Source organism: Mustelus asterias, chromosome 27 (assembly GCF_964213995.1).
Source record: "Mustelus asterias chromosome 27, sMusAst1.hap1.1, whole genome shotgun sequence".
Classification (NCBI taxonomy): Eukaryota; Metazoa; Chordata; class Chondrichthyes; order Carcharhiniformes; family Triakidae; genus Mustelus; species Mustelus asterias.
Genome location: NC_135827.1, coordinates 847,888 through 919,976, shown reverse-complemented (window position 1 = coordinate 919,976; position 72,089 = coordinate 847,888). Strand labels below are relative to the sequence as shown.

The 72,089-nt window shown below is 46.5% G+C and overlaps 1 protein-coding gene across 3 annotated transcripts; it reads right to left on the bottom strand.

Moving 5' to 3' along the window:
• Positions 1–14,584: 14,584 nt before the first annotated feature.
• Positions 14,585–63,608, bottom strand: LOC144480058 (transmembrane protein 107-like). Of its 3 annotated transcripts, none has more exons than XM_078199229.1 (6): positions 63,548–63,608; positions 59,009–59,127; positions 46,095–46,162; positions 39,064–39,164; positions 32,695–32,791; positions 14,585–15,117 (listed from the first exon to the last, which is right to left on the bottom strand). In XM_078199229.1, exons 2-6 carry the CDS (start codon positions 59,093–59,095, stop codon positions 15,048–15,050), a joined length of 423 nt encoding a protein of 140 aa, XP_078055355.1. In that variant the 5' UTR covers positions 59,096–59,127; positions 63,548–63,608; the 3' UTR covers positions 14,585–15,047. The 3 variants fall into 3 exon arrangements, 2 of the variants coding, with proteins under 2 accessions (XP_078055355.1, XP_078055356.1); XM_078199230.1 differs by lacking the exon at positions 32,695–32,791 and adding an exon at positions 27,693–27,789; XR_013495606.1 differs by lacking the exon at positions 32,695–32,791 and having other exon boundaries at positions 38,218–39,164.
• Between the last annotated feature and the right edge of the window lie 8,481 nt (positions 63,609–72,089).

Sequence of the window (72,089 nt, the reverse complement as noted above, 5' to 3'; positions counted from 1 at the left end):
TAAAAATAAATGACTCTAGTCGTGCAAATCTCCTCGGAATTCGTGGAAAGAAATTTCCCAAATATCTGAATAGCAACAAGTCCACCTGGCCACAAATAAGACGTTGTTCATTCTTCTGAAACCAAATCTGGTTAATTGCTTGGCTAATACCTCTTGCATAAACAACTTTACATGATTAGTCTTTGCGATGCAAATACAATACATAAAACACTTTATACCTGAAATTTAAGAAGTTGAAAATACCTTTAGTGTATGCACGGTGGTACAGTGGTTAGCACTGCTGCCTCACAGCGCCAGGGACCCGGGTTCAATTCCGGTCTCGGGTCGCTGTCTGTGCGGAGTCTGCACGTTCTGCCCGTGTCTGCGCGGGTTTCCTCCGGGTGCTCTGGTTTCCGCTCACACTCCAAAGATATGCGGGTTAGGTGGATTGGTCATGGTAAATTGCCCCTTAGTGTCGAGGGATTAGCAGGGTAAATACATGGGGTTGTGGGAATGGGGCCTGGGTGGGATTGTTGTCGGAGCAGGCTCGATGGGCCGAATGGCCTCTTTCTGCACTGTGTACACATTCTGTGTATGTATCAACTGTGTATTCTGTGTATGCATACTTCACATGAAATGGTCACCTGCAGTTCTGCATATGGGCAATCAAATCAAATTAGAACATATCTGGTAGCTAGAAGTGGACAATTGAAGAGATGATGATTCAGCCATGCTTGTCTGTGGGCACAAGATTCAAGGACATTTGAAATTAAGGGTGACAAAATAAACGAAGCACTGTAGACAGCATTTGATAAGAGCAAGGGGGTTAGAGAAGAAAAGAACTTCCATTTATATAATGCCTTTCACAACCTCAAGAAGCTATAAAGTGTTTCATAGTTAATGGACTCACCTGATGAAGGAGCAGCGCTCTAAAAGCTCATGATTCCAAATAAACCTGTTGGACTTTAACCTGGTGTTGAGATTTCTTACTGTGCCCACCCCAGTCCAATGCCGGCATCTCCACATCATAGTTAATGGAGGGTGGTCGCTGTTATAGGAGAATGCAGCAGCTGATCTGTGCACCAAAACAGCAATGAGATAAATGCCTAATTACATGTCTTGGTGTTAATTGAGGGACCAATATAAATGCAAACGAAAAATGATGGGGGGGGGGAATTCTCCTGTCCTGCCCACCACAGGAATTGTAGCACGTGGGGGGGGCGGACCAGACAAATCTCCTTTGACCTCGGGTGGGATTCTCTGGTTTTGGGCCGAGCACAGCCAGAGAATCCCACCTGATTAGTTCAGAAGTGATATTTAAGCCCTCTGAAATCTTAACCTGCTTTCAGCAGGGTGACAGTGCAGAGAAAATTTCCTAGAATGGGTCCACCAGGGAAGAGGGGTCCTCATGGTCCAGCAGGTCCTGAGGGAAGACAAGGAGAGAAAGGGGCAAAGGTAAGAACGAGAGGTGTTGACCAAGAAGCTGTTTGGAGATCAGGCATTCTGAGTTATTCCCATTAACCCCGAGGGTTCTCCCTTATTAACCCTGGTTCCTGCCATATCTCCACACCCTTAACACCAACACTGAACAAATAACTCTCCATTTCCCATTTAAACTCTTCTCTAACTTGTTCTATTGAGACCCCATTCCTATATTCTCACACCAGTTTGGTTAAGAGTTGTACAATTCTATCTTCTGTTCTAGTAAAAATTCACTAAATTGGTCCCTGGGGTGAGAGGGGTTTCCGATGATGCAAATCTCCTGAATAAATAAACATTCAAGTACCAGTTGCCTCATACGTAGAGGGATATATCGTTCTCCAGCACCAGTTGATTCTGGCGTGTGAATGCCCACTGGTGCCAGAATGGGGATAGTTCCCTCAAGAGCCACCAGTTAGTATTGGTGAGTCCTTCAGGAAATGTATGCGTCATTCCTTCAGGCGACACCTATGCAGCTCCAGGACTTTGGCCTTCAGTTAACAGCAGTTAATTTGGGGGAAACCACCACATGAGACAACCTTGTTCAGGGTCACTGTGCTGTGGGTGAATTCTAATTTGGTGAGGAAAGGACACGGGAAACAAGTCCAAATCGCACACTTGAATCTAAATGATGGCTACATGGGGTATAGCTGTTGTTGCTGCATGGTCTGCAACACCAGCAAATATCTCATCAGCAATTTCCCTAAACTCACTGCTGAGTTTAGGGAACAATCTCTGTCAGAGTGAGGACCAACCTTAGAGAGCATTGCTGCAGCATAGGGGTCCTCAATGATCGCTCAATTGATCTTGCATCATTTTTTGCTTGGCCTCACACCTTGGCATTCCTTCAGAAACTGCAACAGTAACTATTGCGGATTCCCTTTAATGTGGAGAGTTTGGTGGGCAGGTGGTGGAGCTGCTACTGGCAGCTCCACCACTTTCCAGTAGAAATTTCAGCCATCCAAGCATTTCCAGTAGAAATTTCAGCCATCCTTGGCATCCAAGGGGACTGACTCCAGATGTAGTTTAATCTGCTCCATCTTTAGGGACAGCAGCCATTTCAAGGCATGAGTACAAAGTCCTTGCACTATACCAGCCCATTATTACAGACTAGGACCTGAAATACAGCAAGGAATAACCTTCAAAACCTGCGTCCATCTCCGACTCCCCAAAGACTGGTTGTGCCTTTGATAAACCCACCACAGCTCAGGGTGAGTGGGCTCTTTCCAGTAAGTCCTCTGTACAGGGGACCAGAATACTAAAGTATCTACTGCATTAGCAACAAGTTTCCATGTTTTCACAAATTGGCCTGGTTTGACCATCAGGGGGACCATCCACATGCTGGCAGGTGACATCAGTGTCTTCACCATCCACACTGAAAGTGAATAAATGATAGCTTTATTATCCAGAGACTCAACTGTTGGAATATTTCTCTAGTTGAATTTGTTCTGTATGTTCCGAAGGACGTCTGCGGAGAGATGGTTAAATGCCTCAACCCTTAAGAGTTGAAAGGAAGGTGATGGGGCCCTTTGTCCTCGCAGATGGTAAGATTCTGGTTGGCCAGCCTGGGTTATGAAATGCAGATGATCTTTGTACATTTGCCCTGTGCAACCTACACAAGGCTGGGAGGGTGAGCTGTCAGGAGGATGTAGAGACGCTTCAGTGTGATTTGGACAAGTTGAGTGATTGGGCAAATGCATGGTTGATGCAATATAATGTGGATAAATGTGAGGGTACCAGTAACAAAAACAAGAACGCAGATTATTATCTGAATAGCCATAGATTGAGAGGGGAATGTGCAACAAGACCTGGGTGTCCTCGTACACCAGTCGTTGAAAGTAAGCACGCAGGTGCAGCAGGGCAGTGAAGAAGGCAAATGGCATGTTGGTCTTCATTGCGAGGATTCAAGTACAGGAGCAAGGATGTCTTGCTGCAATTAAACAGCGCCTTGGTGAGACCACTCTTGGCATATTGTGTACAGTTTTGGTCTCCTTATCTGAGGAAGGATGTTCTCGCTATGGAGGAAGTGCAGAGAAGGTTTACCAGACTGATTCCTGGGATGGTGGAGAATGGAGGAGAATGGGTCAGGGCAATAGCAGGTCAGCCTAAGGTGCGACTTGGAGATTTGTGCCACCCCACCATTGTGAAGAGGAAGTGTTGAAAAATGTAGCCAAGTGGGGAGGCTTCATAAAGGTGAAAGTTGCCATCACTGCTCAGCTAGCTCTGTTAAGACCATGACGTACGTATCCACAATAAGTTCATGAATGGCATGGGCCTTGTTGAGAACTGAGATGTGGGGAGGGGTGGTGACAGCTGATCTGCTGGCAGTGTCCACGTGGCCACAAATTGGGCAGGAAGGAGATGGGCTAGATTAACCCTCAGCGGGCCAAGAAGGTCGACAAAAGAATGGGTTGAGGATTGAGATTGCTGCTTATAAAGCATGTGCTGATGGCCAAGAGGATGTTGTGAAAGGTACATCAGAGGCTTATCTAGGAGGGACTCAAGCCCGGATAGCAGCAAGAAATGACAAGGTGCACTGAAGGTTTGGGACAGGGAATTGGGAGGGTAGATATCTGAGGGGGCAGAAGTGAAAGGAAGCAAAAGGGAGAACAGAGGTGGTGGGTTCGGATCTGAAGTGGCAGGCAAAATATTCATGAAAGTTGACTTAGGGAATGATGTACGTATCCACAATATGTTTCACAGGAACCTGACAGTAATGGAAAATTAGTGAAATTGAGGGCGGCACGGTAGCACAGTGGGTTAGCACTGCTGCTTCACAACTCCAGGGTCCCGGGTTCGATTCCCGGCTCGGGTCACTGTCTGTGTGGAGTTTGCACATTCTCCTCGTGTTTGCGTGGGTTTCCTCCGGGTGCTCCGGTTTCCTCCCACAGTCCAAAGATGTGCGGGTTAGGTTGATTGGCCAGGTTAAAATTGCCCCTGAGATGTGTAGGTTAGAGGGACTAGTGGGTAAATATGTGGGGGTAGGGCCTGGGTGGGATTGTGGTTGGTGCAGACTCGATGGGCCGAATGGCCTCCTTCAGCACTGTAGGGTTTCTATGATTTCTATATCTGAGGATCTTCCCCTTCAATCCAGCTGCTTTTTATCAAATGGATCACAAATGGTGCACACAAAACACTCAGTGTCCCAACTATAACAATTAAATGTTACAAAACAACAAATTACCAACTGTCTGTCACAGGTGCAGAAATGCACTAAATTAACAGCTTGAACAAATATTAAAAGCACAACTCCAACAAGAAGCTGTGCTTAATAAGCGACTCTCCCTCTGTGGGTTCAATGAGTAAAGATTGCCTGAATGGCTCTAACACATGGTACAGCTGAATGCACACACACTCTGCCAGTGTATAACTCACTCTCCCTCTTATTTTTAGGCCATAGCTTTCTCTCTCTGTAAGTGATCTAAAGAATTTTGATCAGATTCCTGTGATTGGAATCAGATCCAGTGAATCTATGGAGTGGATCAGATCCCAGTGAATCAGTGAACAGACAGCACAGTTTTGATTCAAGCTGTAATGATACAGAAGTGAGAACAATGGAGAATTTACCGACAGGCTTCAGGCAATCCCTGCATATTCAGCTGGGCTGGAGATCCTGAAGAGACGTGGTGAATTTAGGGAAATCTGTGAGCAATCCATCCCCCACTCCTTGTGATTCCAGGAGAAACATATCAATATATAAACTAACTCCTCAATCTTATAATCAGCAATGTTCTCTGAGGAACTTGACAAACATCCTTGGAAAAGACTTGACCGACCAGCACTCAACATGTCTGTTCCAGAGGGAAATGATTCTGTGACAGCGATAGTATCAGATACAAATAGACAGCTTACAATCTGACCACTCCTTCCAATTCAATTAAACACTTTGTATCCAATCCCCCAATCTCAGTCTGCACTTCATCAGTTATTGCACAAAAAACATAACTCTCACAGCTCAAAGACGAGTTATCATCCATCCTGTTTCTACTTTTCCAGCCCCTCCAATATCTCAATATTCTTCACCAAATTTGATCGCAATCCCCCAAGTGTAGATGTACCAAACCTAAGAATAGATTTTGTCGTTTTCCCTCCGGCCCACCCGTATAACCTAAAGCTCTGTTTCATTTCTCTATAGCATCCTCACGCTGCCTGAGCATTTTTAAACACACATTTCTTCAGGAAGGAGGAATTTCTTCAGCCAGCGGGTGGTGAATCTCTGGAATTCATTGCTACAGAAGGCTTGGGGAGGTCAGGTCATGGAGTGTATTTAAGACAGAGATAGATAGGTTCTTGATTGGTAAGGGGATCAAAGGTTAATGGGAAAAGGCAGGAGAATGGGGTTGAGAAACTTATCAGGCATGATCAAATGGTGGAGCAGACTTGATTCTGCTCCTATATATTATGGTCTAATGCACCGAGCAAACCTCTTTTCTCATCTGCTTTATTTAGCAAATACCTTGCTACAATATCGGCATTCCAGGAGAAACCCAGTTCCATGTACATGACACTCCACTTGTCCACATTAACCAAATCAAAATAACAGAGGGTTTAGATGGGGTGGAGGTAAAGGTGCATACACTTGTGAGGGAATTCAAAATTAGGGACCATAATATAAGACAATCAGCCCTTGCGAAAGGAGTTTCAAGTGGTGTTCCACAGGGCTCGGTGTTGGGACTCATGCTGTTTGTTATATTAATGATTTGGACGTGAACGCGGGGGGCACGATTGGGAAATTTGCAAATGACACAAAGAATGGCCGAGTCGTGGATAGTGTAGAGGACAGCTATAATCTATAAAATGATGTCAATGGGTTGGTGGCATGGGCGGTAAAGTGGCAGATGGATTTTAACACAGAGTAGTTTGAAGTAATGCATTTAGGGAGGTTAAAGTTATAGGGAATACAAAATAAATGGGAATATACTAAGAAAGATAGATGAAGTGAGAGATCTTGGTGTACAAGTACACAGGTCCCTAAAGGCAGCAGTTCAAGTAGATAAGGTTGTAAAGAAGGCATATGGAATGTTCTCCTTCATCGGCAGAGGTATAGAATATAAAAGGATACAATTAAATAAGACGTTGGTGAGGCCACACCTGAAGTATTGTGTGCAGAGGGAGTACAGCAAAGGTTTACCAAGCTGATTCCTGTCATGGTAGGTCTGTCATATGAGGAGAGACCAAGAGGATTGTATTCATTGGCGTTTAGAAGAGTGAGGGAGGATTTCATAGAAACTTATAAAATTCTAACAGGATGAGACAGGGTAGATCCAGAAAGAATGTTCCTGATGGTGGGGGAGTCCAGATCTGGGGGTCATAGTTTGAGGATAAAGGGTGAATCTTTTAGAACTGAGGTGAGGAGAAATTTATTCACTTGGAGGGTGGTGAATGTGTGGAATTCACTATCCCAGAAAGTAGTTGAGGCCAGAACATCTGATTTCAAGAATAAATTAGATATAGCTCTTGAGGCTAAAGCTATTAAGGGATGGGGGGTAAGGAGGGATCAGGATATTAATTTGATGATCAACCATGATAATGAATGGTGGAGCAGGCTTGAAAGACCAAATGGCCTACTCCTGCTTCTAGTTTCTAATGTTGGAATTGTATAAAACACTGGTGAAGCCACGACTGGAGTATTGTGTGCAATTCTGGTCACCATATTACAGGGAGGACATAATTGCTTTGGAGAGAGTGCAGAGGAGGGTTATGAAAATGTTGCCAGCGTAAGAAAAGTATAGCTATGAGCAGAGATTGGTTAGGTTGAGGCTATTTTCCTTGGAACAAAGGCGGCTGAGGGGTGATTTGATAGAGGTGTACACAATTATGAGGGGAAGGAATAGAGCAGACAGGATAAAATTGTTTCCCTAAAGGGAGAATTCTAGAACCAAGGCACATAGATTCAAGATAAGTGGCAGTAGATGTAGAGGGGACATGAGGAAGAACTTTTTAAAACAGAGGGTGGTGGGTGTCTGGAATTCACTGCCCAAGCTGGTGGTTGAGACAGAGACACTAAACTCTTTAAAAAGTACCTGCACCCACAGTGCTATGGGCCAGGTGCAGAAAGGTGGGATTAGAAAGGCACCTGGGTATCCTCAGGCTGGCATGGACAAGATGGGCTGAATGGCCTCCTTCTATGCTGTAACCTTTCTATGGTTCTAAATCCAATAAAGGATTCTGGAGAAACTTCACGACCCAGAGAGTGATGAGAGTATGGAACTTTTTACCAGATGCATTTGCTACTTATACATTTAACTTGATGGAAGATAAACACATAGAAATCATAGATATCATAGAAACCCTACAGTGCAGAAAGAGGCCATTCGGCCCATCGAGTCTGCACCGACCACAATCCCACCCAGGCCCTACCTCCATATCCCTACATATTTTACCCACTAATCCCTCTAACCTATGCATCTCAGGACACTAAGGGGCAATTTTAGCATGGCCAATCAACCTAACCCGCACATCTTTGGACTGTGGGAGGAAACCCACGCAGACACGAGGAGAATGTGCAAACTCCACACAGACAGTGACCCAAGCCGGGAATCGAACCCAGGTCCCTGGAGCTGTGAAGCAGCAGTGCTAACCACTGTGCTACCGTGCCGCCTTATGAAGACCACATGAAGAAGATAGCAATGGAAGATTATGCTGAATGAGATCAGTAATGTGATAGGAGGCTCATGTGGACCATAAATATCAGCAGCAACCTATTGGCTTGTCTCTGTTCTGTAAATGCTTTGTAAAGTAACATCAGCCTCACATTTACCAATTAATCTAAATCTATCCTCAACCCATTGACACATCAACAGCAAATATTAGATCACTATGTTTATTTCTTGTCTTGAATAAATACAAAAATATTGAGCAGTAAGGAATCCTGAGGATCTCCAGTCATATCTGTGACCCTTTCTGACCCATTATCAATAACAAATCTATCTGAAATCAATCCATTGCTAGGGAAAGTGCTAGGCATTGAAATGGTTAGTTTAGGAACAGGAGTCAGCCATTCAGTTCAGTGACCCTGCTCTGCAATTCAAAACAATCCTGGCTGATCATCCACTTCAATTTCTATTTCTTCCCCTCAATTGTGTACACCTCTATCAAGTCATCTCTCAGCTGCCTTTATTCCAAGGAAAATAGCCTCAACCTAACCAATCTCTGCTCATTGCTACACTTTTCTTACACTGGCAACATTTTTATAATGTGGAGATGCCGGTGTTGGACTGGGGTAAACACAGTAAGAAGTTTAACAACACCAGGTTAAAGTCCAACAGGTTTATTTGGTAGCAAAAGCCACACAAGCTTTCGGAGCTCCAAGCCCCTTCTTCAGGTGAGTGGGAATTCTGTTCAGAAACAGAGCATATAAAGACACAAACTCAATTTACATGAATAATGGTTGGAATGCAAATACTTACAACTAATCAAGTCTTTAAGAAACAAAACGTGAGTGGAGAGAGCATCAAGACAGGCTAAAAAGATGTGTATTGTCTCCAGACAAGACAGCCAGTGAAACTCTGCAGGTCCAGGCAACTGTGGGGGTTACAAATAGTGTGACATGCACCCAATATCCCGGTTGAGGCCGTCCTCGTGTGTGCGGAACTTGGCGATCAGTTTCTGCTCAGCGACTCTGCGCCATCGTGTGTCGCGAAGGCCGCCTTGGAGAACGCTTACCCGAATATCAGTGGCCGAATGCCCGTGACCGCTGAAGTGCTCCCCAACAGGAAGAGAACAGTCTTGCCTGGTGATTGTCGAGCGGTGTTCATTCATCCGTTGTCGCAGCTTCTGCATAGTTTCCCCAATGTACCATGCCTCGGGACATCCTTTCCTGCAGCGTATCAGGTAGACAACATTGGCCGAGTTGCAAGAGTATGTACCGTGTACCTGGTGGATGGTGTTCTCATGTGAGATGATGGCATCTGTGTCGATGATCCGGCAGGTCTTGCAGAGGTTGCTGTGGCAGGGTTGTGTGGTGTTGTGGTCACTGTCCTCCTGAAGGCTGGGTAGTTTGCTGCGGACAATGGTCTGTTTGAGGTTGTGCGGTTGTTTGAAGGCAAGAAGTGGGGGTGTGGGGATGGCCTTGGCGAGATGTTCGTCTTCATCAATGACATGTTGAAGGCTCCGGAGGAGATACCATAGCTTCTCTGCTCCGGGGAAGTACTGGACGACGAAGGGTACTCTGTGCACTGTGTCCCGTGTTTGTCTTCTGAGGAGGTCGGTGCAGTTTTTCGCTGTGGCGCATTGGAACTGTTGATCAATGAGTCGAGCGCTATATCCTGACACAGCAGACACAGAGGAATTCATCAGGCGAATGAGGCTGAGGGAGTTCTTCCACAAACCCCAAGAGGCCAACAGCGAACACAATGAGACAGCCAATGAACCGGAACAGCCGACAGAGAGATCCGCAGTGCATCCGAAGAGGAAAGAGTCGAATTGGACTCCTCCGGAAGGCCGCTGCCCTCGACTTGACATGTATGCCCAAGCCGTCAAGAGGTGTGTCAACACCAAATTCATCAGCCGCACTCACAAAACAGCCCCGAACATCACCCAAGCACAACGCAACGCCATCCACGCTCTCAAGACCAACCGCAACATTGTCATCAAACCAGCAGACAAAGGAGGGGCCATCGTCATATTGAACAGAACGGATTACTGCAAAGAAGTGTACCGACAATTAAACAACGAGGAACATTACAGACAGTTACCTGTAGATCCGACCAAAGAACACACCCGTCAACTCAACACTCTGATCAAGACCTTTGATCCGGACCTTCAGAGCACCCTCCGTGCTCTCATCCCACGTACTCCCCGCGTTGGAGATCTCTACTGCCTCCCGAAGATACACAAGGCAAACACACCCGGCCGTCCCATCGTATCGGGCAATGGGACCCTGTGCGAGAACCTCCCCGGCTAAGTCGAGGGCATCCTGAAACCCATTGTACAAAGAACCCCCAGCTTTTGTCGTGACACGACGGACTTCCTACAGAAACTCGGCACACATGGAGCAGTTGAACCAGGAGCGCTCCTCGTCACAATGGATGTCTCGGCACTCTACACCAGCATCCCTCATGACGATGGCATTGCTGCAACGGCCTCAGTGCTCAGCGCCAACAACTGCCAGTTTCCAGATGCAATTTTACATCTCATCCGCTTCATCCTGGACCACAATATCTTCACCTTCAACAACCAGTTCTTCATCCAGACACACGGAACAGCCATGGGGACCAAATTCGCACCTCAATATGCCAACATCTTCATGCACAGGTTCGAACAAGACTTCTTCACCGCACAGGACCTTCAACCGACGCTATACACTAGATACATCGATGACATTTTCTTCCTTTGGACTCATGGTGAACAATCACTGAAACAACTCTATGATGACATCAACAAGTTCCATCCCACCATCAGACTCACCATAGACTACTCTCCGGAATCGGTTGCATTCTTGGACACACGCATCTCCATTAAGGACGGTCACCTCAGCACCTCACTGTACCGCAAGCACACGGATAACCTCACGATGCTCCACTTCTCCAGCTTCCACCCTAAACACGTTAAAGAAGCCATCCCCTACGGACAAGCCCTCCGTATACACAGGATCTGCTCGGATGAGGAGGATCGCAACAGACACCTCCAGACGCTGAAAGATGCCCTCATAAGAACAGGATATAGCGCTCGACTCATTGATCAACAGTTCCAACGCGCCACAGCGAAAAACCGCACCGACCTCCTCAGAAGACAAACACGGGACACAGTGGACAGAGTACCCTTCGTCGTCCAGTACTTCCCCAGAGCGGAGAAGCTACGGCATCTCCTCCGGAGCCTTCAACATGTCATTGATGAAGACGAACATCTCGCCAAGGCCATCCCCACACCCCCACTTCTTGCCTTCAAACAACTACGCAACCTCAAACAGACCATTGTCCGCAGCAAACTACCCAGCCTTCAGGAGGACAGTGACCACGACACCACACATCCCTGCCACAGCAACCTCTGCAAGACGTGCCGGATCATCGACACAGATGCCATCATCTCACGTGAGAACACCATCCACAAGGTACACGGTACATACTCTTGCAACTCGGCCAACATTGTCTACCTGATACGCTGCAGGAAAGGATGTTTCAAGGCATGGTACATTGGGGAAACTATGCAGATGCTGCGACAACGGATGAATGAACACCGCTCGACAATCACCAGGCAAGACTGTTCTCTTCCTATTGGGGAGCACTTCAGCGGTCACGGGCATTCGGCCTCTGATATTCGGGTAAGCGTTCTCCAAGGCGGCCTTCGCGACACGCGATGCCGCAGAGTCGCTGAGCAGAAACTGATAGCCAAGTTCCGCACACACGAGGACGGCCTCAACCGGGATATTGGGTTCATGTCACACTATTTGTAACCCCCACAGTTGCCTGGACCTGCAGAGTTTCACTGGCTGTCTTGTCTGGAGACAATACACATCTTTTTAGCCTGTCTTGATGCTCTCTCCACTCACGTTGTTTTGTTTCTTAAAGACTTGATCAGTTGCAAGTATTCGCATTCCAACCATTATTCATGTAAATTGAGTTTGTGTCTTTATATGCCCTGTTTGTGAACAGAATTCCCACTCACCTGAAGAAGGGGCTTGGAGCTCCGAAAGCTTGTGTGGCTTTTGCTACCAAATAAACCTGTTGGACTTTAACTTGGTGTTGTTAAACTTCTTACAACATTTTTATAACCCTCCTCTGCACTCTCTCCAAAGCAATTATGTCCTTTCTGTAATATGGTGACCAGACACTTCAATGTCTTTTCCCCTACACTATCTCCATATCCCTTTATGTCATTGGTACTTAGAAATCTATCAATCTCTGCTTTAAACATACTCAATGGCAGCTTCCACAGCCCTCCGGAGTAGAGTATTCCAAAGATTCATAACCCTCTGTGTGAAGACACTTCTCCTCATCTCGGTCCTAAGTGTCTTCCCTTTATTTTGAAATCGTGTCTCTTGGTTCTAGACTCCCCAACCAGGGGAAACATCTTACTCACATCTACCCTGTCAATTCCTTTAAATATTGTGTCGGTTTCACTGAGATCACCTCTCAATCTGCGAAACTTACAGGCCCAGTTTCTCCAATCTCTCTTCCTGGAACAAGTCTAGTGAGCCTTTGATGCACTCGCTCAGATTTCCAGCATCCAGTACTGTCCAGGCCAGAATTAGATTGCAAATGTCTCAGAGGGCTGGACGAGATTAGAGATAGGGAGGAGCGAAGCTATGGAGGGATTTGAATACTAGGATGAGAATTTTAAAATCAAGGTGTTGTTTGAATGGAGCCAGTGTAGGTCAGCAAGCACAGGGGTACCAGGGGAACAGACAGAGGCAGCAGAGAGCTTACAGAGCAGAGTAGAATATGGGAAACCAGACAGGACTGAATTGGAATAGTTGAGTTTAGAGGAAACTAAGGCATGAGTGACGTTTTCAGCAGCAGATGAGCTGAGTATGGTGAAGTCTGCTGATGCTATGGAAGTAGAAATAGGCAGTCATAATGTTGATGTGAACATCAGGTCAAAAGCTCACCTTCAGGTCAAATGTAAAACCAAGGAGGGGGATGGAGTCAGTCGGAAGGGAACGGAATTTGGAATGGGGACCGAAAATAATACTGCCTATTTAATTGGAGGAAATTTCTTCTCATCCCGGTACTGGACACTGGATGAATCAGGGAAGGTGGTGATGAAGTAGAACTTGTGTCACTAATGTCTTTGAATGATGTCAGCAGCATGGAGATGAGAAATAGGAGGGAGATTCAAGGATAGATCCTTGGGAAACACCAGAGGTAATGGTTCAGGAGCAGGAAGAGAAGCCATTGTGATCCTCCGGATACAATTAGATAGATTTGAATGGAACCACGAGAGCATGTTCACCAAGCTGCACGAGAGTGGAGGAGGATGTTGTGATCAACTTTGTCAAAGATGAAAACAAGTTTACCTTTGTAACAGTCACTTAGGATATAATTTGTGACTTTGATAAGAGCTATTTAGGTACTGTGATAGGGGTAGATGTACCACTTCCATTGCCTCCTCTAAGAATTCAAGCATGAATCTTTCTTTGGAAATGTGTTCACCAATTATAATTATTTTCTTTTTATTTAGACAAAGATCAAAGATGTATGAATAACTGCATTCCATTATATAGAACACTGTCAGAAAGTATTACTGTGATTACAAGCTGTCTAGGTAATTCAAGTTATGCCTCCAGCAGGAGACCAGTGTTCCATAGGGCCACACCATGAAGATAAGGTTCCATAGGGCCACACCATGAAGATAAGGTTCCATAGGGCCACACCATGAAGATAAGGTTCCATAGGGCCACACCATGAAGATAAGGTTCCATAGGGCCACACCATGAAGATAAGGTTCCATCACCAACTTCAACCTGCATTCCCTCTGTCAGCAGCTGAGCTTGGAGTAAAGAGGCATGGCACTTTTCCTTATATTTTATACATGTGGTACAAGTAGAAAAAAGTTATAGATTCCATTAAAAACAGATTATTGATGTGAATAACTAAATGTCTCTTACTGCTCCCTCTGATCCAGGGCCGAATGCTTGACTGAACCTTTTAGCTTCTTTTTTGGTAGTGTGTGTAATCAATTGTTTTCTAATACATTATCAAACTGCCTATACTCACATTAAACCAATTCAATGTCAGCAGCTCACTCAGTTGCATGGATAATCCACTACGTTTAATTCTGCCTTAACTAAACATCTACAAACACACACTTTCCTGCAGGTATTAAAAAAGTGGTAATCACGGCTGGTATTCCTCTCTGTAACTCAAGGGTGTTGGGGTGAGTTCTAATGGTCTGACTGCTACCTTGGCTGAGATCAGTTAGTTCAGCGCCCCTGGTAACTCAGTGCCACATTGGGTCATTCCCAACATCCAACAGGGAAGTAGGTCAGACCTGCTAATAACTTTCCACTTACTGGCGAGTTTAGCACACTCCTACAGAATTTCTGCTCACATGTGCTGCAGCATCTGTGAAAGCAGTGAAAATCAGTCTAGCAAAGGGCCTTGCTCCTCTTTGGGTATTCCATGCTGTGGTCTGTGAGCCAGACACAAATGTCTATAGTGAAGGAGCAGCTCTCTGAAAGCTCGTGATACCAATAAACCTGTTGGACTTTAACCTGGTGTTGTGAGACTTCTTACTATAGTGAAGCTGGTAATGAACACTTTCTGTGATGGAAATTGATAATACATGTTCCATAACAGAGATGCTGGTATACGTATTCTATAATGTAGACTTGATATTTATACTCTGAAATGGAGATGCTGAAAAACATATTCAGTAATGAAGCATCAGATGCAGATTCTATAATGGAGCACATGATGTACATGATCAATAAGTGAAGGTGAGATGGGAGCTTTCTATAATGAAGGAAATATAAAAGGGTCTATAATGCAGACTGTGACATACACATTCTACAATAGCCTGGTGTTCAAGTTCTACAAACGTTGCTGGTATCCACTATCCAGTCCCCAGTAGGGATCCATTGCGTTGGGTCAGGCGTTCCATTACTTTAGTGGCGGATTCCAGGTTTTAAATGTGGATTTTCATCATGCTCATAATGGCTTCTTCTTCAGCACAAACACTGCGACCATAAGGACAACTTCAACACACGCTGGAAGAGTACTGAAAATCAAGCAGAACCACCATGTCACATCAGAATAAAAAGTCTTCATTATTTAAACATTTTCTGTTGTACAATCTGGAGAAAAACACAAAAGTTGGAAACGGAGTTTATGTGTCTGGGCAATGGTGCAGTCACACGAGTCATGATTCTGTCATTAACCTGTACTTTGTGCTTAATTGCGAGTTAGTACAGGGGTCCACAGAAAGATCAGTGTACATGCATCTAATGCCCTATGCATAGCAACAGTAAATGGTCATTCAGTCCCTCAAACCTGTTCCACAACTCAGTAAGATAACCTCTAATTTGTGATTTAACTCCACTTAGATACCTCATTCACATCGCTATTACTCTTTGCAAACATAAACCAATTGATCTCAGGTCTGAAACTATATTATATTGACTGTCTGTTGCAAAGGAGGTAGATGCTACCCAGGACATGGTGACCGTCGAGGAAATTCTGTTCCTAGAAGGATTCAAAATTGTTAAGGAGGAAGTGTTGAAAATATTGTCAGTATTGAAAGTTGACAAAGCGCTGGGACCGGATGAGATGCATCCAAGGATATTGAAGGAAATGAGAATGTAAATTGCAGGAGCGCTGGCCATAATCTTCCCTGGACTCAGGGAAAGTGGTAAGAGTTTTAACAACACTGTGTTCACCCCAGTCCAACGCCGGCATCTCCACCTCAGGGAAAGTGCCAGAGCATTGGGAAATTGCAAATGCTATGCCTTGTTCAAAAAAGGTTGTAAGGATAGCTCCAGCAATTACAGGCCAGTCAGTTTAATATCGGTGATCATAGAATTTGATCATCGGATGGAGGGTTATAGGTAGGCCTAGAAGGTAGGGATATGTTCGGCACAACTTGTGGGGCCGAAGGGCCTGTTTTGTGCTGTAGTTTTTCTATGTTTCTAAACCCTACAGTGCAAAAGGAGGCCATTCAGCCCATCGAGTCTACACTGATAACAAACCCACCCAGGCCTTATCCCCATAACCCCACATGTTTACCGCAGTAATCCCGCTAACCAATGCATCCCAGGGCACTAAGGGGCAATTTAGCATGGCCAATGCACCTAACTTGCACATCTTTGGACTGTGGGAGGAAACCGAACCACCTGGAGGAAACCCACGCAGACAGGGGGAGAACATGCAAACTCCACAAAGACAGTGACCCAAGCCGGGAATCAAACCCAGGTCCCTGGAGCTGTGAGGCAGCAATGCTAATCACTGTGCCACTATGCAAGCTTCCAGAAACAATTACTTGGAAGAGAATTAGTAGTCACATGGAAAAATGTGGGTTGATTAGGAAGAGCCAGCATGGACTTTGAAAGGAGAAATCATGTTTAATTGCTGGAACAAACAGATGATGAGGGTAATCCTGTTGATGTGATGAACATGGACTTTCAGAAAGCATTTGATATAGTGCCAAACAGACTCATGAGAAGAGTTATAGTTCATGGAGCAAATGGGACAGTAGCAACGTGGATACAAAATTTACTGAATAATAGAAGCAGAGGGAATGGTCAATGCATATTTTTGGGCTGGACGAAGGTTTGTAGTGAACTTCCCCAGGGGTTGGTATTGGGGTCCTTGGTTTTCCCTATACATATTAATGATCTACACTTTGGTGTGCAAGGGACTATTTCAAAGTTTATGAATGAGACAAAACTCAGAAGGATTGTAAACTGCAAAGAGGACAGTGCAGAACTTCAAAAGGACGTAGACAAGTTGGTGGAGTGGACAGATAGGTGGCAGATGAAATTCAATGTGGAGAAGTGTGAGGCGATGCATTTTGGTAGGAAGAATATTGAGACAATATAAAAGAGTAAAATTCTTGAGGTGCAGGAGCAGAGACAGCTGTGTGTATGTATGTGCATGGATCATTGAAGGTGGCAGGACATGTAGAGAGAGCAGTTAAGGATATAGTATTCTGGGCTTTATTAATAGGGGCATGGAGTACAAGAGCAAGAAGGTGATGCTGGACTTATACAAGATACTAGTTAAGACTTCAGCTGGATATTGCGTACAGTTTTTGGCACCACACGATAGGAAGAATGTGAACACAATGGAGAGTGCAGAAAAGATCTACACGACTGGTTCCAGGGATGAAAAACTTCAGTTATGAGGATAGGAGTCTGGAGAGAAGGCTAAGTGGAGATTTGATAGAGATGTTCAAACTCATGAGGGGGCTAGGCAGAGTAGATAGACAGAAACTGTTCCCACTCGTAAAAGGGTCAAGGATGATTACATTGCAATCAATGTCCTGATTTATTCTTTGCTAGTTTCTCCTGCCTTGCTCTGTTTACATTTTAGCTGCTTATATTTCTTGAAGATCGCCCCCCCCCCGCCCGACACTTCTTTGTAGTTTAAAGCCTTTGCCATCTCCCTTTTTATCCTTGCTGTCAGGCTAAGGTTCCCACATTGGTTTAGGTAGAGTCTATTACATTGGTACAGCTCCTTCATGTCTCAGAAATAGTGCCAGTGTTCCATGAAAAGGAACCCCTCTTTCCCACATCAGTCCTTTAACTATATGTTAATCCTGCTCATCCCTCTGCTCCCATGCTAATTTGCATGCAGCTTGGACAATAATTCAGAAATTATTATCCTCAAGGTCCTGCTTCTTAAATTTAGATCCTAATTCCTGTTACTCATTCAGCAGGACCACCTTCCGGTTCAATTTTCTTTGTTTCAAAGTGGACCAGTATAACTTAATTTACCTCACTTCTTTCCAGGTTCCTCATCAGCTTTGTGAGATATCTGTCACCTTGGCACCGGCTCAGCACACACCCTTCAGGAATTGCATTCTTGGCTGCAGAGAGCACGGACTCTGACTCTAATTAGTTTCTGATTTCTATTCGGCTCTTCCCACTGTGCACCCCCTCCCACCACAACCAAACCTGGATAGTCGACTGAGTCATGTCTGCATTGAGGTCCACCCAGCATTCTTTCTTCTTGTATTGACAGATAGTGGGTGCATTGCACTCGTTGAACAGGAGCAGCGTAGGGCCTCCTCCACATTATCTCAAGGCTCCCATTATCTGGCTCCATATTAATCACACCCTCCTCTTCCTGAACCTGTGATTTATCCTCAGATATGACCGTAGTTTGTATAAAACTGTCCAGAAATAAGTCTTCCCTTACGTGTCAGAATTTCTCCAACTCACACTCCAGCACAATGACTCTGAGCTACAGATTCGAGATGGAGACAGCTATTGCACACAGGTTTAGGGTAGTCTCGCAATCCATAAACTCCCACTTCTGCAGACCAGAAACAACAACCTACTCTGCCATATCTTAGACTAGTCTTATTTATTTAATTAAAGTCTTTATGTAGTGATTATTTGTAGTTACAGCAAGCAGTTCAGTGAGTTAACTATATATTTAACACCGTTCTTATCCATTGCTGGTGCTAGTTTAAGCTACTGTCTTTGGAGAAATAAAACTTCATAAAACTCATAAACCAGGAGGAGGCCATTTGGTCCATCGTGACTGCACTGGCTCTCCAATCGACACTAAAGGAATGACTAATTTAGACCATAAGACATAGGGGCAGAATTAGGCCATTCAGCCCATCGAGTCTGCTCTGCTATTCCATCGTGGCTGATAAGTGTTTCTCAACTTCTTTTCCTGCTTTTTCCCTGTAATCTTTGATCCTCTTACCAATCAAGAACCTATCTATCTCTGTTTTAAAGATACTCAAAGTCCTTGCCTCCAAAATCTCTGTGGCAATGAATTCCATAGATTCACCACCCTCTGGCTCAAGAAATTCCTCCTCATCTCAGTTTTAAAGGATCATCCTTTTACTCTGAGGCTGTGCCCTCAGAACCTACTAACGGAAACATCTTCCCATGTCCACTGAAGAAGGGAAAGGGTTAATGTTTTTTGTACTCAATGTATTTTGTACCGAAAGGATTTTGTACCTAGAATGGATCACAAACATAACCCTTCATTGTGGCTAATCACCTCAGGTTTATACTGCTTTTGACATTAATACAAGTTATTCATTCTTTAACTTCTTATTCTTATAACGATAGTCAATGTGAATGTTTTTTTTGTAAAGTCTTACCTTTCCTACAAGCTTGTGTGTGGTTTATGGAAAGGAAGCAATTACATGATGTGGAGTGCGATAACGGCCGTTTGAAGGGGAACCGCGCTGGGACAGCTGCAAGTGCACCGGTAACTTCAAAGGGGAGCCGCGGAAGAATAGGAAACCAGAACCTGCTTCGTGACCTGAGAATGCCAGATACACTGGTTTATGGTCAGAAGCTGTAAATGTATTTTTGATTTGTAACTGGTCTGGAGTTTGCTTCGTGAGCAGCAGTTGTGAATTGTACTTTTGAGTCATGACTAGTCTGGAGTTTGAGTCGTGACTAGTATTGGGAGCCATGCTGTATATATATCCCCACTTTTCTGTGTTCAGGGAGAACTTTGGCTTTCCGCTTTCAGAGGTCAAGTTCTCCCGCAAGCTTCTGAGAATAAAGCCTTACTGTATTTTGGCTCAACCTAGCCTCAGAGGTATTTTTTACCTACAACATCCACTCTACCCAGGCCTTTCATTATTCTGTAAGTTTCAATGAGATTCCCCCCATATCCTTCTAAACTCCATCGAATACAGACGCAGAGTCCTCAGAAGCTCCACATACATCAAACTTTTCATTCCTGGGATCATTCTCGTGAACCTCCTCTGGAACCTCTCCAAGGTCAGCACATCCTTCCTTAGATACGGGGCCCAAAATTGCTCACAATATTCTAAATGTGGTCACACCAGAGTTTATAAAGCCTCAGCGGTACATCCCTGCTTTTGTATTCTAGTCCTCTCGAAATGAATGCTAACATTGCATTTGCCTTCTGAACTAACAACTCAACCTGTAAATTAACAAAGAACAAAACAGCACAGGAACAGGCCCTTCGGCCCTCCAAGCCCGTGCCGCTCCCTGGTCCAAACTAGATCATTCTTTTGTATCCCTCCATTCCCACTCCGTTCATGTGGCTATCTAGATAAGTCTTAAACGTTCCCAGTGTGTCCGCCTCCACCACCTTGCCTGGCAGCGCATTCCAGGCCCCCACCACCCTCTATGTAAAATACGTCCTTCTGATATCTGTGTTAAACCTCCCCCACTTCACCTTGAACCTATGACCCCTCGTGAACGTCACCACCGACCTGGGGAAAAGCTTCCCACCGTTCACCCTATCTATGCCTTTCATAATTTTATACACCTCTGTTAAGTCTCCCCTCATCCTCCGTCTTTCCAGGGAGAACAACCCCAGTTTACCCAATCTCTCCTCATAACTAAGCCCCTCCATACCAGGCAACATCCTGGTAAACCTCCTCTGTACTCTCTCCAAAGCCTCCACATCCTTCTGGTAGTGTGGCGACCAGAACTGGACGCAGTATTCCAAATGCGGCCGAACCAACGTTCTATACATCTGCAACATCAGACCCCAACTTTTATACTCTATGCCCCATCCTATAAAGGCAAGCATGCCATATGCCTTCTTCACCACCTTCTCCACCTGTGACGTCACCTTCAAGGATCTGTGGACTTGCACACCCAGGTCCCTCTGCGTATCTACACCCTTCATGGTTCTGCCATTTATCGTATAGCTCCTCCCTACATTATTTCTACCAAAATGCATCACTTCGCATTTATCTGGATTGAACTCCACCTGCCATTTCTTTGCCCAAATTTCCAGCCTATCTATATCCTTCTGTAACCTCTGACAATGCTCCTCACTATCTGCAAGTCCTGCCAATTTTGTGTCATCCGCAAACTTACTGATCACCCGAGTTACACCTTCTTCCAGATCGTTTATATAAATCACTAACAGCAGAGGTCCCAATACAGAGCCCTGCGGAACACCACTCGTCACAGGCCTCCAGCCGGAAAAAGACCCTTCCATTATCACCCTCTGTCTTCTGTGACCAAGCCAGTTCTCCACCCATCTAGCCACCTCCCCCTTTATCCCATGAGATCCAACCTTTTACACCAGCCTACCATGAGGGACTTTGTCAAACGCTTTAATAAAGTCCATATAGACGACATCCACGGCCCTTCCCTCGTCAACCATTCTAGTCACTTCTTCAAAAAACTCCACCAGGTTAGTGAGGCATGACCTCCCTCTCACAAAACCATGCTGACTATCGTTAATGAGTTTATTCCTTTCTAAATGCGCATACATCCTATCTCTAAGAATCTTCTCCAACAACTTCCCCACCACGGACGTCAAGCTCACCGGCCTATAATTACCCAGGTTATCCTTCCTACCCTTCTTAAATAACGGGACCACATTACCTATCCTCCAATCCTCTGGGACCTCACCTGTGTCCAGTGACGAGACAAAGATTTGCGTCAGAGGCCCAGCGATTTCATCGCTCGTCTCCCTGAGCAGCCTTGGATAGATTCCATCAGGCCCTGGGGATTTGTCAGTCTTTATATTCTCTAACAAACCTAACACTTCCTCCCTTGTAATGGAGATTTTCTCCAACGGTTCAACCTTAAGAGAATCCTGAGCTAGGATTCCCAAGTCCTTTTGTGCTTCGGATTTCTAAATTCTCTCTCCATTTAGAAAATAGTCTTCGCTTCTATCCTTCCTACCAAAATGCATAACCTCACACTTTCCCACACTGTATTCCATCTGCCACTTCTTTGCCCACACTCCGAACCTGTTCAAGACCTTCTGCAGCCTTCCCGCTTCTTCAATACTACCTGTCCCTCTGCCTATCTTTGTGTCATTGCAAACTTATCCACAATGCCCTCAGTTCCTTCATCTAGATCATTGATGTATAAAATGAAAAGTTGTGGTCCCAACACTGATCCTTGTGGAACTCAACTAGTCACCAGCTGCCATCCTGAAAAGGACCTTTTTATCCCCACTCTGCCTTCTACCAGTCAGCCAATTTTCTATCCATGCTAATAACTTACCTCTAACACCATGGGTTCTTATCTTATTCAGCAGCCTCCTGTGCGGCACCTTTTCAAAGGCCTTCTGGAAATCCAAGTAGATAATGTCCATGGGCTCTCCTTTGTCTAACCCGCTCGTTACCTCCTCAAAGAATTCTCCTGTCTTCATGTAACCCTGCTTTACAGATAACGATCTAATACCCTTTTGAATCTGAATCTGCCTCCACCACACTCTCAGACAGTGCATTCCAGACCTTAAACACTTACTGCGACTTTTTTTCAACATATTTGCTTTTGCCAATTATTTTAGATCTATGATGTCTTGTTCTCGATCAGTTCACGAGCAGGAACAGTTTCTCCCACTGGCTCTGTCCAGACACCTCATCATTTGAAACACCACTATTAAATCTCCTCGCAGCTTTCTTTTCTCCAACAAAAACAGTTCTAACCTCTCCAACCTATCCCCATAACTGAAGTTTCTCATCCCTGGAACCACTCTTCGGAACTTTCCAATGCTTTCACATCCTTCCTAAAGTGCGGTACCCAGAACTGGATGCAAGATTCCAGCTGAGGTTGAACTGATGAGGGATGATCTCAAGTCCGCCCTCTCCGTCCGGTGGATCAGTGGCGGGGCTCAAGATCCAGTGGAACCCAGAAGTCATGAATCTTGCAGACGAGATTTCCGGATTCTGAAGGGGGAGGGGAAACAGTCACAAGTCATGGTACACATTGGTACCAATGACATAGGTAAGAGAAGGGACGGGGATTTAAAGCAGGAATTTCTGGAGCTGGGCTGGAAGCTGAGAGCCAAGACAAAACATGTGGTCATCTCTGGTACGTTGCCGGTGCCACGTGATAGCGAGTTGAGGAACAGGGAGAGAGTGCAGTTAAACATGTGGTTGCAGGGATGGTGTAGGAGGGAGGGTTTCAGATACGTGGATAATTGGAACACATTCTGGGGAAGGTGGGACCTGTACAAACAGGACGGGGTGCACCTGAACCAGAGGGGCACCAATATCCTAGGAGGGAAATTTGTTACGGCTCTTCAGGGGGGTTTAAACTAATTTGTCAGGGGAGTGGGAAAAGGAGTAGTAGTCCAGAAGTCAGTGAGGATGGTGAGGTATTGGGGAAGGTATCAGGGTCAAGGGTGGGTACCGGTAGACAGGAAGGTGGGTTGAAGTGTGTCTACTTCAATGCAAGGAGCATCCGGAACAAGGTAGATGAACTTGGGGCGTGGATTGGTACTTGGGACTACGATGTTGTGGCCATTATGGAGACGTGGGTAGAACAAGGACAGGAATGGTTGTTGGACGTTCCGGGGTATAGATGTTTCAGTAAGTGTAGGGAAGCTGGTAAAAGAGGTGGAGGAGTGGCATTGTTAATCAAGGATAGTTTAACGGCTGCGGAAAGGCACTTCGAGGGGGATCTGCACACTGAGATAATATGGGCTGAGGTTAGAAATAGGAAAGGAGCGGTCACATTGTTAGGAGTTTACTATAGGCCCCCAAATAGTAATAGAGAGGTGGAGGAAGAAATTGCTAAGCAGATTATGGATATGTGTGGGGGTCACAGGGGGACTTTAACTTTCCAAATATTGATTGGAACCTTTGTAGGTCAAATAGTTCGGATGGGGCAGTTTTTGTGCAGTGTGTGCAGGAGGGTTTCCTGATACAATATGTGGATAGGCCGACAAGAGGTGAGGCCACATTGGATTTGGTACTGGGAAATGAACCGGGCCAAGTGTTAGATTTGGTTGTGGGAGAGCACTTTGGAGATAGTGACCACAATTCGGTGTCTTTTGTTATTGCAATGGAGAGGGATAGGGCCGTACGGCAGGGCAAGGTTTACAATTGGGGGAGAGGTAATTATGATGCAATTAGGCAAGAATTAGGGGGCATAAGTTGGGAACAGAAACTGTCAGAGAAAGGAACTAATGAAAAGTGGAACTTTTTCAAGGAACAAATACTGGGTGTCCTTGATAGGTATGTCCCTGTCAGGCAGGGAGGAAATGGCCGAGTGAGGGAACCATGGTTCACGAAAGAGGTGGAATGTCTTGTGAAAAGGAAGAGGGAAGCTTATGTAGGGATGAGGAAACAATGTTCAGATGGCTCGATTGAGGGTTACAAGTTAGCAAGGAATGAGCTGAAAAAGGGGCTTAGGAGAGCTAGGAGGGGACACGAGAAGTCCTTGGCGGGTCGGATCAAGGAAAACCCCAAGGCTTTTCCTTGTGAGGAATAAAAGAATGACCAGGGTGAGGTTAGGGCCGGTCAAGGACAGTAGTGGGAACTTGTGTATGGAGTCAGTAGAGATAGGCGAGGTGATGAATGAATACTTTCTTCAGTGTTCACCAAGGAGAGGGGCCATGTTTTTGAGGAAGAGAAGGTGTTCCAGGCTAATAGGCTGGAGGAAATAGATGTTTGGAGGGAGGATGTCCTGGCAGTTTTGAATAAACTGAAGGTCGATAAGTCCCCTGGGCCTGATGAAATGTATCCTAGGATTCTTTGGGAGGCAAGGGATGAGATTGCAGAGCCTTTGGCTTTGATCTTTGGGTCCTCGCTGTCCACGGGGATGGTGCCAGAGGACTGGAGAATGGCGAATGTTGTTCCTCTGTTTAAGAAAGGGAATAGAAATGACCCTGGTAATTGTAGACCGGTTAGTCTTACTTCGGTGGTTGGTAAATTGATGGAAAAGGTCCTTAGAGATGGGATTTACGACCATTTAGAAAGATGCGGATTAATCCGGGATAGTCAGCACGGATTCGTGAAGGGCAAGTCGTGCCTCACAAATTTGATAAAATTTTTTGAGGAGGTAACTGTGGGATAGAGGGAAAGTTGGCCAATTGGATAGGTAACTGGCTGTCTGATCAAAGACAGAGGGTGGTGGTGGATGGAAAATTTTCGGATTGGAGGCAGGTTGCTAGCGGAGTGCCACAGGGATCAGTGCTTGGTCCTCTGCTCTTTGTGATTTTTATTAATGACTTAGAGGAGAGGGCTGAAGGGTGGATCAGTAAATTTGCTGATGACACCAAGATTGGTGGAGTAGTGGATGAGGTGGAGGGCTGTTGTAGGCTGCGAAGAGACATAGATAGGATGCAAAGCTGGGCTGAAAAATGGCAAATGGAGTTTAACCCTGAGAAATGTGAGGTGATTCATTTTGGTAGTACTAATTTAAATGTGGATTACAGGGTCAAAGGTAGGGTTCTGAAGACTGTGGAGGAACAGAGAGATCTTGGGGTCCATATCCACAGATCTCTAAAGGTTGCCACTCAAGTGGATAGAGCTGTGAAGAAGGCCTATAGTGTGTTAGCTTTTATTAACAGGGGGTTGGAGTTTAAGAGCCGTGGGGTTATGCTGCAACTGTACAGGACCTTGGTGAGACCACATTTGGAATATTGTGTGCAGTTCTGGTCACCTCACTATAAGAAGGATGTGGAAGCGCTGGAAAGAGTGCAGAGGAGATTTACCAGGATGCTGCCTGGTTTGGAGGGTAGGTCTTATGAGGAAAGGTTGAGGGAGCTAGGGCTGTTCTCTCTGGAGCGGAGGAGGCTGAGGGCAGACTTAATAGAGGTTTATAAAATGATGAAGGGGATAGATAGAGTGAACGTTCAAAGACTATTTCCTCGGGTGGATGGAGCTATTACAAGGGGGCATAACTATAGGGTTCGTGGTGGGAGATATAGGAAGGATATCAGAGGTAGGTTCTTTACGCAGAGAGTGGTTGGGGTGTGGAATGGACTGCCTGCAGTGATAGTGGAGTCAGACACTTTAGGAACATTTAAGCGGTTATTGGATAGGCACATGGAGCACACCAGGATGATAGGGAGTGGGATAGCTTGATCTTGGTTTCAGATAAAGCTCGGCACAACATCGTGGGCCGAAGGGCCTGTTCTGTGCTGTACTGTTCTATGTTCTATGAGATCGCAATCTGTAATTTTCGCCACTCCTCACCAGCGTAGTAATCAGCATTTACATACATTGCAATATAATTAAAGACCCCTCTGCCATATAGTCTCCCTAGCCGTATTCTCAAACCTCACCAATGTAACATCAGGTGGGTGAGATTGATAACAGATTCACCTTGACGTAAACCTGTCGAGGGGGATCCTCCAAAGCCTTAAAGGCGAGGATAGCCACCAGGAGAGAGGGACATGGCCAGGTAGTGTCCTTGCAATGCCCCTGTCACAGGTTGGCACTGCCAGGTTGGACCCGAGTGGGAGTCTCATTTGGTCTGTAGCCCTGCAGGTTGGGGCTTTTGAGTTGCAAATTCAGACACCTTTTCAATGAGTTGAGGGCTTTGGCCTCTCTCACCCATTCAGGCAGCGAGTTCCAGACCCCACAACCCTCTGGGTGAAAACATTTTTCCTCATAGAGGGATTAGCGGGTAAATATGTGGGGGTAGGGCCTGGGTGGGATTGTGGTCGGTGCAGACTCGATGGGCCGAGTGGCCTCCTTCCCCACTGTAGGGTTTCTATGATTCTCCCCTGTAATCTTTTGACCAATCCCCTTAAATCTCTGCCCCTAATCTCTGACCACTCTGAGATCCTTCCCATCCACTCTATCCAGGCCTCTCACAATTTTGTACATCTCTATCAAATCTCCCCTCAGCCTCCTCCGTTCCATTGAGAACAACCCCAACTGTCCAATCTTTGCTCACAACTGCAGTTTCCCAGTCCTGGCAAGTTCCTTGTCAATCTCCTCTGTACTCTCCCTAATGCAATTACATTCTTTCTGTAATGAGGTGACCAGAACTGCATGGAGTACTCAAGTAGGGCAGCATGGTGGCAAAGTGTTTAACACTGCTGCCTCACAGCACCAGGGACCCAGGTTCAACTCTGGCCTTGGGTGACTGTCTGGAGTTTGCATTTTCTCTCTGTGTCCATGTGGGTTTCCCCTGATGCTCCGGTCTCCTCCCACAGACCAAACGTGTGCAAGTTAAGTGGATTGGCCATGCTAAATTGTCCATTAGTGTCCCAGATATGTAGGTTAGATGAATTAGCCATGGTAAGTGTGTGGTTATGGAAATAGGGTGAAGGAAAAGGGCCTGGGTAAGGTACTCTGTCAGACAGCATCGGCGCAGACTCGATCGGCCAAATGGCCTCCTTCTGCTTTATAGGGATTCCATGATATCTATGAAACTGCGGCCTAACTAGCGTTTCATATAGTTCCAGCATCACCTCCTTGCTCTTGAAAGGATTCCATGTGTCTTCTTAATGACCCATTAACCCACCTTCAGGGACATTCACTCTGAGGTCTCTCGCTCCCCCTACACCGTCCTGTATCCTCTCATTTACTGTGATCTTTTACCTTGTTTGACTTCCCCAAATGCATCACCTTACACTTCTCTGGAGTGAATTCCATGTGCCACCTGACCAATCCATTAATATCCACCTGCAGTTTGCAGCAATCCTCCTCACTATCTACCACACGGCCAATTTTTGTGTCGCCTGCAAACTTGTTGATCAAAAACAGGGGACCTAATGCTAAGCCCTGCATAATCCCATTGAAAGCAGCCTTTTAGTCACAAAAACATCCATCAACAGTTACCTTTTTGACTTCTGCCACTGTGCCAATTTTGTATCCAGTTTGCCACATTCCCCTGGATCCCAGGGCTTTTTATTATTTTTAACTAGCCTGTCAGGTAGGACTGTGTTGAATTAAATGAAACAGATCTGTGATACCTGCAGAAGCCAAAGATATACCAGTAGGTCCAACACTCCCATTTCTCGAAGACAAAGAAGGACAGACAGATGCAGGCACTGCAATGCGCTGCAACAGCTGAAGCACAAGTCAGGGAAAAATTGCACACAGGAATTGCAGCTGTCAAAACAAACACAGACACACAGCAGACTCATTCTCATCACAACCCACCGCCTGGGTACATGGAATACCAACTTGCAAGCTCCTTTTTATTCTTCTGAATGTAAGCATCTTCCACAAACCTAGCTCAACATAGGGCAGATTGGTAAAGTCACTGGACTAGCAATCCAGAAGTCCAGGCTAATGTTTTGGGGACATGGGTTCAAATCCCACCGCAGTTGGTGAAATTTGAATTTAACTAATAAATCAGGGCTTAAAAAATCAGTCTCCAGTAATGGTGAGAATGAAACTATTATCATAAAAGGGAAGGAAATCTGTCATCTTTACCTAGTCTGGCCTACGTATGACTCCAGATGCACAATATTGTGGTAATTCTTAACCGAAGTGGCCAAGCAGGCAACTCAGTTCAGGTCAGTTAGGGATGGGTAACAAATATTGGCCATTCCAGTGACACCTGGCCTCCAATGAAAGGGTAAAAGTAAATTGAGGAAATGTTTGAGAAAAGATTGTTATAATGTCGCTACTAGGTGATGCTGCATACACTACCCCTCTTTATCTTTAATGACTTTGGAGCCCCGAAACCCACACAATTCAAGCATGTTAAATGCTTCGCTAGCTCCTCAGACATTTGTTAATCCAGAACAGTATGTTCAACCTGAGGTAATGAGGAGGGTGGGAGAAGCAAGTTAGTACTGACATGGCAAGAGACTGACCGTCAATCTTTCATTCTGCTTGGAGGTTATGAATGCAACACAACAACTTGGTGTTTTTGGGATTCCAGGTGTGAGGGAAGAGGGGTAAAGTTACCGGACACAAGAAAAGCTCAGGGTATGTTTAAAGCAGAGATTGATAGATTCCTAAATACCAGTGACATCAAGAGACATGGTGATGGTGTGGGGAAAAAGGCATTGAAGTGCATATTCAGCCATGATCCTACTGAATGGCAGGGCAAGCTCGATGGGCTGAAAGGCCTACTCCTGTGTAACTAAAAGTTATCAGTTCTTAATCTGCTCCCTAAATACAGCAATGCCAAGATGATAGGTTACGGGGCCGATCCTCCCAAAAAAATTCTAAGTCTCGAATTCGCGGGAAAACTGGAGTAATTCACACTGGTTTTTTCAGTGGGAGTTCACACAAGACTCTCCCACTATCTGTGTAATGCAGAGGCCACCAGTGTGAATATTATTATATTTCATGGGGTGGGGTCTATCCATGCTGGGGAGGCTGAAACCAGCGGGCCTCTGCCTCAGTTTCTCGATCGCTGGCCAGCCCAGGACCCCTGCAGTGCTACCCCCCCAGGACTTCTGCAATGCTACCCCCCATCCCTGCCCCTCTCCAGCCCGGACCGGATCCTAATGCAGAGTGGCAGCGGGAACCCCCACCCATCACCCCCTGGGCCCTGCCCCATGCCCGATGAGCAGTGCCAAGGTGCCCCCGGACAGTGCTGGGGGGGCACAGGCTTAAAAAGTGTGAAATCCCCAAGCACTTGAAACTTAACTCTGTTTCTCTCCCCACAGATCACGCCAGATCTGCTGAATGGTTCTGGCATTTTCTGTTTTTATTTCAGACTTCACCCAAGAGAAATCCATTCAGGTTTACTGACCTCGAGATATCTCACCTTCCCCCCCCACATTGGCATCCTTTCCCTCTCTCCTCTGGGTTAATATACAGCTCAATATGTTCTAAAGATGACCAGGGAACAGGTCATGCTCAACTTAGTTATGAGAAATGACTCAAGTAATTAACAACTTGATAGTGAGGGAGCATCTTGCTGTGCTAGTTACATGAGAGTTTGACATTGAGGTCCAGATGACGAAAGGTCACACACTAATGTTTTAAACCACTAATGTTTTAACCACTGTGCTACCGTGGGCGGCACGGTAGCACAGTGGTTAGCACTGCTGCTTCACAGCTTCAGGGACCTGGGTTCGATTCCCGGCTTGGGTCACTGTCTGTGTGGAGTTTGCACATTCTCCTCGTGTCTGCGTGGGTTTCCTCCGGGTGCTCCGGTTTCCTCCCACAGTCCAAAGATGTGCGGGTTAGGTTGATTGGCCATGCTAAAAATTGCCCTTAGTGTCCTGAGATGCGTAGGTTAGAGGGATTAGTGGGTAAATATGTAGGGATATGGTGGTAGGGCCTGGGTGGGATTGTGGTCGATGCAGACTCGATGGGCCGAATGGCCTCTTTCTGTACTATAGAGTTTCTAAGATTTCTAAGATTTAAACTTCAGTAAGGCTGTCTTGAAGGAATGAGACAGGAGCTGAACAAGTTAAACTGGACTGCAACTGGATCCTGGGCTTCCTAACCCACAGATCACAATCAGTAAGGATAGGCAACAACACCTCCTCCACGATCATCTTCAACACCGGTGCCCCACAAGGCTGTGTCCTCAACCCCTTACTATACTCCTTATACACCTATGACTGTGTGGCTAAATTCCCCTCTAACTCGATTCTCAAGCTTGCTGATGACACCACCATAGTGGGTCGGATCTCAAACAATGATAAGACAGAGTACAGGAATGAGATAGAGAATCTGGTGAACTGAATCTCTCCCTCAATGTCAACAAAACAAAAGAAATCATAGAAATCATAGAAACCCTACAGTGCTGAAGGAGGCCATTCGGCCCATCGAGTCTGCATCGACCACAATCCCACCCAGGCCCTACCCCCACATATTTTACCCACTAATCCCTCTAACCTATGCATCTCAGGACTCTAAGGGGCAATTTTTAACCTGGCCAATCAACCTAACCCGCACATCTTTGGACTGTGGGAGGAAACCGGAGCACCCGGAGGAAACCCACGCAGACATGAGGAGAATGTGCAAACTCCACACAGACAGCGACCCGAGCCGGGAATCGAACCCGGGACCCTGGAGCTGTGAAGCAGCAGTGCTAACCACTGTGCTACCATGCACAGAAAAAGAGATAGCCATCGACTTCAGGAAGCAAGTGGAGGACATGCCCCTGTCTACATCAACGGGGATGAAGTGGAAATGGTTGAGACCTTCAAGTTTCTAGGTGTCCAAATCACCAACAACCTGTCCTGGTCCCTCCACGCCAACGCCTCTACTTTCTCAGGAGGCTAAGGAAATTTGGCATGTCCACTATGACTCTCACCAACTTTTACAGATGCACCATAGAAAGCATTCTTCCTGGGTTGTATCATAGCTTGGTCTGGCTCCTGCTCTGCCCAAGACTGCAAGAAACTACAAAGGATCGTGAATGTAGCTCAGTCCATCTTGCAAACCGGCCTCCCATCCATTGACTGTGTCAACACTTCCTGCTGCTTCAGAAAAGCAGCCAACATAATCAAGGACTCCAAGCACCCAGGACATACTCTTTCAAGTTCTTCCATCAGGAAAAAGATACAAAAGTCTGAGGTCGTGTATCAACTTTTGATTTGATTTGATTGTCACATGTCACATTGTCACATACAGTGAAAAGTATTGTTTCTTCCGCGCTATACAGACAAAACATACCGTTCATAGAGAAGGAAACGAGAGCATGCAGAATGTAGTGTTACAGTCATAGCAAGGGTGCAGAGAAAGATCAACTTAATGCAACTGACTCAAGAATAGCTTCTTCCCTGCTGCCATCAGACTTTTGAATGGACCTACCTCACATTAAGTTGATCTTTCTCAACACCCTAGCTATGATTGTAACACTGTATTCTGCACCCTCTCCTTTCCTTCTCTATGTATGGTATGCTTTGTCCGTGTAGTGTGCAAGAAACAATATGTTTCACTGTATACTGATACAGGTGACAATAATAAATCAAATCAAATCATCTGCGACCAGTTTCATAGAATCACTACAGTGCAAAATGGGGCCATTTGGCCCATCGAGCCTGCAGCGACAACCATCTAACCCAGGCCCTATCCCTGTAAGCCCATGTATTTAACCTGCTTGTCGCCCTGACAATAAGCATGGCTAATCAACTCAACCCATACATCTTTGGAGTGTGGAAGGAAACCGGAGCACCTGAACTATAGGTATCAAGGCATATGGGGAGGGGGGGGGGGGTAGAGATCAGGATATTGAATTTGATGATGTCACGATCATAATGACTGGTGAAGCATGCTTGAAGGGTTGAATGGCCTACTCCTGCTTCTAGTTTCTGTGTTTCTATGCATGAGATCAAGAACTATATTTTTTTGCATTTCATGGATCTCATTGATTCCCATGCACTGAGGGGGAAGGGTATCAATGACACCTCTACTGAGGAGATGGGTCTAACTGATTCCCTCGCATTTAGGGAAGGGTTCTCACTAAGCTTCTGGAACTGAGGTGACTAACACCCTTGCAACATGAGCAGTGAGCAAATGTTTCAGAAAGAGGAACGTTTTGATGTGTAAGAAGAGAAATTAACTGCATAAGAACATAAGAAATAGAAGTAGACGCAGGCCCCTCGATTCTGCTCCATCATTCAACTCGATCACAGTTGATCTTCTATCTCAAAGCCATTTTCCTTGTTGTCTTTAACATTTGGAAATCTATCGATCTCTGTCTTGAACATACTCAATGACTGAGCTTCCACAGCCTTCTGGGGTGGAAAGTTCCACAGATTTACCATCTTCTGAGTGAAGAAATTTCTCCTCATCTCAGTTCTAAATGGCCTACTCCCTTTTGTGAGATTGTTTCCCAAACATTCTTACTGCATCTACCCTAGAATCATAGATTCTATGATTCTAAGGTAGATTCAGGATCATGCAGGACACTATCAAGCTTTTCAAAAATGTAGTATGCTTGTATACAGTGACTATCATCAATGATCCACACACACTGCAACTGGTCAGAGAAATTTACTGTGTGTTTGGCTCAACTTCCATCTCAGCTATTCAACATGGTAGATGACCTACCTGCAGAAAGCGAATATCCACCAGTATGTATTGCACGGCCACTGCTCAAAGAGGAAGAAGAGAAGAGCAACTGAGGCACTGGCATGTGTTCCAATAGCTGAGGCACAATTAATAGGAAAGAGCCAAAGAATCAGTACTGTTCAGATAGAGTGGCAGTCTGACTCCCCAAGTTTCCATTACCCTCATTCATTATGCCCCTTAATAACCTAAAAACTCATTTACATGGTAACATACAGCACAGAAGGCCATTCAGCCCATTGTGCTTGGTGACACTATTAAATTAGTTCCACTCCACTAGACTTTCCCATAGCCTGTAATTTTTTTCCCTTCAGCCATTTATTCAATTCCTTTGAAATTTATTGTTGAACCTGCTCCAACGTTTTTTCCACGACCCTGCAGTTTGGAACATGTACCAACAAATAAAGTGAAAGAAGGTATTAAAGTAACAAGAATAAAGAATTCGGTAGGAACAGCTATCACTAGAAAGAGAAAACAATGAAATCCATCCTTCTCTGAAAATGCCTCCAGCTATTTTGCTTTGTAATAATTCAAAAAGTTACTCTTGGTTGTGGTTCAGTCGGTAGCTCTGTCACCTCTATCTCATAAGATTTTGGGTTTAAGTCCCTCTCCAGGGCTTCAGCATTCAGAGTACAGGAATGAGATAGAGAATCTGGTGAATTGGTGCAACGACAATAATCTCTCCCTCAATGTCAACAAAACAAAGCAGATAGTCATCAACTTCAGGAAGCATAGTGGAGAACATACCCCTGTTTATATCAATGGGGACGAAGTAGAAATGATCGACAGCTTCAAATTTTTAGGTGTCTAAATCACCAACAACCTGTCCTGGTCCCCCCATGCCGACACTATAGTTAAGAAAGCCCAGCAACACCTCTACTTTCTCAGAAGACGAAGGAAATTTGGCACGTCAGCTACGACTTTGACCAACTTTTACAGATGCACCATAGAAAGCATTCTTTCTGGTTGTATCACAGCTTGGTATGGCTCCTGCTCTGCCCAAGACCACAAGAAACTACAAAGGGTTGTGAATGTCATCCAGTCCATCCGCAAACCAGCCTCCCATCCATTGACTCTGTCTACGCTTCCCGCTGCCTTGGAAAAGCAGCCAGCATAATTAAAGACCTCACACACCTGGACATTCTTTCTTCCACCTTCTTCTGTCGGAAAAAAGATACAAAAGTCTGAGGTCACGTACCAATTGACTCAAGGACAGCTTCTTCCCTGCTGCCATCAGACTTTTGAATGGACTTACCTCACACTAAGTTGATCTTTCTCTACACCCTAGCTATGACTGTAACACTACATTCTGCACTCTCAACTTTCCTTCTCTATGAACAGTATGCTTTGTCTGTATAGCATGGAAGAAACAATACTTTTCACTGTATGCTAATACGTGACAATAATTAATCAAATCAAATCAAAATCATAAAAATCAAGGCTGAAACTATAGCATAGTATTGAGGGAGTACTGTTGTAGGAGCTGTTCTTTTGAATGAGGTATTAAACCAAGGCCCATTTCTCTGCTTGTGTGGATGTATAAAACAACCTGTCCTGGTCCCCCCCATGCTCACAAAAGGTTGCTGCAGAAGATTGGGGCACTCGGAGTTGGGGGTAGGGTGTTAGCGTGGATTGGTGATTGGCGATCCAACAGGAAGCAGAGAGTTGGAATAAATGGGTGCTTTTCTGGTTGGCAGATGGTGACTAGTGGCGTGCCGCAGGGATCGGTACTGGGGCCTCAACTGTTTACTATTTACATAGATGATCTGGAGGAGGGGACTGAGTGTAGGGTAATAAAGTTTGCTGACGACAGGAAGATAAGTGGGAAAGTGAATTGCGTGGAGGAAGCGGAAGGTCTGCAGAGAGATTTTAATAGGCTGAGTGAGTGGGCGAGGATCTGGCAGATGGAGCATAACATTGGCAAATGCGAGGTTACTCACTTTGGAAGAAATAATAGCAAATTGGATTATTATTTAAATGGAAAAAAATTACAACATGCTACTGTGCAAAGGGACCTGGGGGTCCTTGTGCATGAGTCGCAAAAACTCAGTCTGCAAGTACAACAGGTGATCAAGAAGGCAAATGGGATGTTGGCATTTATCGCGAGGGGGATAGAATATAAAAGCAGAGAGGTCTTGCTGCATCTGCACAAGGCATTGGTGAGGCCGCAGCTGGAATACTGTGTGCAGTTTTGGTCCCCTTACTTGCGAAAGGATATATTGGCCTTGGAGGGAGTGCAGAGAAGGTTCACCAGGTTGATACCGGAGATGAGGGGTGTAGATTATGAGGAGAGATTGAGCAGATTAGGTTAGTACTCGGAGTTTAGAAGGCTGAGGGGTGATCTTATAGAGGCATATAAGATAATGAAGGGGCTGGATAGGGTAGAAGTGGAGAGATTCTTTCCACTTAGAAAGGAAACCAGAACTAGAGGGCACAGCCTCAAAATAAAGGGGGGTCAGTTTAGGACAGAGTTGAGGAGGAACTTCTTCTCTCAGAGGCTGGTGAATCTCTGGAATTCTCTGCCCACTGAAGTGGTGGAAGCTACCTCGTTGAATATGTTTAAGTCATGGATAGATGGAGTCCTGATCGGTAGGGGAATTAAGGGTTATGGGGAGCAGGCGGGTAAGTGGAACTGATTCACTTCAGATCAGCCATGATCTTATTGAATGGCGGGGCAGGCTCGAGGGGCTAGATGGCCTACTCCTGCTCCTATTTCTTATGTTCTTATGCTGTCACTATAGCTAAGAAAGCCCACCAACGCCTCTACTTTCTCAGAAGACTAAGGAAATTTGGCATGTCAGCTACGACTCTGACCAACTTTTACAGATGAACCATAGAAAGCATTCTTTCTGGTTGTATCACAGCTTGGTACAGCTCCTGCTCTGCCCAAGACTGCAAGGAACTACAAAAGATTGTGAATGCAGCCCAATCCATTACACATTGATTCTGTCTACACTTCCCGCTGCCTTGGCAAAGCAGCCAGCATAATTAAGGACCACGTACCCCGGACATTCTCTCTTCCACCTTCTTCTGTCGGGAAAAAGGTCAGATACCAACCGACTCAAGAACAGCTTCTTCCCTGATGCTGTCAGACTTTTGAATGGGCTTACCTTGCATTAAGTTGATCTTTCTCTACACCCTAGCTATACCTGTAACACTACATTCTGCACTCTCTCGTTTCCCTCTCTATGAACGGTATGCTTTGCCTATATAGCGCGCAAGAAACAATACTTTTCACTGTGTTAATACATGTGACAATAATAAATCAAATCAAATCCACAGCACTATTTTGATGAAAATCAGCACAGGTATCCCAGGAGTTATCCTGCTGATACTTATGCCTAATTAACATCACAAAAACATTATCTGATTCATGATTCCACTGCTCTTTGTGAGAGTTTGCTGTGCATACCTTGGCTGCTGAGTTTCTTACATTATAATCATATAAGAATTATATGAAAGGTGCTTTGACACAGCTGGTGGTCATGAAAGGTGCAATAGAAATGCAGTTGTTTTCTTTCTTCTCAGCACAAAACACAAAAAGAACATGGACCCAAGAAGAGTTTGGACCCGACTGGATTCACCAGCAGCAGCAGAGGATAAAAGAAAACCGAGATTCAAAAAACATGCCAGGAACAAAATCACAGGGGAAATCAAGAAGTGACTTCATAGCAAAAGCACAATCGGAAAGTATGTGGAGAAACAGAAAGTAGCTGGGGTGAGATAATTATCTATAAATTATAATCTTAAAACTTTTAGATAACTCAAAGAAGAAAGAAAATTACAGCACAAGAACAGGCCCTTCGGCCCTCCAAGCCTGCACCGACCATGCTGAACCTTTCCGGGGACCATATCCCTCCATTCCCTTAAAAGTCACTATCATATCTGCTTCCACTACCTACCCCGGCAGTGGGTTCCAGGCACCCACCACCCTCTGTGCAAAAAACTTGCCTCGTACAGCTCCTTTAAACCTTGCCCCTCACATCTTAAACCTATGCTCTCTAGTAATTGACTCTTCCACCCTGGGAAAAAGCTTCTGACTATCCACTCTGTACATGCCCCTCATAATCTTGTAGACTTCTATCAGGACGCCCCTCAACCTCTGAAATTCCAGTGAGAACAAACCAAGTTTCTCCAACCTCTCCTCATAGCTAATGCCCTCCCTACCAGGCAACATCCTGGTAAATCTTTTCTGTACCCTCTCCAAAGCCTCCACATCCTTCTGGTAGTGCGGCGACCAGAATTGAACACTATATTCCAAGTGCGGCCTAACTAAGGCTCTGTAAAGCTGCAACATGACTTGCCAATTTTTAAACTCAATGTCCCGGCCAATGAAGGTAAGCATGCCGTATGCCTTCTTGACTACCTTCTCCACCTGAATTGCCACTTTCAGTGACCTGTGTACCTGTACACCCAGATCCCTCTGCCAATCAATACTCTTAAAGGTTCTGCCATTTACTGTATATTTCCTATCTGTATTAGATCTTCCAAAAGATTATGAGAGGCATGGACAGAGTGGATAGTCAGAAGCTTTTTCCCAGGGTGGAAGTGTCAATTACTAGGGGGCACAGGTTTAAGGTGCACAGGGCAAGGTTTAAAGGAGATGTCCGAGGCAGATTCCAGGCACCCACAGAGGGTGGTGGGTGCCTGGAACTCGCTGCCGGGGGAGGTAGTGGAAGCGGATACGGTAGTGACCTTTAAAGGGCATCTTGACAAATACATGAATAGGATGGGAATAGAGGGATATGGTCCCCGGAAGGGTAGGGGGTTTTAGTTAAGTCAGGCAGCATGGTCGGTGCAGGCTTGGAGGGCCGAAGGGCCTGTTCCTGTGCTGTAATTTTCTTTTGTTCTTTGTTCACCCGGAGGAAACCCATGCAGACTCAGGGGAGAACGTACAAACTCCACACAGACAGTGACCCAAGCCGGGAATCGAACCCAGGTCCCTGGCGTGGGCCTAGGACACTACCCTGAGGCACTCCTGCAGAGATGTCCTGGAGCTGAGATGACTGACCTTCCACAACCACAACCATAGAAACTCTACAGTACAGAAAGAGGCCATTTGGCCCATCGAGTCTGCACTGACCACAGTCCCACCCAGGCCCTACCCCCATATCCCCACAGATTTACCCACTAATCCCTCTAACCTACGCATCTCAGGACACTAAGGGACAATTTTAGCATGGCCAATCAACATAACCCACACATCTTTGGACTGTGGGAGGAAACCGGAGCACCCGGAGGAAACCCACGCAGACACGAGGAGAATGTGCAAACTCCACACAGACAGTGACCCAAGCCGGGAATCGAACCCAGGTCCCTGGAGCTGTGAAGCAGCAGCGCTAACCACTGTGCTACCGTGCTGCCCATCTTCCTATGTACCAGGTATGACTCCAACCAACGGAGTGTTTTCCCCAATACCCATTGATTACAGTTTCGCTAGGGCTCCTTGATGCCACACTCGGTCGAATGCAGCCTTGATGTCAAGGGCTGTCACTTTCACCTCACCTCTGGGATTCAGCTCTTTCGTCCATGTTTGAACCAAGGCTGTAATGAAGTCAGGAGCTGAGTGACCCTGGCAAAACCCAAACTGGGCGTCACTGAGCAAGTTATTGCTGAGCAGGTGCTGCTTGATAACACTGTCGATGACCCCCTTCCATCACTTTACTGATGATCGAGAGTAGACTGATTGGGCAGTAGATAACTGGCTGGGTTAATGTAAGCCTACTTGTGACACTCATAAATAAACTTAAACTTAAAAGCTCAAGGTGGAATGGAGGTCAGTAACCCAAGTCTATAAAGTGGGATTGAATCTTCCTGAAAGTGGCCTCTTTTAGAATGCCACAGGATAAAATTAAAACTGTGACAACTGCAACTTCACTAAAAAAAACAAGGAAGATAAAAACTCTCAATAAGTTCCCCGAATGCTTAAACAGATAGCCGTGGAATAATTTAACCAGATGCTATGGAGAAAGTTTTCCGGTCCCGCCCACCATGGGAATTATAGACCATTTAAAGGTCCATTGACATCGGGAGAAAATTTTGAGTTTTGGGGCACACGTGGCTGGAAAACCCCATCCTATAACTCCTGTTACCATTGAGAAGTTAATAGGAAAGCTACAGGAGATGCCTGTGTTAGTCACTCAGAGACAATGGCCGGGGATTCTCTGACTTCCTCCGCCACTGGAATTCTCTGGTCTTGCTGCTGGGAATGGAGATTTGGGCTGAGTGCCAAATTTTCCATTCTTGCCAGCAGTAGTAGCAGGGCATACGTCATCAGAGAATTCTCTCCAATGTCTTTCAATCTATCTGGTTCTAGACAGTAATAGTGCTGTGTGACTGCCTGAAGGATACAAATGAGGTTCTGGGTGCTGCTGAACATGGAGACTCCAGAGAAGAAGCCCAGCAGCTCAATCAGAAACAGACCCAGCGTCACCGACAATGCCACAATTAATCTGGAAGGAAGCAAAGGACCACAATCAACAGACATTCAAGTGAAACCAATAAATTCTTGTGCACAGACTTCTAGGGAAAAACTGGAATCAGATATGCAAAATATATAACACCAAGAAAACACAGGCTTAATCTACCATTAATAATAAAAACAAAGTGCTGGAAAAATACAGCAGCACCTGTGGATAAAGAAAGAGAGTTAATGTTTCAAGTCCAATATGACTCTTCTTCAGAACCTCTAATCTGCCATCATGATGGCAGAAGTTGATTGATCTGTGATCTGTCTTTTCAGAGCAAGACTTTCATGACAAGAGAAGACACGGAGAGTGAGTTACTTTTAGAGCCACAAGTTCCAAGATTCCAGCAGTTTGCAGTTTTGATGATGGCCAGAGTTCTGTCTGCTGCCTCCTGCTTCACGGGAGACAGCACAGGCTGTTGGCCTGGATTCCTGTCCTCATTGGAAATCAAACAGTAACCAACCATAAGAACCATAGGTGGCACAGTGGTTAGCACTGCTGCCTCACAGCACCAGGACCCAGGTTCAATTCCTGCCTCAGGTCACTGTCTGTGTGGAGTTTGCACGTTCTCCCTGTGTCTGCATGGGTTTCCCCTGGGTGCTCCGGTTTCCTCCCACAGTCCAAAGATGTGTGGGTTAGGTTGATTGGCCAAACTAAATTGACCCTAGTGTCAACGGTAAATATGAGGGGTTATGGGACTAGTGCCTGGGTGGGATTGTGGTCAGTGCAGACTTGATGGGCCGAATGGCCTCCTTCCGCACTGTAGGGTTTCTATGATTCTATGATTCATAGAAACATAGAAAATAGGAGCAGGAGTAGGCCATTTAACCCTCTGAGCCTGCTCCACATTCAATACGTTCATGACTCATCCTTCAACTCAACAGCTTGATCCCACTTTCCCCCCATATCCTTTGATCCCTTTAGCCCCAACAGCTATATCTAACTCCTTCTTGAAAACAAAAGAACAAAGAACAATACAGCACAGGAACAGGCCCTTCGGCCCTCCAAGCCCGCACCACTCCCTGGTCCAAACTAGACCATTCTTTTGTATCCTTCCATTCCCACTCCGTTCGTGTGGCTATCCAGATAAGTCTTAAACGTTCCCAGTGTGTCCGCCTCCATCACCTTGCCCGGCAGCGCATTCCAGACCCTCACCACCCTCTGTGTAAAATACGTCCTTCGGCTATCCATGTTAAACCTCCCCCCCCTCACCTTGAACCTATGACCCCTCGTGAATGTCACCACCGACCTGGGAAAAAGCTTCCCACCGTTCACCCTATCTATGCCTTTCATAATTTTATACACCTCTATTAGGTCACCCCTCATCCTCCGTCTTTCCAGTGAGAACAACCCCAGTTTACCCAATCTCTCCTCATAACTAAGCCCCTCCATACCAGGCAACATCCTGGTAAACCTCCTCTGCACTCTCTCTAAAGCCTCCACGTCCTTCTGGTAGTGTGGCGACCAGAACTGGACGCAGTATTCCAAATGCGGCCAAACCAACGTTCTATACAACTGCAACATCAGACCCCAACTTTTATACTCTATGCCCCGTCCTATAAAGGCAAGCATGCCATATGCCTTCTTCACTACCTTCTCCACCTGTGACGTCACCTTCAAGGATCTGTGGACTTGCACACCCAGGTCCCTCTGCGTATCTACACCCTTTATGGTTCTGCCATTTATCGTATAGCTCTCCCCTCCGTTAGTTCTACCAAAATGCATCACTTCGCATTTATCTGGATTGAACTCCATCTGCCATTTCTTTGCCCAAATTTCCAGCCTATCGATATCCTTCTGTAGCCTCTGACAATGTTCCTCATTATCTGCAAGTCCAGCCATTTTCGTGTCGTCCGCAAACTTACTGATCACCCCAGTTACAACTTTTTCCAGATCGTTTATATAAATCACAAACAGCAGAGGTCCCAATACAGAGCCCTGCGGAACACCACTAGTCACAGGCATCCAGCCGGAAAAAGAGCCTTCCACTACCACCTTCTGTCTTCTGTGACCAAGCCAGTTCTCCACCCATCTAGCCACCTCCCCCTTTATCCCATGAGATCCAACCTTTTGCACCAGCCTACCATGAGGGACTTTGTCAAACGCTTTACTAAAGTCCATATAGACGACATCCACAGCCCTTCCCTCGTCAACCATTCTAGTCACTTCTTCAAAAAACTTCACCAGGTTAGTGAGGCATGACCTCCCTCTCACAAAACCATGCTGACTATCGTTAATGAGTTTATTCCTTTCTAAATGCGCATACATCCTATCTCTAAGAATCCTCTCCAACAACTTCCCGACCACAGACGTCAAGCTCACCGACCTATAATTACCCGGGTTATCCTTTCTACCCTTCTTAAATAACGGGACCACATTAGCTATCCTCCAATCCTCTGGGACCTCACCTGTGTCCAGTGACGAGACAAAGGTTTGCGTCAGAGGCCCAGCGATTTCATCTCTCGTCTCCCTGAGCAGCCTTGGATAGATTCCATCAGGCCCTGGGGATTTGTCAGTCTTTATAGAACATAGAACAGTACAGCACAGAACAGGCCCTTCGGCCCACGATGTTGTGCCGAGCTTTGTCTGAAACCCAGATCAAGCTATTTCCTCCCTATCATCCCGAAGTACTCCATGTGCCTATCCAATAGCTTCTTAAATGTTCCTAAAGTTTCTAACTCCACTATCCCTGTAGGCAGTCCATTCCACACCCCAACCACTCTCTGCGTAAAGAACCTACCTCGGACATCCTTCTTATATCTCCCACCATGAACCCTATAGTTATGCCCCCTAGTTACCGCTCCATTCACCCGAGGAGGATTCCCTAAAAAACCTAACACTTCCTACCTTGTAATGGAGATTTTCGCTAACGGGTCAACATACAGGGCATGATCTTACTGGCCCACTGTGCCAGTCGATCGGCACGACATGTGGGGAAGAGGCCAATAATCAAACTGGTTTGGCGCCAAAAGCCATCTTCCTGGTCCTATTTTGCTCTGCCACTCAATACAAGCATGGTCGTTTCACAAGCTCACCATCTGGAGGTTCTTGAGAAGATCCACCATGAACACCTCAGCATAACCAAGCATCGAGACAAGGCACAGCCATCTGTATGCTGGCCAGGGATTTCATTCAGTTGAACAGATGGTCTTTTGCTGTGTCACCTATGCCACGAACAGACAGGAGCAGAAAGAGCCACTCCTAACCTTCTCCTTCCCATCGAGGTCTTGGGACTGGCTTGGCATGGATTTATTTGACTAAAGGAAAAATCTTTCCCTTAGTGGTTGACTATTATTCCCAATGGATAGAAGTGCAAAACCTACATGGCCTTACCTATGAGGCTGTTATTACCCCCTTGATGAAAATGTGCTCTACAAATAGCATTCTGGATATAGTCATCTCCGATAACACACCGCTGACTGCCAATGAGTGCTTTCAATCCTTCACAAAGTCACATGGATTTGTAGACCTCCTAAAAATACCCCAGACCAACAGAGAAGTTAAGAGGGCAGTATTGTCAAAGACCACTTGAAGAAGGCGGCTGCTGATGGTCTAGCAGATGCTCGGAGGACGATTTTCCAATCCTCACCAGTTACAGGGGAGGTACCGGAGGACTGGAGAAATGCAAAACGTTGTTTGAAAAGGAATCAAAGGAAATGCCAAACAATTAGGGCGGCACGGTAGCGCAGTGGTTGGCACTGCTGCTTCACAGCTCCAGGGACCTGGGTTCGATTCCCGGCTCGGGTCACTGTCTGTGTGGAGTTTACACATTCTCCTCGTGTCTGCGTGGGTTTCCTCCGGGCGCTCCAGTTTCCTCCCACAGTCCAAAGATGTGCGGGTTAGGTTGATTGGTCATGCTAAAAATTGCCCCTTAGAGTCCTGAGATGTGTAGGTTAGAGGGATTAGCGGGTAAATATGTAGGGATATGGGGATAGGGTCTGGGTGGGATTGTGGTCGGTGCAGACTCGATGGGCTGAATGGCCTCCTTCTGCACTGTAGGGTTTCTATGATTTCTATGATTCTAATTATAGGTCAGTTAGTCTGACATTGGCAGTGGGCAAATTAGTAGAAACAATCCTGCGAGATAGGATTAACTTTCATGTAGAAAGGCCTGGATTTGTCAGGGATGGTCAGCATGGATTGTTAAAGGAATGTCGACTTGACAAACTTGATTGAATTCTTTGAGGAAGTGACAAGAATGGTTGATGAAGGTAGTGCATGTTGTGGACATGGATTTTAGCAAAGGCACTTGACAAGGTCCCACATGGCAGATTAGTCAAAAAAGTAAAAGCCCGTGTAATACAGGGTAATGTGACAAGCTGGCTTAGTAACAGAAAACAGAAAGTAATGTTCGATGGACGCCCTTGCGAATGGAAAGTTGTTTCAAGTGGTGTTCCAAAGGGCTGTGTTGGGACTCGTGCTGATTAGGACGTGAACGTTGGGTGGGGGCATGATTGGGAAATTTGTACATGACACAAAGATTGGCCGAGTGAGTAGAGTATAGTGCAGATGACAGCTGTAATCTACAAAATGATATTGATGGATTAGTGGAAGTGGGCGGTAAAGTAGCAGATGGATTTTCATAGAAACCCTACAGTACAGAAAGAGGCCATTCGGCCCATCGAGTCTGCACCGACCACAATCCCACCCAGGCCCTACCCCCATATCCCTACATATTTACCCGCTAATCCCTCTAACCTACGCATCTCAGAACACTAAGAGGCAATTTTAGCATGGTCAATCAACCTAACCCGCACATCTTTGGACAGTGGGAGGAAACCGGAGCACCCGGAGGAAATCCACGCAGACACGAGGAGAATGTGCAAACTCCACACAGACAGTGACCCGAGCCGGGAATCGAACCCAGGTCCCTGGAGCTGTGAAGCAGCAGTGCTAACCACTGTGCTACCGTGCCTATGGTTCTAATGTCAACTTTGGGCTTTCTCTGCTCAGATACTATTACATAGAACATAGAACAGTACAGCACAGAACAGGCCCTTCAGCCCACGATGTTGTGCCGAGCTTTATCTGAAACCAAGATCAAGCTATCCCACTCCCTATCATTCTGGTGTGCTCCATGTGCCTATCCAATAACCGCTTAAATGTTCCTAAAGTGTCTGACTCCACTATCACTGCAGGCAGTCCATTCCACACCCCAACCACTCTCTGCGTAAAGAACCTACCTCTGATATCCTTCCTATATCTCCCACCACGAACCCTATAGTTATGCCCCCTTGTAATAGCTCCATCCACCCGAGGAAATAGTCTTTGAATGTTCACTCTACCTATCCCCTTCATCATTTTATAAACCTCTATTAAGTCTCCCCTCAGCCTCCTCCGCTCCAGAGAGAACAGCCCTAGCTCCCTCAACCTTTCCTCATAAGACCTACCCTCCAAACCAGGCAGCATCCTGGTAAATCTCCTCTGCACTCTTTCCAGCGCTTCCATATCCTTCTTATAGTGAGGTGACCAGAACTGCACACAATATTCAACACCATAACATCGTGGGTTTGCCTGTGTGAACTCCTGAACTCACAACTTCCCTTCCTGCCATAGATCTTGTTACCAAATGTCACGGTGAAAGACCATGATCAAGCTAGGAAGAAACTTTACTGAGTGAGTCAAGCTCATTCTTTAACTGGCAGTTCAGAGCTCAGGACCTGTGAGAGGATATGCGTCACAGAAGCATGCAGCTGTGGTAACTTAAAAACTATGGCAATGAGATCCAACAGGTCAGGACATAGCCAGACACTGTTCGGTGGAACAAATCTGCCCTAATCCGAAATGATTGACAGCATGGACAGAGTTCAGTGAACCTGAAGAGTGAGTGTCACACCTATCAGACCACAAATGAAGGACATCAGCAGTGATAGCCCTCTCTAAGTAACCTCAGAGTCATAGAATCATAGACGTTTACAGCATGGAAACAGGCTCTTTGGCCCAACTTGTCCATGCCGCCCTTTTTTTAATTAAAACCCCTAAGCTAATCCCAATTGCCCGCATTTGGCCCATATCCCTCTTTATCCATCGTACCCATGTAACTATCTAAATGATTTTTAAAAGGCAAAATTGTACCCGCCTCTACTACTACCTCTGGCAGCTTGTTCCAGACGCTCACCACCCTGTGTGTGAAAAAATTGCCCCTCTGGACACTTTTGTATCTCTCCCCTGTCACCTTAAACCTATGCCCTCTAGTTTTAGACTCCCCTACCTTTGGGAAAAGATATTGACTATCTAGCTGATCTGTGCCCCTCATTATTTTATAGACCTCAATAAGATCACCCCTCAGCCTCCTACGCTCCAGAGAAAAACGTCCCAACCTATCCAGCCTCTCCTTATAACTCAATCCATCAAGTTCCAGTAGCATCCTAGTAAATCTTTTCTGCACTCTTTCTAGTTTAATAATATCCTTTCTATAATAGGGTGACCAGAATTGCACACAGTATTCCAAGTGTGGCCTTACCAATGTCTTGTACAACTTCAACAAGACATTCCAACTCCTGTATTCAATGTTCTGACCGATGAAACCAAGCATGCTGAATGCCTTCTTCACCACTCTGTCCACCTGCTTCGGAATTCTTATCTACTCCTGACAAAGGGTCATCCAGAATCGAAACATTGGCTCTATTCTCTCCCCACAGATGCTGTCAGGCCTGCTGAGATTTTCCAGCATTTTCCGTTTTTGTTGAAGTTCCATACTAGTTCAGGGAGACTGGAGAAACCACCAAAGAGACATTCCCTTTAAGAGACTTTCGGAGAAGGTGTAGGAGAATGTTAATATGGAGATGTACAGTAAAGGGTCACCCTTGAATTGCTGGGATCAAAGTTTACATCACTACTCAAGGTGCTCAATCGCTGTGTTGAAAATATGCATAATGTCATTATGATATGCCCCTTCAGTGGTATAGTACTTACTCTGTGTCACGCCTTTGATACTGTTGAGGGGTGTAGGTGGGAGGAAGACAGGCCAGGACATTGTCCTTCTGCAACAGAGAAGGTATAAACATCTTGAGAATAAACTCCTCTTATCAAGCAAAACAAAATAAAGTACAAAAAATTGGAGTACATAAATGAGCCCTCCACGTAATGTAAATTTATACATGCAAATTTCTTAAGTTTATTTTTATTCATTTATGGGACATAGGCGTCGCTGGCTGGCCAGCATTTATTACCCATCCCAAGTTGCCCTTGGAGGGCAGTTGAGAGTCAACCACATTGCTGTGGCTCTGGAGTCATGTGCAGGCCAGATCAGGTAAGGACATCAGATTTCCTTTCCTAAAGGACATTAGTGAGTCAGATGGGTTTTTCCGACAATCGAGCTATTGCCTCTACCTCGCAGAGGCTGAGCGCCAACTCTCAGCTACTTCCTCCTACCTCCTGCTGGACCATGATCACACCACTGAACATCAAGCCATTATCTCCAACACCGTTATTGACCTCATTTCCTCTGGATGCCTTCCCCCCCCCCCCCACAACTTCCAACCTCAATCTCCCAACCCCAGACAACCCGCTTCTACCTACTTCAGCTTTGACAAAGGGTCATCTAGACTCAAAGCATCAGCTCTTTTCTCCCCAGCATAATCAAAGACCGCGCACACCCCGGACATACACTTTTCCACTTTATTCCTTAAGGTAAAAGATACAAAAGTCTGAGGACACATATCAACTAACTCAAGAACATAAAGTTCCCGGGTTCCTGGGACCCAGCAATATCTGGGATTTTCCCAAGGCCGAGAAACGGAGTGCTTGTTTGTGGAACATCTATAAACATTTAACTTTCATTAATCAAGACATCGGCAATACAAGATGATGTAAATTTTTCACTCACAACAGCAGATGGACATCATGAAGCAACGCCGAAAGAAATGGCCTCATGCCCCATTCTGCTCAGATGCCAACTAATGTATCTGCAGAGGACCCAGTGGGCATTTCTGTGCTGCAAATCAAAGATGTTGACCAGGTTTTCCCAATCAGGTTCAGATGTGCCCTCACTACAAACCAGCAAATTCACACTGTGAGAAATTGTTCATCTGCTCCATATGTGGGAAGGGTCTCACTTTGTCATCTGGCTTTTGGTCACACCATGAGATTAAAAAAATTGGTTAGTAAGAGTGAGGAGAGACTTCGGCCTTAGTGAGTCAGAGATCAAGTGAATATATTTGGTTCATAGTGGGAATTCAATTGGTAAATCAAGTTCAATTTTAGAGTCAAAGTCAGATTCTGACCTAGGACCAACAGTAAGTTAAATAGTCTAGTTGGGCAGAATTATTGGCAGTTAATTGTGAATCACCTGAATAGGTGTTGATTTTTGTAGCAAGAAGGCCAGCTGGAAAGTGACTCATCATAGCTCCATATAAAGTGCATGGTCAGAAAGAAGCACAGTCTGAGGGGAAACTTTGGCCTGAGTGAGACAAAGTGTATATATTTGAGAATTTGGTTCTAATTGGGATTTTGGTGCGTAGAGGGAAAGGTTTATTGCAAGAAGTGTGATTTAGTGCTGGGAGTTGGGTAATTTAGGCAGTTAGGGAAGGAAGGGAAAGAATAGTTGTTCTTTTTTTGCTTCTATCTTTCCAGCCTTCAGGAAGTGGTCTTACTCTGCTATGGAGAAGAAGCTACTTATTTAAGTGAATATCTTTGGCTAAGGTTTATTTTATTCCTAAGGTTCAAAATTGTATATCGACTGGTGATAAGGTATATATTTTAAAAATATATTCGATTGAAAAAGTAAAGCATGTGCCTGTAAAGAGGAAGGATAGGAAAGGTAGGATTCGGGAGCCGTGGATAACCAGTGAAATTGTGGGTCTAATCAAAAAGAAAAAAGAGGCATACATGGGGTCCAGGCAGCTAAAAACAGATGGAGCACTGGAGGAATACAGAGAAAGTAGAAAAGAACTCAAACAGGGAGTTAGAAGGGCAAAAAGGGTCACGAAATGTCCTTGGCAGACAGGATTAAGGAGAATCCTAAGGCATTCTATACATACGTTAGGAACAAGAGGGTTGTTAGGGAAAGAATTGGACCTCTCAGGGACAAAGGAGGGGAATTATGCTTAGAATCAAAGGAAGTAGGTGAGATCATAAAGGAATACTTTGCATCAGTATTCACAAAGGAGAGGGACATGTTGACTGGTAGTGTCTCAGAGAGACCCGTTAGAAAAAGATCTCAATTACAAGGGAGGAAGTGTTAGATTTTTTAGGAAACATTAAGACAGACAAATGCCCAGGGCCAGATGGCATCTATCCTAGACTCCTCAGGGAGGCAAAAAATGAAATTGCTGGGCCTCTAACAGAAATCTTTGTCTCTTCACTGGACACAGGTGAGGTCCCAGAGGATTGGAGGATAGCAAATGTGGTCCCATTATTTAAGAAGGGTAGCAAGGATAATCCAGGTAATTATAGGCCGATGAGCTTGACGTCCGTGGTAGGGAAATTGTTGGAGAAGATTCTTAGAGATAGGATATATGCGCATTTAGAACTGAATAATCTCATTGGCGATAGACAGCATGGTTTTGTACGAGGGAGGTCATGCCTCACAAAATTGGTAGAGTTTTTTGGGGAGGTGACAAAAATGATTGACGAGGGAAGGGCAGTGGATGTCGTCTATATGGATTTTAGTAAAGCGTTTGACAAGCTCCCTCATGGCAGGCTGGTGCAAAAGGTTAAATCTCACGGGATAAAAGGTGAGCTAGCTAGATGGGTGGAGAACTGGCTTAGCCATAGAAGACAGAGGGTAACAGTGGAGGGGTCTTTTTCCGGTTGGAGGTCTGTGACTAGTGGTGTTCCGCAGGCTCTGTACTGGGACCTCTGCTGTTTGTGATATATATAAATGATTTGGAGGAAGATGTAGCTGGTGTGATCAGTAAGTTTGCGGACGACACAAAGATTGCTGGAGTTGCGGATAGTGATGAACATTGTCAGAGAATACAGCAGGATATAGATAGGCTGGAATATTGGGTGGAGAAATGGCAGATGGAATTTAATCCAGATAAATGCGAAGTGATGCATTTCAGTAGATCTAATGTAAGGGGGAGCTAGACAATAAATGGCAGAACCATCAGGAGTATAGACACACAGAGGGACCTGGGTGTACAAGTCCACAGATCCTTAAAAGTGGCAGCACAGGTGGAGAGGGTGGTCAAGAAGGCATATGGCATGCTTGCCTTTATTGGACGAGGCATAGAATATAAAAGTTGGCATATGATGTTGCAGCTGTATAGAACGTTGGTTAGGCCACATTTGGAATACTGTGTCCAGTTCTGGTCGCCACACTACCAGAAGGACGTGGAGGCTTTGGAGAGAGTACAGAAAAGGTTTACCAGGATGTTGCCTGGTAAACTGGTTGTCTTAGCTATGGGGAGAGATTGGATAAACTGGGGTTGTTCTCCCTGGAAAGACGGAGGATGAGGGGCGACGTAATAGAGGTGTATAAAATTATGAAGGGCATAGATAGGGTGAACAGTGGGAAGCTTTTTCATAGGTCGGAGGTGACGAACACAAGGGGTCACGGGTTCAAGGTGAAGGGGGCAAGGGTCAACACAGATGTCAGGGGGATGTATTTTACACAGAGGATGGTGGGGGCCTGGAATGCACTGCCAAGCAAGGTGATTGAGGCGGACATGCTGGGATCATTTAAGACTTATCTAGATAGCCACATGAACAGACTGGGAATAGAGGGATACAAACGAATGGTCTAATTGGGCACATGAGCTGCGCAGGCTTGGAGGGCCGAAGGGCCTGTTCCTGTGCTGTATTGTTCTTTGTTTGTTCTATATAATTGAATTAAATAATTGTCCACTGGTCTACCACAGGGATTGGTGCTGGGTCCCTGTTGTTTGTAACGTACATTAATGATCTAGATGGGAATGTGGGGGGTATGATCAGTAACTTCTCAGATGACATGAAAATGTGTGATGAATAGTGAGGAGATAAGCCTTAGATTGCAGAATGATATAGACTGGCTGGCCAGATGGGTAGAACAGTGATAAATGAAATTTAAGCCTGTAAAGTGATACATTTTGGGAGGACTAACTAGGCAAGGGAACACACAATGAATTGTGGGATGCTAGGAAGTACAGAGAACCAGAGGGATCTTGGGTGCATGTCCAAAAATCCCTGAAGACAGCAGGACGGGTAGATAAGATAGTTAAGAAGACATGTGAGATACTTGACTTTGTTAGCTGAGGCATATAGTGTAAGAGCAGGAAGGTATGAAGAAGCTGTATAAAACGTTTGTTAGCGTACTGTGTGCAGTTCTAGTCACCAGACTATAGAAAGGATGTGATTGCATGAGAAAGGGTGCAGAGGAGATTCACCCGGATGTTGTCTGGACTGGAGTGTTTCAGCTATAAAGAGAGGCTGGTTGGGCTGGGTTGTTCTCCTTGGAGCAGAGAAGGCTGAGGGGGGACCTGATTGAGATGGACAAAATGATGAAGGACAGATAGGGTCGATAAGAAGAAACTTTTTCCCTGTAGTTGAGGGATCAATAATCAGGGGGCATTGATTTAAGGTAAGGGGCAGGAGATACAAAGAACAGTACAGCACAGGAAACAGGCCCTTCGGCCCTCCAAGCCTGTGCCGCTCCTTGGTCCAACTAGATCCAATGGGATGAAGCAGCAGTATAATATGAAGGGTACCATTCTTAGCAGTGTAGAGGATCAGAAGGACCTTGGGGTCCGGGTCCATAGGAGTCTTAAATCGGCCTCGCAGGTGGAGGATGCGGTCAAGAAGGCGTACGGCGTACTGGCCTTCATTAATCGAGGGATTGAGTTTAGGAGTCGGGAGATAATGCTGCAGCTTTATAGGACCCTGGTTAGACCCCACTTGGAGTACTGCGCGCAGTTCTGGTCACCTCATTACAGGAAAGATGTTGAAGCCATTGAAAGGGTGCAGAGGAGATTTACAAGGATGTTGCCTGGATTGGGGGGCATGCCTTATGAGGATAGGTTGAGGGAGCTTGGTCTCTTCTCCCTGGAGAGACGAAGGATGAGAGGTGACCTGATAGAGGTTTACAAGATGTTGAGAGGTCTGGATAGGGTAGACTCTCAGAGGCTATTTCCAAGGGCTGAAATGGTTGCTACGAGAGGACACAGGTTTAAGGTGCTGGGGGGTAGGTACAGAGGAGATGTCAGGGGTAAGTTTTTCACTCAGAGGGTGGTGGGTGAGTGGAATCGGCTGACGTCGGTGGTGGTGGAGGCAAACTCGTTGGGGTCTTTTAAGAGACTTCTGGATGAGTACATGGGATTTAATGGGATTGAGGGCTATAGATAGGCCTAGAGGTGGGGATGTGATCGGCGCAACTTGTGGGCCGAAGGGCCTGTTTGTGCTGTGGCTTTCTATGTTCTATACCAATCGTTTGTATTCCTCCATTCCCAGGCTGCTCATGTGACTATCCAGGTAAGTCTTAAACGATGTCAGCGTGCCTGCCTCCACCACCCTACTTGGCAGCGCATTCCAGGCCCCCACCACCCTCTGTGTAAAAAACATCCCTCTAATATCTGAGTTATACTTCGCCGCTCTCACCTTGAGCCCGTGACCCCTCGTGAACGTCACTTCTGATCTGGGAAAAAGCTTCCCACCGTTCACCCTATCTATCCCCTTCATAATCTTGTACACCTCTATTAGATCTCCCCTCATTCTCCGTCTTTCCAGGGAGAACAACCCCAGTTTACCCAATCTCTCCTTATAGCTAAGACCCTCCATACCAGGCAACATCCTGGTAAACCTTCTCTGCACTCTCTCCAATGCCTCCACGTCCTTCTGGTAGTGCGGCGACCAGAACTGGACGCAGTACTCCAAATGTGGCCTAACCAGCGTTCTATACAGCTGCAACATCAGACTCCAGCTTTTATACTCTATACCCCGTCCTATAAAGGCAAGCATACCATATGCCTTCTTCACCACCTTCTCCACCTGTGTTGCCACCTTCAAGGATTTGTGGACTTGCACACCTAGGTCCCTCTGTTTCTATACTCCTGATGACTCTGCCATTTATTGTATAACTCCTCCCTACGTTAATTCTTCCAAAATGCATCACTTCGCATTTATCCGGATTAAACTCCATCTGCCACCTCTCCGCCCAATTTTCCAGCCTATCTATATCCTGCTGTATTGCCCGACAATGCTCTTCGCTATCCGCAAGTCCAGCCATCTTCGTGTCATCCGCAAACTTGCTGAATATACCAGTTACACCTTCTTCCAAATCATTTATATATATCACAAATAGCAGAGGTCCCAGTACAGAGCCCTGCGGAACACCACTGGTCACAGACCTCCAGCCGGAAAAAGACCCTTCGACCACTACCCTCTGTCTCCTATGGCCAAGCCAGTTCTCCACCCATCTAGCCACTTCTCTTTGTATCGCATGAGCCTTAACCTTCTTAACCAACCTGCCATGTGGGACTTTGTCAAATGCCTTACTGAAATCCATACAGACGACATCCACGGCCCTTCCTTCATCAACCGTTTTTGTCATTTCCTCAAAAAACTCCACCAAATTTGTAAGGCACGACCTCCCTCTTACAAAACCATGCTGTCTGTCACTAATGAGATTGTTCCGTTCTAAATGCACATACATCCTGTCTCTAAGAATCCTCTCCAACAACTTCCCTACCACGGACGTCAGGCTCACCGGCCTATAATTTCCTGGGTTATCCCTGCAACCCTTCTTAAACAACGGGGCCACATTCGCTATCCTCCAATCCTCAGGGACCTCACCCGTGTCCAAAGAAGCGACAAATATTTCCGTCAGAGGCCCAGCAATTTCATCTCTCGTCTCCCTGAGCAGTCGAGGATAGATGCCATCAGGCCCTGGGGCTTTGTCAGTTTTAATGTTCCCTAAAAAACCTAACACTTCCTCTCTTGTAATGGAGATTTTCTCTAACGGGTCAACACCTCCCTCCGAGACACTCCCGGTTAACACGCCCCTCTCCTTCGTGAATACCGATGCAAAGTATTCATTTAGGATCTCCCCTATTCCCTTGGGTTCTAAGCATAATTCCTCTCCTTTGTCCCTGAGAGGTCCGATTTTCTCCCTGACAACTCTTTTGTTCCTAACGTATGAATAGAATGCATTAGGATTCTCCTTAATCCTGCCTGCCAGGAACATCTCGTGACCTCTTTTTGCCCTTCTAACTCCCCATTTGAGTTCTTTCCTACTCTCTCTGTATTCCTCCAGAGCTCCATCTGTTTTCTGTTGCCTGGACTTAACGTACGCCTCCCTTTTCATTTTAATCAGATCCTCAATTTCCCTGGTTATCCACGGCTCTCGAATCCGACCTTTCCTATCTTTCCTTTTTACAGGCACATGCCTATCCTGCAGCCTTATCAATAGTTCCTTAAAAGACTCCCACATGCCAGACACGGACTTACCCTCGAACATCCTCTCCCAATCAACATCCACCAATTCCTGCCTAATCCGGCTGTAGTTAGCCTTCCCCCAATTTAGCACCCTGCCCGTAGGACAGCACTCATCCTTGTCCATTACTATCCTAAAGTTAACAGAGTTGTGGTCACTATTTGCCACATGTTCCCCTACCGAAACTTTGACGACCTGACCAGGCTCATTTCCCAGAACTAGGTCCAGTATAGCCCCCTCTCTAGTCGGGCTATCTACATACTGTTCCAAAGAACCTTCCAGTACGCATTTTACAAATTCCTCCCCGTCCGGACCCCCAGCTCTAAGCACTTTCCAGTCTGTGCCAGGGAAATTAAAGTCCCCCACTACAACAACCCTATTTTTCTGCACCTATCCAGAATCTCCTGACATATCCTTTCCTCCACTTCCCGTGGGCTGTTGGGTGGTCTGTAGTACACCCCCAGCATAGTGACTGCACCCTTCCTGTTTCTGAGTTCCACCCACAGCGACTCAGTACATGATCCCTCTAAGTTGTCTACCCTCTGCACCGCGGTAATATGCTCCTTAACTAATATCGCTACTCCCCCACCTTTTAGAGACAATCTGAGGAAAACAATTTTCAAAGGGTGATGGGAGCCTGGAACACACTGCCTGGGTGGGTAGTAATGGAAGGAAACCTTGCAACCTTTAAAAATACATGGATGAGCACTTGAAACATCATAACATTCAAGCTTATGGGCCAAGTGCTGGAAAATGGGATTAGAATAGAAAGGTTCTTGATGGGTGGCGCAGACATGATGGGCTGAAGGGCCTCTTTCTGTGCTGTAAAACTCTATGATTCTCTGACCTACCACTTATCCTGAGACTGTGACCCCCTTATTCTAGACCTTCCAGCCAAGGGATACATCATCCCTGCTTTGTCTGTCCAGCCCTGGCAGAACTGTATAAAATTATGTTTCTGTTTTCACAAAATAACCTCCCAGTTCCATTTATCCATCATTACTTTTTAAAATTCATTCATGGGATATGGGTGTCACGGGCGGGGCCAGCATTTATCACCCATCCCCAAGGGCAATTATGTGTCTACTACAATGCTGTGGGTCATGTAGGCCAGACCGAATAAGGATGGCAGATTTCCTTCTCTAAAGGACATCAGTGAATCAGATGGGATTTTATGACAATTGACCATGGTTTCATGGTCATCGTTAGATTTTTATTCAACTCAAATTCCACCATCTGCCACGGTGGGATTCGAACCTAAGTCCCCAGGTCATTGCTCTGGGTCTCTGGACAATACAAATTTGCCTCCCCTTGTCCTTGTTGATTTATATCTGAGATGTTAGAGGACAGGGTCAATTTAAAATTCTCATCCTCATATTTAAGTTGTTTCATCGCTATCCATCTCAGTAGAGTCATAGTCATAGAGGTTTACTGCATGGAAACAGGCCCTTCGGCCCAACTTGTCCATGCTGCCCTTTTTTTTAAAAACCCAATTGCCCGCATTTGGCCCATATCCCCCTATACCCATCATACCCACGTAACTATCTAAATGCTTTTTAAAAGATAAAATTGTACCCGCCTCTACTACCACCTCTGGCGGCTTGTTCCAGACACTCACCACCCTCTGTGTGAAAAAATTGCCCCTCTGGACACTTTTGCATCTCTCCCTTCTCACCTCTAGTTTTAGACTCCCCTACCTTTGGGAAAAGATATTGACTATCTACCTTGTCTATGCCCCTCATTATTTTATAGACCTCTATAAGGTCACCCCTCAGCCTCCTACGCTCCAGAGAGAAAAGTCCCAGTCTATTCAGCCTCTCCTTATAACTCAATCCATCAAGTGTCGGTCGCATCCTAGTAAATCTTAATCTCATCCGAGTAAATCTTAATCTCATCCAGTCCTCCTACTGTATTCAAGTTTGCGGACGACACAAAACTGGCAGGACTTGCAGATAGTGAGGAACATTGTCAGAGGCTACAGAAGGATATAGATAGGCTGGAAATTTGGGCAAAGAAATGGCAGATGGAGTTCAATCCTGATAAATGCGAAGTGATGCATTTTGGTGGGAATAATGTAGGGAGGAGCTACACGATAAATGGAAGAACCATAAAGGGTGCAGAGACGCAGAGGGACCTGGGTGTGCAAGTCCACAGATCTTTGAAGGTGACGTCACAGGTGGAGAAGGTGGTGAAGAAGGCATATGGCATGCTTGCCTTTATAGGACGGGGCATAGAGTATAAAAGTTGGGGTCTGATGTTGCAGATGTATAGAACGTTGGTTTGGCCGCATTTGGAATACTGCGTCCAGTTCTGGTCGCCACACTACCAGAAGGACGTGGAGGCTTTGGAGAGAGTACAGAGGAGGTTTACCAGGATGTTGCCTGGTATGGAGGGGCTTGGTTATGAGGAGAGATTGGGGAAACTGGGGTTGTTCTCCTTGGAAAGACGGAGGATGAGGGGAGACTTAATAGAGGTGTATAAAATTATGAAAGGCATAGATAGGGTGAACGGTGGGAAGCTTTTCCCCGGGTCGGTGGTGACGTTCACGAGGGGTCATAGGTTCAAGGTGAAGGGGGGGAGGTTTAACACAGATATCAGAAGGACATATTTTACACAGAGGGTCGTGGGGGCCTGGAATGTGTTGCCGGGCAAGGTGGTGGAGGCGGACACACTGGGAACGTTTAAGACTTATCTAGACAGCTATATGAACGGAGTGGGAATGGAGGGATACAAAAGAGTGGTCTAGTTTGGACTAGGGAGCGGCGCGGGCTAATTGTTCTTTGTTTCTCGTTTCAAGGCTTCATTCTATGATCATCTTGCTGGTGCCAGTACAGAGCGAGACTGCGGATAGTTGGGAACCTGTCTCGGGGGCAGGGAATTCAGATGGTGTTCGTAAAGCAGAAGTGGAAATGAATAGGGTTGGGAAGCATTTTCCGATCAGGGCCAGTGTGATCTCCTGGACTCGTTTCGATCGCCTCAGGGGATCGGAGAGGAATTTCCCAGATTTTTTTTTTTCCCCATATTGGCCCTGGGGTTTTCACTCTGGGTTTTCGCCTCTCCCTGGAGATCACATGGTCTGGAATGGGGGGGTGGGGGTGAGTTAATAGGTTGTGATGAACAAAGCATCGTAGCTGTGAGGGACAGCTCGGTGGATAGGATATTAGGATGTAGATAGGCTGGAAAATTGGGCGGGAATCCTGGATTCAGGATTCAATCCTGGACCGGGGAGCGGCGTGGGCTTGGAGGGCCGAAGGGCCTGTTCCTGTGCTGTATTGTTCTTTGTTCTTCCAACTCTGATCTCATCCACATTTTCTCCTCTCACTTCTGATTGCCAGAACCTCTCTGACTTTTCTCTCAATTCTTCTTAATCCTTCTTAAAATGCTCAACCCTCCTAATTAGCTTCTTCTTTGGTTTCACATCCATTTTCAGCTGAAGACACTTCTGTAAAATACTTTGGAATGATTTTCTACATGACAAACTCCTTGACATCCAGACATAAGAACATAAGAACGTAAGAAGATAAGAAATAGGAGCAGGAGTAGGCCATCTAGCCCCTCGAACCTGCCCCGCCATTCAATAAGATCATGGCTGATCTGAAGTGGATCAGTTCCACTTATCCCCCTGATCCCTATAACCCCTAACTCCCTTACCGATCAGGAATCCACCTATCCGTGATTTAAACATATTCAGCGAGGTCGCCTCCACCACTTCAGTGGGCAGAGAATTCCAGAGATTCACCACCCTCTGAGAGAAGAAGTTCCTCCTCAACTCTGCCCTAAACTGACCCCCCTTTATTTTGAGGCTGTGCCCGCTAGTTCTAGCTTCCTTTCTAAGTGGAAAGAATCTCTCCACCACTACCCTATCCAGCCCCTTCATTATCTTATAGGTCTCTATAAGATCCCCCTCAGCCTTCTAAATTCCAACGAGTACAAACCCAATCTGCTCAGTCTCTCCTCATAGTGAACACCCCTCATCTCTGGTATCAACCTGGTGAACCTTCTCTGCACTCCCTCCAAGGCCAATATATCCTTCTGCAAATAAGGGGACCAAGACTGCACACAGTATTCCAGCTGCGGCCTCACCAATGCCCTGTACAGAACATCCTTGCTGTTGACATTTTTCTACCAGCTCCAAATGCTGCCTGCTAAGTAATTGGCTTCTGTTGGGGCTGTGTTTCACCTAACTAGAACCTAACAGTGCAGAAGGAGACCATTTGGCCCATTGAGTCTGTACTGACTCTCTGACAGAGCATCTTACCTAGGCAAACCCTCACCTCATCCCCATAACCCCATGTATTTATCCTGTTAATCTGATTGGCGGGCAGTGACTAGTAAGGGATCACTGCTAGGACCGTAACTGTTCACATTATATATTAATGATTTAGAAGAAATGTATTGGGCGGGATTTTCTGGCCTCCCTCGCCCTGAAACCGGAAAATCCCGTCTGAGGTCAACAGACCTTTCCATGTTCTTCACGCCCCTCGCCCGCTATGATTCCCATGGTGGGCGGAACGGGAAAACTCGCCCCATTATTTCCAAATTTGCAAATGATACAAAGTTGGGTGGGAGGGTGAGCTGTGAGGAGGATGCAGAGATGCTTCGGTGTGATTTGGACAGGATGAGGGTGTGGGCATCGGCATGGCAGATATGGTATAACATGGATAAATGTAAGATTATCCACTTTGGTAGCAATAAAATGAAGACAGATTATTACTTGAATGGGTGTAAATTGAAAGAGATGGATACTCAGCAATATCTTGGCGTCCCTGTGCATCAGTCACTGAAAGTAAATGCACAGGCACAGCAGGCAGTAAAGAAGGCAAATGGTACGTTGGCCTTCATAGTGAGAGGATTGAATATAGGGATAGGGATGTTTTAGTGCAATTGTAAAGGCGTTGGTGAGGTCACACCTGGAGTATTGTGTGCAGTTTTGGTGTCCTTATCTGAGGAAGAATGTCCTTGCTAGAGAGGAAGTACAGTGAAGGCTTACCAGGCGGATTCCTGGGATGGCAGGTCTGTCAAATGAGGAGAGACTAAATTGGTTAGGATTATATTCACTGGAGTTTAGAAGAGTGAGAGGGGATCTCATAGAAACTTATAAAAATTCTAACAGGGTGAGACATTCAGAAAGAATGTTCACAATGGTGGGGGAGTCTAGAAATAGGGGTCATAGTTTGAGGATAAGGGGTAAATCTTTTAGAGCTTAGAGGCGAGGAGAATTTCTTCACCCAGAGAGTGGTGAATGTGTGGAATTCACTAACCCAGAAAGTAGTTGAAGCCAAAATGTTGTGAGATTTCAAAAAGAAATGAGATATAGCTCTGGGGGCTAAAGGGCTCAAGGGAAATGGGGGTGGGGGGGGAGCGGAAGGGGGAAATCAGGATATTGAATTTGATGATCAGCCATGACCATAATAAATGCCAGGAAATTGTTCCCCATATGTTCCTGCCATTGCCGTTTTTTGCCAAACTCCTTACTTACCCTAGACCAAAAGATGTTGATGACAATGATTAAATGAGCAATGAGTGTCAGGAACCGGGATGGTATCAAGCTGCTTGGTATTGGCATTGCCAATTATGGTTCATCGGCTCCACTTCTACCTGTGAAAAGATAGATTTTGGAAAGGGTGAGTTCCAGATTTTCACTACCGCTGGTGTAAAATTTCAGTTTTGTGCAAAAGGTTCTCACAATTCTTTAAGGGTCAGGTCAGGACTTCATTCATCAAAGCATAACTTCCTTACGTTTGAATTCCATTGATTACTGTGACCTAGTCATTTACCCAAATTCCTATGTTCCTTGCCATTTTGAAAATATACCTTTTTTTCTTTTTCATATCTGAAGTGGATCAGAAATAAAGGCTGGAAAACCTTAAGTCTATATGGAAAATGCAAGAAGTCAGGTACTGCGAGGAAGGTTGGGACAGTGTAACAACAAGAAGTTCTCTGCTGCCACAAAAGCGGGGACTACTGATAAGAAGTGGCATGGTGGCACAGTGGTTAGCACTGCTGCCTCACTGTGTGGGTTTCCTCCCACAGTCCAAAGATGTGCAGGTTAGGCTGATTGGCCATGGTAAATTGCCCATTAGTGTCCCAAGATGTGTAGGTTGGGTGCATTAGCCTTGGCCAATGCATAGTTACGAGGATAAGGGCAGGGGGATAGACTCTTTCAGAGTCAGTGCAGACTCAATGGGCTAAATGGCCTCCTTCTGCACTGTAGAGATTTTATGGTTCTAAGAACATAAGAACTAGGAGCAGGAGTACGCAACTCAGCACCTCGAGCCTGCTCCGCCATTCAATATGACCATGACTGCTCTTGTCTTGGCCTCAACTGTACTTTCTTGCACATTCTCCATCACCATTACTAATTTAAAAATCTGTCTAACTCCTGCGTAAATTTACTCAATGTCCCAGTATCCACCGCATCTGGGGTCGTGAATTCCACTGATTCATGATCCTCCTCATCTCTGTTCTAAATCTCCTAAATATCCCAAAACTACAACCTGTCATTCTAAATTGCCCCACAAGAGGAAACATCTTCTCTACATCTACCCTGTCAATCTCCTTTAGCATCTTGAATACTTCAATCAGATCTCCCCTCGTTCTTCTAAATTCCAGCGAGTATAGGCTTAAACTGCTCACTCTCTCTTCACAAGACAAACCCCTCATCTCTGGAATCAATCTAGTGAACCTCCTCTAAACTGCCTCCAAACCAACTAAATTCTTCAAGGGATCAAAACTCATAGAACCCCTACAGTACAGAAAGAGGTCATTCGGCCGTCAACAACAATCCCACCCAGGTCCTATCCCCATAACCCCACATATTTACCCTGCTAATCTCTCTGAAACTAAGGGGCAATTTAGCATAGCCAATCAACATAACCCGAACATCTTTGGACTATGGGAGGAAACCGGAACACCCAGAGGAAGCCCACGCAGACACAGGGAGAACGTGCAAACTCGAAGCTGGAATTGAACCTGGGTCCCTTGCGCTGTGAGGCAGCAGTGCTAACCACTGTGCCACCGTGCCACCCACCACTGTACCACCATGCCGCCTGTGCACAATACTCCAGAAGTGGTGTCACTAATGCTTTGTACAGTTGCATCAACACTTACTTTTGTATTCCCTTTTGCAATAAATGTCAAAATCCCATTTGTCTTTCTCATTAACTGCTGTACCTGTATATTAGTTTTCTGTGATTCATACACCCATATCCGTCTGCACTGAAGCATTCTGAAGTTTCTCTCCATTTAGATTAGATGCCTTTCTATTTTTCCGACCAAAATGGATAATCTTACACTTATCCACATTAAACTTCTTCTGCCAAAGTTTGGCGAGGGGAATGTGCAACAAGACCTGGGCATCCTCGTACACGAGTCACTGAATGTAAACATAGAGGTACAGCAGGCAGTAAAAAAGGCAAATGGTATGATGGCTTCATAGGAGAGGATTCGATTCGTGGGGCGGCACAGTAGCACGGTGGTTAGCACTGCTGCTTCACAGCTCCAGGGACCTGGGTTCGATTCCCGGCTTGGGTCACTGTCTGTGTGGAGTTTGCACATTCTCCTCGTGTCTGCGTGGGTTTCCTCCGGGTGCTCCGGTTTCCTCCCACAGTCCAAAGATGTGCGGGTTAGGTTGATTGGCCATGCTAAAATTGCCCCTTAGTGTCCTGGGATGCGTAGATTAGAGGGATTAGTGGGTAAAATATGTAGGGATATGGGGGTAGGGCCTGGGTGGGATTGTGGTCGGTGCAGACTCGATGGGCCGAATGGCCTCTTTCTGTACTGTAGGGTTTCTATGATTCTATTTCTATGATTCTCTGATTGCAGGAGCAGGGATGTCTTGACGCAATTATATAGGGCCTTGGTGAGGTCACACCTGGAATATTGCATGCGGTTTTGGTCTCCTTATCTGAGGAAGGATTTTGATTTGGTTTATTATTGTCACACGTATTGGGATACAATGAAAAATATTGTTTCTTGCACGCTATACAGAGCATACCGTTCATAGAGTACATAAGGGAGAAGGAAAGGATAGGGTGCAGAATATAGTCCTGCAATTACAGATAGGATGAAGAGAAAGATCAGCTTAATACATGATAGGACCATTCAAAAGTCTGATGGCCGCAAGGAAGAAGCTGTTCTCGAGTCAGTTGGTACGTGCTCTCAGACTTCTGATTCTTTTTCTTGACACAAGGTGGAAGAGAACATGTGCGTGAATCTCTGGAATTCTCTGCCCATTGAAGTGGTGGAGGCTTCCTCGTTGAATATGTTTAAATCACGGGTAGATAGTTTTCTGATCGATAAGGGAATTAGGGGTTATGGGGAGCAGGCGGGTAAGTGGAACTGATTCGCTTCAGATCAGCCATGATCTTGTTGAATGGCGGGGCAGGCTCGAAGGGCCAGATGGCCTACTCCTGCTCCTATTTCTTATGTTCTTATATGATGCGTGCAGAGGTTTACCAGACTAATTCCTGGGATGGCAGGATTGACATACGAGGAGAGATTGAGTTGAAGTCTCAAAACATCAGGTTAAAGTCCAACAGGTTTATTTGGAATCATGAGCTTTCGGAGCACTATCCTTCATCAGGTGAGTGGAGAGGTAGGTTTCACAAACAGGGCATATATAGACAAAGACGCAATTGCAAGGTAATGGTTGGAATGTGAGTCTTTACGGGTAATCAAGTCTTTAAAGGTATAGACAATGCGAGTGGAGAGAGGGATAATCACAGGTTAAAGAGATGTGAATTGTCTCAAGCCAGGAGACTGGTATGATTTTGCAGGCCTAGGCTAAATGGTGGGGGTTACACGTACTGTGAGATGAACCCAAGATCCCGATTGAGGCCATCCTTATGCATGCGGAACTTGGCTATCAGTTTCTGCGTTGTCGTGTGTCTTGAAGGCTGTCTTAGAGAACGCCTACCCGAAGATCAGAGGCTGAATGCCCGTAACTGCTGAAGTGTTCCCAGATTGAAAGGGAACATTCCTGCCTGGTGATTGTCGCGTGGTGTCCATTCATCCGTTGTCATAGCGTCTGCATGGTCTCGCCGATGTACGACGCCTTAGGATGTCCTTTTTGCAGCGTATGAGGTCGACAACGTTGGCTGAGTCTCATGAGTATGTGCCGTGTACCTGGTGGGTGGTGCTCTCACGTGCGATGGTGTGGGACTCAGGTTTATTGCCCTCAAACTTAATTTGAAATTCTTCCCTTGAGGATCCTTAACTACAAGATCATATGGATGGCCCGACTAGAGAGGGAGCAAAACTTGACCTCCTCTTGGGAAATAAGAAAGGGCAGGTGACAGAGTGATCACTTTGGGACCAGTGACCATAATTCCATTAGTTTTAAGATGATGTGGAGATGCTGGCGTTGGACTGGGGTGGACACAGTAAGAAATCTCACAACACCAGGTTAAAGTCCAACAGGTTTATTTGGTATTACGAGCTTTTGGAGCGCTGCTCCTTCATCAAGTGAGTGAGACTCACCTGAATAACTCAGGGTATTGAGGCCCTGGTCAAGAAAAAGGAGGAGGCATGTGACATGCATAGGGGTCAAGTGGATGCCTTGAAGAGTGTAAAGGGTATCAGAGTAGAGTTGAAAGAAATCAGGAGGGCAAAAAGGGGACACGAGATTGCATTGGCAGATAAGGCAAAGGAGAATCCAAAGAGCTTCAACAAATACACAAAGGGCAAATGAGTAACTAGGGAGAGAGTAGGGCCTCTTAAGCATCAACATGGGAGGGGAGAGATGGGGGGGGGGGGGGGAAGAGATGGGGGGGGGGGAGAGATGGGGGGGGGGGGGAGAGATGGGGTGCTCGCTGGAGCCTCAAACAAGATGGCGGCGGGTTGCCCGGGTAACCGCGGCCTCAAACTCGCTCCAAACACAAAGAAGCAGACGCGGATCCGGTACTCCCCTATCACCCCCCCGGCACATCCCACACCCCCCCCCCGGTGCACCCCCTTCCCCCCCGGTGCACCCCCTTCCCCCCGGTCCACCCCCGATCCTCCCCCTTCTCTCTCTCACCTCGGGCCCGGGAAACGATCTGCTGCCGCTGGAGGAGCTGCACCTGCGCACTGAATGGCCGGTGTCCGCATTGGGCGGGTTCTATCCCGCGGTGCAGTGTGGGTAGGGGCGGCGCCATTTGCCTCGAGTGTGAGTGGGAGTGAGCTGAAGTTTTTTTGTGCCTCCTGATGGCGCCCGGCTTGGTGAGCAAGGGCTGAGTTATTCTGATGAGACCCTTTCCAATCCTGGATTGAAAAGTTCAAATAGGTCGTGAGGAAGATGAGCGCGAGTTTAGGAAGGTGATAACCCATTCAATGACTGGAACATATCGGCAGGAAATGCGAAAATGATGGACGTGTGAAGATTAACGAGTTTATCGAGCCTTTGGCATTAAGATGTTCAAGCAGCAGCTCACCCCATTCCTCAATTGTCACATTAATCAGATTATTGATCTTATATAATACATCCCACCTCTTATGCCTTAATTATTCCATTTAATTAGTTATTCAGAATTTTCTTGATGCACTCAAAGCACACTTTTCCAAAGAGGGCAGTAGACTCGGGAGACGTTTGTGTCCAGGGTGTATGTCACATCTGGATTGAACGTTGTTGTGGCTGTAGAGGCCGACTTGTGAGTGGCAGTCCTTTCTGGTCCAGTTGGTATAGATGAATGGCAGAGGCCTGACGTCAACTGATTCCAACAACATCTAAAACAGGCAGCCCTGTTTTAAAATCATAAATAGGGCATCAATCCCACAGGAAGGAAACATCGATAATAAAAAAATATGAGACATAAAAAACAATGTAAAGTTAGTTCCAAATTTGCTATAAATTGGAATGAGGATTTCCAAAAATGACATTGTAACGTAGATGCACACACAGGATGGACTGTAATAATGGTGCAGGAAATGGGAAATGAAGCAGTCAGAGGAACCTAATTGTGTCAGAGATTAAATTTCATCTTCGAGATGTTGATGGCGGTTTGGAGGCAGATTGGGCTCCCTGACAACAAGCAGAAGGAACTTATTTGCATTAATATGTCACAGGATCATAGAGTTGGCGAGTGCAGAAAAGGCCCTGCAGCCCATCGACTCTGCACTGACAATAACTATCACAAAAAGTCACGCTAATCCCATTTTCCAGCAATTGTCCCATTTCCTTGAATGATATGATGTTTCAATGAAACATAGAAACTAGAAACGCGAGTAGACCATTCGGCCCTTCAAGCCTGCTCCACTATTCAGTTTGATCATAGCTGAGCAAAAAATTCAAAATACTGATCCTGCTTACCCCCCATATCATAAGAACATAAGAAATAGGAGCAGGAGTAGGCCACCTAGCCCCTCGAGCCTGCCCCGCCATTCAATAAGATCATGGCTGATCTGAAGTGGATCAGTTCCACTTACCCGCCTGATCCCCATAACCCCTAATTCCCTTACCAATCAGGAATCCATCTATCCGTGATTTAAACATATTCAACGAGGTAGCCTCCACCACTTCAGTGGGCAGAGAATTCCAGAGATTCACCGCCCTCTGAGAGAAGAAGTTCCTCCTCAACTCTGTCCTAAACTGACCACCCTTTATTTTGAGGCTGTGCCCTCTAGTTCTAGTTTTCTTTCTAAGTGAAAAGAATCTCTCCATCTCGACCCTATCCAGCCCCTTCATTATCTTACAGTCTCTATAAGATCCCCCCTTAGCCTTCTAAATTCCAACGAATACAAACCCAATCTGCTCAGTCTCTCCTCATAATCAACACCCCTCATCTCTGGTATCCCTTGATCCCTTTAGCCCCAAGAACAGGGTCTAATTATTTCTTGATGTTTCTGAGCCATTACAGGGTGAACAAAAGCTAACACCTCAAAGGTCCTGGAATGTACCACATCTTGTATTTCTTTCGATACCAATCAAGTAAACGAACTCAAATTAACTTAGGGACAAAGTAAAAGGGGCAGCTCCCCAAAAGGAAGGGGGGAACAGCCCGAACCAAAATCAAAGTCAAAAGGAAACTTAAAACGTCAAACCAAAAGGTGATTATCGGGGTCGATAATACACCCCAGCCCCTGCGGTGCCCAGCGGTCGCGGAAGGCGTCAACCGCGCCCGGGGACACCGCATGCTCCCTCTCCAGAGACACCTGGCCGCGAATGTAGCCGCGGTAGAGGGGCAGACAGTCAGGATGGACGGCCCCGTCGATCGCCCGCTGCCTGGACCTATTGATGGCGCGTCTCGCCAGGCCCAGGAGCAGGTTCACGAGGAGGTCGGCATCCCGACCCGCCCCTCTCCGCACCAGGTGCCCGTAGATCAGGAGCGTGGGACTGAAATGCAAACAAAACATCAGTAAAAGGTGTTTGAGGAAACCAAAAAGGGTGTGCAGCCTAAAACACAGAACGTAGACATGGTCCACGGACTCCACGAGGCCACAGAAAGGGCAGTCTCGGGAGCCCGTGTACCGGAAAAACCTACGGTTGTACGGCACTGCTGCATGCAGCACCCTCCACCCCAGGTCCCTGAGATAATTGGGGGAGATCCCTCCGTAGAGGGACCTCCACTGGGGACCTCCGCCGCCCGGCGGCAACAAGGCCCGCCAAGGTGTATCCGGGCGACGGGCGAGGACGCGGTAGTGAAAGGTGTGCAGCAGCAGCCCGTACAGGAAACGCCTCCGCGCGGTGGAAAAGGGCACGGAGGGCATTTCCGCGAGGCGGCACACGCAGTGGGGCACCTGACCCGGGGGGGGGAGGTCTAGGCTTCGGGCCAATTTGAAATTCCGTCGAGCAGGGGAACGCTCGGGCGGGATCCCACCGCACGCCTGCGCCGCCTCCAGACCGCGTGCACACTCGGGGCCGAGCACGACTGTCCTAAGGTCTTGGATGGCTTTGGCCGCGCGCCGGACGGCCACCCCCGCGCGTTCAGCCAGCACGTGGGGGCTCATCCAGCCCGCTCCTCCGCCATCCAGCACGTCCCCGATCCTGGTCACCCCGGCGTCCACGGCCCTCCTCTCCGCCAGCCACCTGAAGTCGTAAAGCTGGAGGTGCGGATTCCTGAGCAGCGGCTCTCACACGAGAGCCGCTACTCCTGACGGGGGAAAGCTGCGTCGCGAGGCGACCGTGTTCCAGACCATGAGGAGGTCCTGGTAAAAGACGGGCAACTCCCGCAGGGAGGTCGGAATACGCCCCAGGTTGATGTGCAGGAGCTGCACGTCGTAATTGAGGCCGTGCAAGTGGCGGAAAAAATACGTCGCCATCGCACGCCATCGTGGAGGAGGCTCGACGTAAAGGTATCGCTGCAGGGTCTGGAGGCGGAAGGTCGCTACCTGCGTGCGGAGGCACACCAGACCTTGTCCGCCCTCCTCAATCGGGAGATGCAGAACCTCGGCAGCGACCCAGTGCAGTCGGTTGTCCCAGAAAAGCCGCACGAGGACTTTCTGCATATCGGTGACAAAGCCAGGGGGAGGGGTCAAAGGGACCAGCCGGTACCACAGCATGGAGGCGACCAGCTGGTTTATGACGAGAACTCGCGCCCTGTAGGACAGCACTCGGAGCAGTCCTGTCCAGCGACCCAGGTGGGCGGAGACTTTGGCCTCCAACTCCCACCAGTTCGCCGGCCAGGATTCCTCGGCTGGGCAGAGATGGACCCCCAGGTAGAGGAGGTTGGTCCTGCTCCAGGTGAAAGGCCTGAGCTCCTCCAGAAGGGGGTCCGTCTCCCACGGACCGACCAGGAGTCCGGAGCACTTGGCCCAGTTGATCCTGGTGGAGGACGTGGCGGAGTACACCGCCTGGCATTCTCGCATCCTCCGCAGGTCAGCCGGGTCCGTGAACACGAGGAGCACGTCGTCGGCGTAAGCTGACAGGACCACCCCTACGTCCGGTCTGCGCAGGACCAAACCTGACAACCTCCTCCGCAAGAGGCGCAGGAATGGCTCCACGCATATAGAATAAAGTTGGCCGGACAAGGGGCAGCCCTGCCGTACTCCTCTCCCGAAGCGAAGGGGCGCCGTCAGGGACCCGTTAACCTTAATCAGACACTCTGCGCAGAGTACAGTAATCGGATCCGGGCGACAAACTGCGTCCCGAACCCGAATGCCCGCAGAGTCCCGAGCAAATACTCGTGCTCCACCCTGTCGAACGCCTTCTCCTGATCTAAAGACAAGAAGGCGCTCGACAGACCAGCCCTCTGGGAATGGTGGATCAGGTCCCGGGCCAGATGGAGGTTATCGTGAATCGATCGGCCCGGGACCGTGTAGGACTGGTCAGGGTGGATCATGTGGTCCAGCACGGACCCAAGGCGTGAAGCTAATGCCCTGGCAAAGATTTTATAATCCGTGCTGAGGAGGGAGACCGGGCGCCACTTTTTAAGGCACCGGAGATCCCCCTTCTTTGGCAGCAGGGCGATGACGGCCCTGCGCCACGAAAGGGGCATCTCCCCGGTTGCATTGCTCTCCTCCAGGACCCCCGCGTAGTCGCCCCCCAGGACGTCCCAGAACGCCCTGAAGAACTCTACCGTCAGCCCGTCCAGCCCCGGAGCCTTGCCCCGACCGAGGCCATTGAGGGCGCCGGTCAGCTCGGCCACGGCGATGGGGGCCTCGAGCCTGCCGACGCCCTCCGGGCTGACTTGCGGAAGGTCCTCCCTCAGAAGTCTGCGGGCATCCTCGCTGGACGGATCCGGAGAGAAGAGGGAGGTGTAATAATCCCGGGCGATGGCCCGGATGCCCTCCGGATCCGAGACGGGGGAACCGTCGTCGGCCAGCAGCGTAAGGAGCTGCTGACGGTTAGCCCGCCCTTTTTCCAGCGAGTAGAAGAAGGGGGAGCCGCGGTCCAGGTCCACCCGGAACTGGAGCCGCGACCTCACGTACGCGCCGCGGGACCCGACCAGTTGCAGGTCCCGCAGCGCGCCCTTCTTCTCCCTGTACTCTAGCCGCAGGGCCGGGTCCGCGTCGGGCTGACTGAGACGTGCCTCCAGGTCGAAAAGCTCCTTCTCCAACTCCTCGAGCCTGGATTTCCGCCTCCTCGTCGACCTACATCTTGTATCACATGTGAATTCCAACCAGGCTAACACAATGGCCCAACTGATGGTTTGTCTGCTCCAGCCAGCTTCGAACAACAACATCCATTCATAGATCCTGATCACAAATAATGGTGCTGTTGGCCTCAAATTTAACTGTTCAAACACAACAGTTTCATCAAGAGGGCCGTGTACACGTGTGTGTAACCAACTCTTGGTATTTTCTTTTACCTCGAGTTTAGTGTGCAGGTTTTCATAGAAGATTGGGACATTGTCAAATTTAAGGATTAGGAAAAATACAGGGATATCAGAATAAAAGAAACATCTGTCTGTTTATGGGTGGTGCGGCCAACCGCAACAGTGAGGGCAACAGTAACAACCTGAATCAAGCATGCTGAGAATTTTGGTCAAGTTAAACACAAGTGCAGGTCAGGGAAAGCTGCAGTGAGTCATGACCTGTCCTGTGAGATGGTGACCTGACACTTCCTATTCTACCAAAGAAGGACGGTTGTTTGGACTGATGGGAGACACCCAGGAGCTATTGAGTCCATGTATGGTGAAGCTACGTAAGCTTGGTATAAACATTTAGGAGCTGTTTACAAGTAACTCCATTGGCATGATTTGGACAGACTGAGTGTGTGGGTGTACGCCTGTCTGATGCAATATAATGTGGATAAATGTGAGGTTTTCCACTTTGGTAGCAATAATAGGAAGACAGATTATTACTTGAATGGCTGTAAATTGAGAGAGGTGGATACTCAGCAAGACCTTGGTGTCCTCATGCATCAGTCGCTGAAAGTAAGCATGTAGGTACTGCAGACAGTAAAGAGGGCAAATGGTATGTTGGCCTTCATAGCGAGAGGATTTGAGTATAGGGATAGGGATGTTTTGCTGCAATTGCATAGGGCGTTGGTGAGGCCACACCTGGAGTATTGTGTGGAGCTTTGGTGTCCTTATCTGAGAAAAGATGTCCTTGCTATAGAGGGAGTACAGTGAAGAATTATCAGACTGATTCCTGGGATGGCAGGTCTGTCCTATGAGGAGAGACTAAATCGGTTAGGATTATATTCCCTGGAGTTTAGGAGAGTGAGAGGGGATCTCACAGAAACTTATAAAATTTTAACAGGGTTAGACAGGGTAGATTCAGAAGGAATGTTTCCAGTGGTGGGGGGAGTCCAGAACCAGGGGTCATAGTTTGAGGATAAGCAGTAAACCTTTTAGAACGAAGCAAGGAGAAATTTCTTCACCCAGAGGGTGGTGAATATGTGGAATTCACTACCACAGAAAGTAGTTGAGGCCAAAACATTGTGTCATTTCAAGAAGAAATTAGATATAGCTCTTGGGGCTAATGGGATCAAGGGATATGTGGGGAAGGGGGGATCAGGATATTGGATTTGATGATCAGCCATGATCAAGCTGAATGGCGGAGCAGGCTTGAAGGGCCGAAGGGACCACTCCTGCTTCTATTTTCTATGTCTCTATGTAACCCCAGTGGGACGATTTCCACTTAACAAGTGTTGCTGAAGAAAGGCTAATAGAGCGAGCTAGCAAAAAAAAACTGTCAGAGAGGAGGGAGGCCACAAAGATCTGACGGATTGACACAAGTCGCTAATTATCAGAAAATGCTGGAAAATCTGACGAAGGGTCATCCAGACTCGAAACATTGGCTCTATTCTCTCCCCACAGATGCTGTCAGACCTGCTCAGATTTTCCAGCATTTTCTGTTCTTGTTTCACATTCCAGCATCCGCAGTATTTTGCTTTTATAACCAATTATCAGACTGTTTTCAAAACGAAATGTCTGCTCCAAGAAATTACTAAATGTATTGGAAGAGGGGCATCTTGTGTTATAATAACAAAATGAAAAACTACATTTTTATTTGCCTTGTAATTATGTAGTACAATGGAATGTGGGGTCTCGAATGTGAAAACACATGACTTTGTTTCCATTTGTTTGGGTTGAAAAAAATGTGTTCTTGAAAAGCTTTAACTTTAAAGATTGGGAAATCTGTCAATGTATCAGGAATTACATTATTTGGCAGTTACTTTGTTCAGCCAATTGCTATCAAGCCCTTCTGTCACATTTTGATTTGATGTTTTAAGTTTCCTTTGTGATTTGTTTCTTTTTGTTGGTGCTGCCTTTTTAATTTGTCCCTCAGTTTTGTTAAATTAGTTCAATTGTTTGCTCCAAAAGAGTGTAAATGTGCGTAACCGGAACAGTTGGTGTGAAGGATCAGTCACTCTATTGAGCTGTTAGAAGAATAAACCTGTTTCAGACTCTGTACAGAAATAGGAGGAGAAGGCAGATGACTGTGTGGCTGGAAATATGGTGCAGGAGGGAGGGCCTTAGCTTACTGGGAAGCTGATACTGGCTCTGGGGGAGATGGCACCTGTACAAGCCGGATGGATTGCGTCTGAATAGAGCTGGGACTGAGTTCCTTGCAAGAGTTTTGCTGTTGGAAGGGTTTAGACAAACTTGACAGGGGTGTGGCAACCAAGAGGAAATGTTAGAGAGGAATACCAAAATGGACAAAATACTGGGAGAGACAGAAAGCATTAGTTTAGAGAATAGTAAGTTTATGAGGGCAATTTTGAGCCCACATTAGCCATGTGTGGGATCACATACAACCAGAATACATGAATCTCACTGGTGAGATCGCAATTTCCGATTTTCAATCCCTCTCACCAGCAGAGTAACGTGAAACATTCCGCCGGATCCCAGGAGCCTTATTTTAATACATTAAAATGTCATTAGCGAGCGCTCACTCTGGAATATCCCCCCTCACTGAATATTCAGCAGGGCGGCACGGTAGCACAAGGGCGGCACGGTAGCACAGTGGTTAGCACTGCTGCTTCACAGCTCCAGGGACCTGGGTTCGATTCCCGGCTTGGGTCACTGTCTGTGTGGAGTTTGCACATTCTCCTCGTGTCTGCGTGCGTTTCCTCCGGGTGGTCCAGTTTCCTCCCACAGTCCAAAGATGTGCGGGTTAGGTTGATTGGCCATGCTAAAAATTGCCCTTCGTGTCCTGAGATGTGTAGCTTAGAGGGATTAGTGGGTTAAAATATGTAGGGATATGGGGGTAGGGTCTGGGTGGGATTGTGGTCGGTGCAGACTCGATGGGCCGAATGGCCTCTTTCTGTACTGTAGGGTTTAAAAAAAAAGGTGCTGGTGTGACACCACACTGGCGCTTTTACAACAGCGTTATAAAAATGTGAACCTGCCGACCTCACCTCTGAAGGGGATATTGGAGCTGAGCTCACAAATCACCTTGACCTTTTTGGTATCGGTCACAGAGGGGGCAATGGAGAGGCTGCAGGGGACCCAAATAAATTCAACTCAGGCTGGGGGTTCAGGATTGCCATCTCAGGAGCCTCAGTTTGTTTAATTCAGGTTAGGAGTTGGAAATGTTGGTCCCAAGCATTGCATTCCAATATTCACACGAGCATTTACATCAGAGAGACTACATTAACGTGGATCCCAGTGCAAGGCACGATAGTGAAGTCTCTCATCCCTATTCATGGTCATGACTGGGACATCATTGAGGTCCCCTGTGAGGTTAAAATGCGG

What these genes read in the sequence shown, in the direction of transcription:
- LOC144480058 (XM_078199229.1), bottom strand. Translation starts at nt 59,095, where the DNA reads ATGCCAATACCAAGCAGCTTGATACCATCCCGGTTCCTGACACTCATT. An exon ending in TCAACATCTTTTGGTCTAGG is followed by an intron (nt 46,163 to 59,008) that starts GTAAGTAAGGAG and finishes TCTCTGTTGCAG; the next exon opens with AAGGACAATGTCCTGGCCTG. An exon ending in TATCAAAGGCGTGACACAGA is followed by an intron (nt 39,165 to 46,094) that starts GTAAGTACTATA and finishes GCTTCCTTCCAG; the next exon opens with ATTAATTGTGGCATTGTCGG.